This window comes from Perca flavescens, chromosome 1, assembly GCF_004354835.1.
Source record: "Perca flavescens isolate YP-PL-M2 chromosome 1, PFLA_1.0, whole genome shotgun sequence".
Lineage (NCBI taxonomy): Eukaryota > Metazoa > Chordata > Actinopteri > Perciformes > Percidae > Perca > Perca flavescens.
This window is the reverse complement of record NC_041331.1, coordinates 1,450,781-1,522,869: the sequence shown is the minus strand read 5'-3', so window position 1 is coordinate 1,522,869 and position 72,089 is coordinate 1,450,781. Positions and strand designations below refer to the sequence as shown.

Here is a 72,089-nt window from a genome sequence, read left to right as displayed (position 1 = left end):
ATTCATATATGAAAGCAGATACAAACAAGAAGCAGATCCTGTGTGTTTCCAGATTGCTTCTCTGCTTGTTATATTAAACAGCTCAAAATCATGTAACCATAACTCATTTCTGCTTTAAGCACTTCAGTTAAAATCTGTAAAAAATTACATATGCTTTAAGCACTACTTCAGTTACATTATGTAAACATTACATATATGCTTTAAGCACTTCAGTTACATTATGTAAACATTATATATATGCTTCAAGCACTGCAGTTAAATGATGTAACGGGGCAGCCTCTAGCTCACCCAGTAAGAGCATTCGCTGAGTCCTGCAGCGGCACGGTTCAAATCCGACCTGCTGCCATCGACTGAGTGTCATCCCCATTTTTCTCCCCCTTTCATGTCTATCCACTGTCACTACATAATGAGGGAAAAGCCCCCCAAAAAATCTTTAAGCACTTCAGTTAAATCCCGTAAACATTACATATATGCGTTTGAGCTGTTACATACGCACTAAACTAACCTGGCTCTTTAAAACCACAAAGATCACTGCTACTATTGGTTAGCCTAGCCGGTATCAAAACAAATCCCTCTACCTCATTTTCTCTACGTGTTGCATTCAATGTGAGTATGTGAGACTTACCAGACTGGGTAAAACGCTTTGCTACTTCTCGAGGGGTTTGCATGGTGTCACTGACTCACCTCAGACTCTGCATAGTTTAGCGTTTCGGGAGAAGACGACTGCCTCTGGGACCACTCCAGTGCCTAATTGGCTCCGTTCCTTTGGCGTTCCAGCCCTGCTCCTCCTTTGTTGTCTCAGTTCTGATTTTTAAAAGGTGTACAAAAGTTTGTTGTGGGGGAAACAAGCAGGTCTTTCAGTCCTTTTTCTTCAGTAGTGTTCTTCAGCTAGCGACCTCTGCTACCCAGCGGGAGGTAACCTCCAAAATCGCAATCCTCCCACACACCTGTGACTGTCCCGGGTAAATCAGCACACAACCACTCCCCCCTGACCCTTCAGTCTGACCCTGCCCACTACCTAAAGACAAATATAAATATCATAACATCTCTCCCCCCCATATAATAAAAAACATAGCTAATTAAATGACACCTACACCATTTTTGTATGTTTTTTCCTTTCTCTTTTCTATTTAAAAAAAGTTTTTTTCTACACCACAGCTACCCCCTTAACTTTGGTGTTCAAAAAACTGTGCTTTTAAAAACAAACCCGCCACTATGTGCACAAGCTTCTTAAAACATTGAAACAAACAATTCATATTAATTAATAATAAATAATAATTGTAGATGTAATCTTAGCCCCCTGCCCCTCAAATACTTAGCTACGTCCCTGCATAAAATGTGCAGAGCGGCATTTGCACACAGCGAGTCTGCTGCGGTGTGGTGGCCCTGCATCGCCGTTTCGGTGGAATTACGTTACAACACACTACACAGTGCTTGCTGAGACCGATCATTTGTATGTGATTAGTTAAAGAGTATAAAATCCACTTCCTCTCACATATCACGAAAATAAGGCTGCACAAATTAAACCAGCTGACATCCTTTACTGTCAAACTAGGAAAACAACAAATGCAATGGGATTAAGAAGGCTAGTCTAAACATAACTGTTGTGTGCATGTAATAAATCTCTTCTGATTTTATGTTTGTTAGGCTACTTATTAGCTACAGGGCCCTACAGTGTAATGTAATACAAGGATAAGCAGAGCTTTTCACATCTTGACTTTTGCAGGCCAGAGTAGCTGGAGATATTAGCTGAAGCCTAAAAGTGGGGATAGAGTAGTGGAGTAGTGCACAGGAGGAAGAGGAGGAGGGAAATGAAGAAGGAGAAGGCAGTAAACTGGAGAGAACAGGCAGGTCAGAGCAGGAGAAGACCACAGAAGGAGATGCAGAAATAAGTGAAAGAGAAAAGGGAAAGGAAGAATTGACTGTGAGGGATGAAGAGGAGGCTGCAGGTTCAGAGAGAGGGACAGAGGCAGGGAGTGATCAGGAGGAGGCAGATGAAGATGACAGGGAGGAAGAGGTCTGCAGTTAACCCTGGACCATGTGGTATGTTTATTTTCTCCTTTCATATAAATTGCATTACAGTAGCATAACATGTCATGTCACTCAGTGACCCCAAGTGAAGGAGTTCAAGTACCTTGGGGTCTTGTTCGCAAGTGAAGGGACAATAGTGCGGGAGATTAGTCGGAGAATTGGCGCAGTGGGTGTGGTATTACATTCAATCGATCGCACCGTTGTGACGAAAAAAGAGGTGAGCCAGAAGGCAAAGGGGACAAGGATAAGCGGACAAAGATGGATGGATGGATGTAATATGACGATTAAGAATAAAGTTTGTTTAGTTTAAAAATGATACGTTAATATAAGGCAATGTTGCACAACGTGACGCAAACATTACAAGCTGCACATTATTCGAGGCACGAGTGGTATTCACAGGGAATTTGTCATTATCTCCATAACTTCAAAACCTCACATGAAGCCTGTAGAATTTTACCAACTCCTACATTAGGCCAATGAGGTGGGTCCAGGGAAGAACTTGCTTGGACGAGAGTTCTGCGTAACAATAATCAATGTCCACAATCTGTGTGCATTTTGGTGCTGTGACCCATTTATTTTCCTGACGGCAAATTCACCGTAGCACAAGCAATACAGTCCATTTCATTTCATTTCTGGTTTAGTTCCATTCATTTTCTTTTGCACACAAATCAAACAATAACACGCAAACCTGACACGGTGAAAAGCTGTCTGCTGTTCCCCCTAGCCACACACCTGTGTATCCCTGGCTGTTAATTACCTGTGTGCCTTCCCAAAGGCAATGCTCCACCCGGTGCTCAAATATAAAACTGCAGATTAATTAACATAACCAATGGTATATAAACAAAACAAACTTGTGTAATGGCTCCAACAACGCAGGAAGGGCTTTCCCTCTCTTTCACATGCAGAGCTCCTTGTTGTGCAAATATAAACAAAGTCACGTAAGTGACTGGGGCAAGAGGGCACGCTGAGTTATAGGGCAAAATAAATTAACAAAAAATTGGATGATATGGTGATTTAATTTGATTTATCTTTTCTAATGATGGGCTTATTGTATTAATGCAGCCACAACAGCAAAAAAAAAGAAAGACAAGTTTTTTTAGGCTCTTTTTCCAGAGGGGCAACTCAGCCAATCAGGGCAAATGGGCTGTTACCTGTACCTATAGCCTTTACCTGTCCACGTCCCTTGCCGCAAGGGAAGATACAGAGCAGCCTATTGAGGTTTACAACTTGAAAAATAAAAACATCTAACTGATGGTGTACCATGATACAACTTGCACCTTATTTTTCAACAGAGCAATGCTGGGGAATACAAGTAAGAGGGGCCATCTACTTCCACAGACCAGTTTGGCACTTGTAAGATGTTCAGCATTGGCCTGTGACCTCATTTAGAAGGCCTGGCACTGTGAAAATGTTTGTGTCCCTATAGCTCCCAACAGCTGTACAAGGTGTACCTATAGAAAACGTTTAAAGGGGTGATAGAATGATTATATAGGGTATTTCACACTGTTCCTTATGGTCTCCTAATGGGGTATGTAACATTGGTTGGGCTGAAAATGGCCTGGTTGATATTTTATTGGCCCTTATGCATCCCTGTGTTTTGGCCCTATTTGTAACAAGAGCTTTTCTTCCAAATATGGTATGCTCATGAATATTTAGATGAGCTGCGCGCTGATTGGTTGAGCGAATCGTCATACACACAGATTACAGACGCGCGCTGATTGGTTGAGCGAATCCCCATACACACACATTAGAGACACGACAGAATTTCATATTCCAGACACTGCAATGTTTCGTTACCAAATTCACTTCTGAGACTTTTTTATGTGAGAAATCAACTATATAAAGCTCAAATATGGGCCGTTTTACGAAAATTGATGGCTAATTGCAAATTTGGTAAGACGTGTCGGACTGTAGGAGCTCCACACAGTCTGACGAGAAAGCGGCAGCCTGCTGGGCTCCACACCCAGGGCAAAGTCACCCTTTGTGAATTACTGCACTACTGGGGCTCCGCGGCCAGCTGCCGGAATAACTATAATATATTTACAGTTTGAATTTTGTCACGCCACTTATATAACATCTACCCCAATGTCTTATAAAGCTAACCGTTGTGTCCGATTTGATTTTAATGCATTTTTATGAACGTGAGGCGTCTTGTTAGGATGAGCAGCTGCTAGCTATATGTCCCATTCAATACAATGGGAAACAAGTGCAGCTAGCTAGTTACACTTTCGGCATAACTATAGTATATTTACAGTTTGAATTTCATCACGCCACTTATATAACATCTACCCCAATGTCTTATAAAGCTTAGCGAACACTTATCCGATTTCAATTTTAATGCATTTTTGTGAATTTCAGAGATTTTGTTAGGAGGAGGCTAGCTAGCTCTCATTGACACATTATGAATACACACATTATAAGATTAACTGGAACCTGTGGTAACAGACTGCTGGCGTAACAAGCTCGCTGACCGCGCTCTCACTCACACACACGGGGAATTTAGCAGGAAGAGGGGAGCTGCAGGCCCTGGAGCTCTGTCCAGGCAGCGGCGTTTGGTAGTCCATTAACCCAAAAAACGGTGAAGTGCCGTGGGCTGCCAGCCTGACGGAGCTCAATCTACCTCACAGCAGGCCGGGGTCTGTGAAGGAAGGCAGGCCAGGCGGCGAGGCAGCAACACAGGCAGCACCGGCCTCTGAACTCCAACACACAGTCGGACAAAAACTGCAATTAGACATACATTTCCATAAAACGGCCCATATTTGACCTCTACATAGTTGATTTCTCGCATAAAAAAGTCTCAGAAGGGAATTTAATGGTAAAATAGCAGATGAACAGGTCTCAGGTCAGTTGTGTAGCCTATGTAAATGTTGGTGCGTGACAAAGATAGAGAATAGAACCAAATGAGGAGGAGCCGCTGAGTTGACGTCAACTGGGCGGCTCCTTGAGATTTGCCCGTTTTCAGAGGCAGTTTCAAATGGTGAGATTTGCAGAGGAAAGAGGTGTCAATGGGATTTAGAGGTTCTATGTATGTCCTAGTTACCTACTAAACTGTCATTATTCAACTATGACAAGGTAAAATCGATTTTGCATTCTATCACCCCTTTAAAAAAGATGATCTAGAAATGACCACATAAGGCTGCAGATGAAAAAGACAGAATTCGAAATACAACTTCTAGGACATCAGTTAAAGGTGGGTGAGGTGGATGGAAAACCCAGAGTTTCCGTCAACTTACTCTGAGTTTTCACTAAACCTGCTTTCTGAAATAGGGCAAAGCCCCATCCAGCTTTGCCTGTTGTTTCTCAGTGGATCACCTGCCCGTGCACTCGCTTTCTGTCTAGGTGCTGACTCCCATCCCGACCGATTCACACTTGACTGTAAACCACCCCAGTGCATGCTGAAGGTCAGGGTGTAACGAACCCAACAGAACCAGATTGTCTGCAAAAAGCAGAAAAGTAATACTGAGGTCTCCAAGCCATACACTCTCCTCCCCAGCCCACAATGTCTTCACCTGCTCTCTTCTCCTCTGTTCCCTCATTTCTCCCTTCTCTTGTGTTTTCTCTCTCCTACCTCCTGAAACTGCCACCACTACTCACCCCTCTGGACAATCTCCTCCCCCTCACCTCCAGGCCTAGCTCTTGTTAGGGGCTGAGCTGTATTTGCCTGTATTATTCTTCTTCTTCCTAAGAAATCCATGTTCCCATTCACGAAAACTAACCAAACTTTGCACATAAGTCCAGTCCTATGCCAAACGCAATCAGTGCGATTTGTGTGCTAATTGTCCTGATGGTGGCGCTACAACAGCCATTCAAAATTCTAAACTTAAAAAAATCATAACAAATCAACCCTACACGCTACAACGTCGCAACTTACGCCAAACTGTAGCCCCAATAGAGCAGAATCTGTACTCTGCTTCTCTAGAGACAAATATGAAGTTCATCATGCTACTTTTTGCAAAAACTGCAAAACATCTCCCACATTTTTGTTTCAATTGACACCAAATTTGAGCAACTTCATCTTCAGACTGCTCTCGACTAAAATAGTATTCCGATTTTCAATTCATCAATAAATTACAGGCATCTCTGTGTTGTATTAACCAAGTACACAAATTCTCAGAATTTTCTAATAAGAAAATAATTATTTACAGTATCTTAAAATTCTGCATTTTCATGCAAAAATGCTCCTTGTCTACTAGGCCCAAAGAATAACTCCCTGAGATCAGAAACTGCCTACGGCCTCAACTCAGGGTGTGAACTACGGGGGGAGCTCGGCTCCCCTTTATAAGACACTGGGCTCCCCTGAAAACGTGATTTGTGAAATTTTGGGGGGGGGTCACTAAAAATATTAACAGTGTGTCATGTCGACGTGCAATTTCAGTTTTGTGTTATGTGATCATCGTGGATTATTATGTGTAAAATTGTAAAAATATCATTCATTCATGCATGACGGCGATTTAAAACTAATTCACTTCAATAAAGATAACTATACTATATATTATACTATATACTATACTATACATGCTATTCTTGTTATGAGCATCAAGGCGTGGCGGCGCTGAGGTGCAAATTCAACTCATGTTTAGTAGGCCTACACTGTTAATTATTTCCCTGTTAAATAACAGGAAATAACTGGCAGCAGGGTTACCATTATTTTCATGTTAAATCACCATTTATTTTGTTTCCATTAAATATTGCTTTTAAAATGTAGTGTTAATTATTTTAGCATACTAATGTGTACATTGTAATTGTACATTGTAATTAGGGCTGGGCGATATGGACCAAAAGTCATATCCCGATATATTTTGGCTGAATATCGATATACGATATATATCCCGATATTTTTTTCCGCAAAGTGAGAGCAAATGTTCAGTCAAAGCCAAAATCAAATATGACATGTCACAAGTAGTTTCATAGAAACAGTTGCAAAATCAAATAAATAATAAACCGGTTTCTTCACCTGGTTCATGATTAAATGCTCAGCTGTTCAAATAATAAAATGTAAACCTAAATACTGTATAACAGGAGTACCTTTTTTGAAATCAAAGCTCCATATTTGTGATTCGTTCCAAAGGTCAATTAAGCTTTTGATATTAATATAATCTACTTTGTTCAAAATGTAATGCCTCATGCCTGTAAGCCTAGGTTTATAGTCCCATTCTTCCACTTGATACTGCTTCCACTTAAGTAAACTAAAAGATGAACTATCGACTACAAAACAAAGAAACTAATTAATGTGTTAATACAAAGAATATTTATTATGATCGGTTCACAGATCTGAGTCCAAACGGAAACTTCACCCTTCTGAACTAAGAGTTTCTGCTTCAAGGTGAAGTTTAAAACAGACTGAAATGTCCAGGCTCATTCCTCCACTATTTATTTCTGTATGTATTTATGCGTTACATGTCATTTTAACGGGCACTGAGCTCCAGATCCTGCAGCTGCAGACGGTCTCTGCTGCCCCGCTGTAGCTTCTCTCCGTCCGCCTGCCGCCGCAAACTTAGTGGAACTTTCCGCCGATATCGACATACAGGTCGTCCTGGACTACGTGTAAGATCCTACCGATCACCACTCTGTCTTTGGCTGGTCCGATCTGGATCAGCGGGGACCGGCAGCAGCGAGGCAAAGCTGTGTTTTTACCGGGGAAGAGACGCTGCGGCCGCCACGGAGCTCTCCGCCTCCCGCTGCCGCCGGAGCTCAGATTGCTGGTCGAAGGCGGCATACATAATCATAAAACACATTGTCACCTGTTAAATGTTATTCATTGCTGTTTGTTCTTTTCATTTCCTCTATCGAACATAATTAAGCAGTACAAAAGTCCGGCATCTTTAGCGTTGATCTGAATGCTTCGGACCTCTGTTCCAAGATGGCGGCGGTTTTGACGTATGTTTAGAACCTCAAGGCGACATCTGTGTATATATCTATGGGAGCAAGGATCACATTTGAACTATATCGATATATGCGATATGGTCTAATTCCATATCTCATTTAAAAATATATCGATATATTTTTAATATCGATATATCGCCCAGCCCTAATTGTAATATACATATTCTAGCTTGAGTTAATACAAGAATAGGCATAATACATCACATAACACTTAAGTGAAAGAAAACAAATAGTTCCATATTGAAATTAACTTATTTATTGTAATACAAACATTGGAAGTTAAATACTTACAAATGTAGGCACACATAGATCAGATCAATCACAGAAAAATACAGTACTTCATGTTAATTGCTGGCATCTAAAACAATTGGGGCCCTATTTTAACGATGTAAGCGCACGGTGTGAAGCGCCTGGTGCAGGTGTGTTTAGGGCGTGTCCAAATCCACTTTTACTAGTCTGACGGCAGTAAAAAGGGTCCGTGTTTAGGGCGCCTGGTCCTAAAGGGTTGTCCTTAGTGTCTTCATTAATCAGAGGTGTGTTTTGGGCGTAATATGCAATCAACCAATCAGAGATCAGCTCCCATTCCCTATAAAAGCCAGGCGCGTTTGGACATTAGCGCATTCCTGTTATGATGGAGGATTTACACCCTAATATTTTTATTTGTAATCTTCTGCATGTGTGTGTGTGTGTGTGTGTGTGTGTGTGTGCTGCTGTGCGTCCCTGTGTGTGTAACTTTAGACTAGGTTTTTGTTGGTCAATGGCGCAATCACTTCCTGCTGCCTCAAGATCCCAGAATACACCTGAACACACCTCCCTGTAAGACCAGCACAGCCAGAATGCATGTTCTTACAGGGATGCACTCCATGCTGGTCTTACATGGAGGTGTGTTCAGGTGCATTCTGGGCGTGCTGGTCTTACATGGAGGTGTGTTCAGGTGCATTCTGGGCGTGCTGGTCTTACATGGAGGTGTGTTCAGGTGCATTCCGGGTGTGCCGGTCTTACAGGGAGGTGCATTCAGGTGCGTTCTGGGCGTGCCGGTCCTACAGGGAGGTGCGTTCAGGTGCGTCGTGGGCATGCCGGTCCTACAGGGAGGTGCGTTCAGGTGCGTCCTGGGCGTGCCGGTCTTACAGGGAGGATGCGTTCAGGTGCGTTCTGGGCGTGCCGGTCCTACAGGGAGGTGCGTTCAGGTGCATTCTGGGCGTGCGTCTTACAGGGAGGTGTGTTCTTGACAAATGAGATGTAAATGTAGAAACCACAGTAAATGTTTTATCACATTGCTTGAAGGGACAAACAATAGTTTGTCCTTCTTTGATGTGCACCTTAAGATGAGAATAAAACTCAGTCAATGAGTCACATTTGGCACGGCAGAAGAAAACATGACACGTAAGATCCACTAGCCTAATCGATCTTGGCTGAACTATACTCTCCTTATGATGTCTGTAAATATGTCCCTTCAGACCAGCACATTTGTTAAATGTCCTTTGGCAATTAGGGATACAACACTGCAGTACTAAATTAGGTATTAGCTGTGAATTTTTATGTGTCTCACATAGGCCACAGAGGTGGCTGACTGTTGTCCACAAATTTGGCAAGAAAACATTATGCAAGCCAATTAGACTTATTGATAGATCAACAGTAAATTGCTAGATTAAAGCAAGTAAGACACCATTCAAATTTCCACCTGGTTCTGAGAGATAAATGCAGTGAGATCTTCTTGATCAGCAGTGTGATCAGGGATAGTACCCTGCATCTGCATCTGTAATTAAAAACAAAAACAAATGTAAACATTTATCTACAACTCAATCATAATCTAAACAGTAAAAAAAAACACACAAAAGAGGGTGCACTATGCCAATCCAAATAAAAAAGAATAGCTGTTCACATAGATATGGCACTAGCCCAATCAGTAGTGGCTGTTTTTGCTGGATTTACCTCATTGCTAGGCTTTAGCTACCACATAAAATAGTCACACCCAGGGTGGGAAATTAGCACCTGCCACAAGCCAATGGCAGGTATTTTTTCAAAGTGGCGGGTGACTTTGCCTTGCATACAAGCCACAGTGGCGGGTGGAGTGGTTTTCAGCGCTCTAGTCTGTAACACATATAGTTGACCTGAAGTACAGACTAGAGGGCTGCATTGGGACCCAACGCAAATCTCGCAGGAGCGCCAGCGGGCGGTTTAAACTTTGCTGCTGGCAGCTAAAATGCATCTTCTCCCTATTAACCTATAAAATTACGTGTTTTCTCATGCGGGACGGGAGAAGACACAAAATCAATGCTATTGTGCAGGCATAAATTCTCAGAGTTTTGCTGGAGCGGGCGGGAGTGTTAACACACACGTTGCGGGTGCGGGCGGTAATGGTCAGAAATTAAGCGGGAGTGGGATGAAGAAAACAGTCCCGCGCAGGGCTCTAGTACAGACTAAAGGAAAATTATCGGTTAAAAAAATGTGGCGATATATCCCCGGTGGAGGCCCGTGGCGGAGTCAGCAGTAGCTACAAATGTACAAACTGTTGAGGGCGAAGTAAAGAAAAAGAGAAGGAACTTTTCCAACAAGTGGCGCATTGATGACAAAGGGAAAACTATGTCATGCAGGCAGGCAGTCTGGTAAAATTGGGCATACGCCAGGCACAAAAAAAAATTTCCCACCCTGGTCACACCAGCATGTCTGGTAGCCCAAACAGCTATAACCCATCAAAGACGAGCATCTAACATGAAATATCAAATACAGTCTTAAACCAACTATCTAGCAACATAAACAGCTATCAGTAAATTGATGTACCTATCTTAGCCGTTTGATTTTCAGGATGAACCTGCTTTAACCAGACGTGCACATGGCAAGAATGCCACACAAACTTGACCACAGGAATGCTACCTACTTAAACATTATAGGCATAATAACGTTAGCCGATTATTTATAGATTTAGATCGTATACATGAATGGACATTAAAATAAGCGCATTGTTTTCTAAGATTAATGGACAAACTATCGAAATTTTGCTAGCTTGAATCACCTCGGCTCATTAGCAGCTAGCTAAATTAAACTTCATGTGGTGCAAGTCCGTGGCGTTTAGTATACATCAACATCACTGATAAATGTTTAAACTATGCATGACTTTAAAGAAATTCTAGTTAATCTCACCGGATTGTTGTGATTTTCGTCGAAATAACCAGAGCGATCTTCCGACATGGCATGGATGGCCGTGTGTCCGTTGCGTTCGGTTGCGTTGCAGGTTCAAATGCCTTCTTCTTCGCTCCTTCCCAGAATGCAAAAAATACTGTATGAACCTGTTATTTCAGAGAGTGGTGTATGGAAAGCCAAAAGTATGGAAAACCAAAAGGGTCACAATTCGTCACAATTCGCACGGCGTTTTGAACAGCGTTTGTGGCGCCACCTGGTGGTTAATAAACGCCACCACGCGTGTGACGTCACCAGGCGTTTAATAAACGCCACCAGATGCTTATTAGACACCTGGTGGCGTTTTGATAATCAACTCCGCCCTGTGGCTTTCACAGCCAATAGATTTGAACTCTAATCACCCAATCAGTAAAGAAGGAGGTCAGGCAACACTAATCAAGCACGGATCTCCTTTGCAGCTTGTTTAAGTAGCCCAAAGAAAATGCACAACTTTGTAGTATGTAGTATGATACGTATGTTTAATTTAGTTGCTTTATATAGAGCGCTGGTGGGTGTTTTTTGCATAAAGATATGAAAGTAGAGGAAATAATTAGTATATCTAGCCATTTTCAGGTCAATTGCTCTTACTGGAATTAAAATAAATGGTGATAGTGCCCTATGCTGCCATTATAATTTTAATTTAGTTTTTATTGAGATATAACTAATTTTTATTTAACTGACTGTATGCAAGACAGCTGTGGCTGTCTTAAATTGTCCCAAACTAGCTTTTTTTCTAATAATTAAATAAGATTTATATTAATATTTAGGTTTGATTGTTGCATGCCCTTTACAGAAACTATTAATCCTTTTTGTCAAGATTTTCAGAGTTGTCAGATTTTCTGGTAAGCTACTCTTTGGTTCCTAGTAGTTGAATTAAGAGTACAGTATTTTTGAAATTCTGCTTACTCTTCATGTTAAATATCACCATATCTGAAACCCTTTTAACAATAGACCCAGATATAATGTACAATAAAAGGCAGACGTGATGCCATTAGGTTGTTAGTGTGACAGCGTTTAGTCAGTTTTTAGTGTGACAGCGCTTATTAAATTTAAGCAGGTAATAATGAAAATAGCTCCTCACCACTTTTTATTACATTTTTGGGAGGATGATTTGGATTGATTAATTAAATAAAGTATGAGCACCCAGTGCCTACTGATGTCTGGCAATACAAAAGTGACATACTACAAAGTTGTGCATTTTCTTTGGGCTACTTAAACAAGCTGCAAAGGAGATCCGTGCTTGATTAGTGTTGCCTGACCTCCTTCTTTACTGATTGGGTGATTAGAGTTCAAATCTATTGGCTGTGAAAGCCACAGGGCGGAGTTGATTATCAAAACGCCACCAGGTGTCTAATAAGCATCTGGTGGCGTTTATTAAACGCCTGGTGACGTCACACGCGTGGTGGCGTTTATTAACCGCCAGGTGGCGTTTATTAGACGTGTAGTGGCGTTTATTAACCGCCAGGTGGCGCCACAAACGCCGTTCAAAACGCCGTGCGAATTGTGACGAATTGTGACCCTTTTGGCTTTCCATATTCCCATCAAATTTACGCCTACTAAAGACGTCTAAACTAAGTACGTCGCCTTACAAACGTGTGAAACAGACGTCTTCACTATCTAAAGACGTCTGAACTATGTACGTCGTCAGGGGGACTTTTCCCCTAATATTGAACTAGAGTATTTGTTATAGATTCATAGAGTCATTGTTTAGATTCACATTTTGTTAGTGTTCTTTTGCTTACTTTCCGGTTCCTAATGTGTTACTCATAATGTGTGGCTAATAATATCATCATGCTTATAAAAAAAGTATTAATGAACACTCGAAATGTCTCCATGGCAATAAGAGACAGATGCCGTTTGAACAACAATCATAAATAAAATAGCATTTTGGCATATTTAACCAAAATCAACAACAATCATCAACTGTCTTATGCCTTAGGACCGTAACGAAGGTATAGTCACAAGATATATGATCAAAATCATAAAAATAACAGCTTATATAGCTGGGGAGCTTGCAGCCTTGGGGATAGTTGCGTCAACTTGTTACCCAAAATGAACGTCAGTTCACTCAAAAAATACAAACAAATTAACTATTAAGGGTATTCAACATAACACAAATATGAAGGTGCTTGATTGACATTTACCCATTACATAATAAATAAGTCAGTGATTTGGCTGGTCTTCGCTAGGCCAACTAGCTAGATAAAGAACAGAGAGCCAGCCCACACAGCGAGACCGTGGTGCTTTTGACTCAAATTGAATTTTTTTTAATTGGGGGTCTCTGCAAAGATACTAAATAAAGAGCGCAATCGCACCATATAACGTTAAGACACGTTAAGAAAAAAGATCAGTATTTTGCCGTAATCCAATGTCATGAAAACAAGTCATCCACAGCGATCAGTAGATTTACAAACAGAGTCATGGTGTATCCAGCAAGGCCTATACGCGCCACATTCACCAGTCAGCTCCAAACAGGTGAACGAGGTGAACTTCGCCATTTAAACAAAGTGGAATAAAACGTATCAAAGTCCAAATCTACACAAAACGCGCATTCAATTAGTAAGCTGACAGCAAATTTATATACATGGCATTTAGGCAACCTTTATTGTAACGTTGGCACGGTAAGATGTCCCGACTAGTGCAACAAATTATTGTTTTTTGCGTCCTGCATATGCGTCGACAATGGTCTCAGGTGAGAGGCAGAGCCCTGAAAAAATATTAATTTTACTAAAGCAGTATATGAAATCAGATGTATTACCTATCCCCATTTAATTGTTTTGTGTTTTTAAAGTATTTATAAAATATCTGTTATGTCAGAAGTAATTATTCCACTCATTTTTGAAACAATGCAATTACCCGTTTCAGCTACCAGGGGGGGCAGTGCTCCTGCCCCCCGCAAACTCCGCGCATGCTTTCAACACAGAAACAGACATAACTTATGGCCAAAAACAAAGATAAACAAGGTAACGTTAAACATGAACGTTTCACTACTATAGGCTACATATATAAGTTGTATATAATAAAGTGTATACATGCATACATATACACATACGTACATAAAGTTACATGTAAATAGATCTATGAAGCTTATAAACAGTAAGGCAATTAGTGCCAATGATCCAGTAGATGGCGCCGATGTTCAATCAATGTTAGAGTTACGCATTCTTCCAACAGCAGGTCACATAAGCTGATGAGATACTACAATTTAATTCATCGTATTATTTTTATACTGTCAGTAGGCTACTTTTAGAGCAACTTGTATAATGGCTAAAGGGCCTGGAACATATATTGAATGAATTGAAATACATTTAAACCTATAGGCTATAGGCTTATGTGACCTATGTGAGATGTCTCCTATATCACTCGGAGCCAGTCGAGTTGGTAACAGCCAGTTTATTACGCCTCTGCCTGCATTTACAATGGAAGACAACAGTGTGTGAATGCTCATCTCAAAGGACAACAGCTAGCATGCTCTGTCTTGTTGGAAATCCTCCGTTGCTGTGTGGAATTTCCCATCTCTACAACCTCATTTTCTCTGTACAAAACTTACACTTACTTTAGCAAGGCAATATACATGAATAATAATTGAAATTTAAATAAATAAACAAAATGTAAGGTGTTCTCTTGTATATTAACAAAGAGTCAATATATAAACAAAATCATAATATGGCTTCTTCATACTGGACTGTTACTTTTTTATATTCTTTTCAGTATTTTAACAGTTAATAATTATGTGCTGAACTTTTCCCACAGTATAAAACAACAGTAAATATCTCAGTACAAAACATTTCACCACTAATACAGCAACATACAACATACTGCAACATACCTGCATTTACAATGGAAGACAACAGTGTGTGAATGCTCATCTCAAAGGACAACAGCTAGCATGCTCTGTCTGGAAAGACGGCACATGTAAATGCTAGTTAGCGTGCAGAAAATATTTTTCGAGTGGTTAAACATGAATAAAACGGCTGGTAACTAAATACAACCACTGCCAAATTAACTTCAAACAATTATTATATCTAACCAAACAAACTGGGTCAACTTTTAAGTGCTTTTCAAGTAGTTAACGCTATATTGTCCACAAGCATTCACAGACATGTTACCTTGTTGGAAATCCTCCGTTGCTTTGAGGAATTTCCCATAATGCTGTGCTACAACTACTCGAAGCAGGTACAGCTTTTAACAGTAGGTGGCGTAGTTATGCCAATTTAGTAGAATTTAACCTGAACCCATTCAACTATGTTACATACACCCCCCTTAAATTCTGCTAAAGCGGGGTACAATAAACGAGGGAAAACAATACAAAATGAGATTTACAAACTCACAAAAAGGTACATAAGTTGTGTGACAAGTGTGATAAGAGCGTTACTTAGTTTAAGTCAGTCAAAGACTTTCCTTCTGGAATAAAGTCAGGAAGGGAGTGGCCAATCCCCTTACCAACCCAGACATAAAAGATGCCATTTACACCTCTCGTATGATAAACATTACTCCTAATACCATAATACTTCAGGTAAATACCAGTGTAAAAAAAAAACTTTCACAACATCCAGCAATCTCACGAAAAACATGTTCCTCACAAAGGAAAACAAAGAATCAACTGTTGACGCAGAGTCCTCTACAATCTGCTCATTCATTTCACAAATAAGGCGAGCTGGGGGTTTTATATGTCTACCCGCCCTAGTGAAAATCTGCGGTGGCTGTGTGCACACTACATCTGCTTGTGTAAATGTACCTGGTTGAGTGTCAGTTGAACATTCAGGGGAGGGGACTAGTGTGTCAGTAGCATGTTCCGGAGGGGACTGTCTTGTCATCTGCACGTCCAGGGGAGGTGACTGTCTTGTCAGCTGTACGTTCAGGGGAGAGGACTTGAACGATCGCTGAGGGCGGGGAGGGTGCGCCCTGGTGTGCCACACCCCCAGTGGAGAATGTGGGAGAAGGCAACTGTGCAGCATAAACTGATGAACCAGAGACATTTAAGTCCTCACACGCAGCATTTGGGACTACAGACATTTCACTCTCAGAGGGCAGAGCACTTACAGCCACAACTGGATGACCCTCAAACACATCGGCAGCAGCATCACCGTCACTTGCATCATCCATTTGCATCAGCCATTTAATTGTCTTTGTCTCACTGTCCTGTACATCCGTGGGGACCACAAGGTCAGACAGGTGACTACCAGCAACAGATGGGCAACTTGACTCCAAGGCATCGTCACCCCCAGCAGGGAGAAAACTCACGGGAAGCAGAAGGTTTCTGTGAACAACTTTTTCCCTAGATGTCATGGGATCTCTGATGTGATACACATTGATTTCAGGTTTGACAGACACCACTTCATAAACTGTGGATTCCCATCTATCTGCAGTTTTCCTCTTCCCTCTTTCACCACGATTTGCAAGCAGAACTCGGTCTCCAAAAGTGAGAGGCGACCCCTTTGCTTTGCGGTCATAGTACCTCGCCTGACGAGCCTGCTCCATTCGACTGTTTTGCCGGGCAATACATGCAGCTTCAGACAGGTCACGTTTCAAGCGAGAAACAAACCACGACAGCATCGTTGGGGAGAGCACGCTGAAATACAACATCAATAGGCAGGCGCGGGATCCTCCCAAACATCAGAAAGAAGGGTGCAAAACCTGTCGTCTCATGCTCAGTACAGTTGTAACAGAATGTCAGCATCTGCAGCATTTGTGGCCACCTGGCTTTTGACTGGGGAGGCAAGGCACGTATCATGTTGCCAAGAGTCCTATTGTACCGTTCAACAACTCCGTTCCCCATAGGATGGTACGGGGTTGTATGTGATTTCTGGATGCCAGCCATCTCCAGAAGCTCTTTAATGAGATTACTCTCAAAATTGGCTCCTTGGTCCGAATGTATGCGTTTTGGGAAACCATACACACAGAAAAAGTCATTCCATAGGCGACGGGCAACCTGCTTTGCTGACTGATTTTTACATGGGAATGCGTGGGACAGCTTAGAGAAGTGATCTGTCACAACTAAAACATCCACACACTTCTTGTCAGTCTGCTCAGCAGTCCAAAAATCAATGCAGACTAGTTCCATGGGTTTAGAGGTGCAAATGCTCTCCAGAGGGGCACGGCCATGTGGTTCTGGGGTCTTGCCGACTACACAGCGAAAGCAGTTTCTTACTTGATTGACGATATCACGCTCCATCCCGATCCAAAAGAACCTCTGTCTGGCCAGGGAAAGTGTGCAAGCATGCCCCTGATGACCAGCTGAGTCGTGGAGACCATGGAGGATTTGCGCCTTCAGGGAGTCTGGAACAACGAACTGGTAAGTAGTCTTATTCACTATTCTGTCCTTCTTTACTTTGTACAGCATGCCATCCTTGATGGAGAGCTTGGCCCAATGTCTCAGCAGCTTAATCACACCACGAGACTCATCAGCACGTTCACGCCTAGTGGGCCTCCTATGATTTTGGACATACCGGAAAACCTTGCCCAAGACGTCATCCTGTTCTTGTAGGTTGACCAGTTTACTTTTTGGCAGCGAAGCACTGGGATCGACACTGACAAGCTGTGGGATGTTTGGTCCTGTGCCTCTCACTTGACTGACACCCCCCGAGACGTGTGCTTCCAACACAGCTGAAACATCCTGCAAAGAGAGGGAGCAGGGAGGGGGAGGAGGGGCAACGGCAGTTTCTTTTGCAGACTGATCAACAACCAACTGGCAGTTATTAGTGTAGTGAAACGCGTCTTGCACTGTCCTGTCCATCATTCCACTCACTTGCTTCTGTAACAAGGCATAAGGTTCAGTTAAGAGACGGTGGCCCATGCATGACTGAACAAATGGCTCTCTGCTAAGTGCATTGGCAACCACATTCTTCGGGCCGGGGACATAGTTTAGGTCAAAACTGTATGCTGCGAGTTTTGAAACCCATCTCTGTTCGCATGCATCTAACCTTGGCTTAGTCAATATGTATGTTAATGGGTTATTGTCTGTCCAGACTGAAAAACATCTCCCTTTAAGCCAATGGCTGAATTTGTCACAGATCGCCCATTTAAGAGCAAGAAACTCCAGCCGATGTGGTGGATAGTTCAGCTGGGAATGTGAGAGTGTCTTACTGGCAAACGCCACTGGTCTGGCAATCTTCCCATCAGGTGGCAACTGTGAGAGGACGGCTCCTAGGTCATCAAAGGAGGCGTCAACTGCAAGGATGAAGGGTGCATTGAAGTCAGGGTGGGCTAATGTGACACTGTAAACCAGCTCATGTTTCAAGTTCTGGAATGCTGCTCTACATTCATCAGTCCAGTCAGTCGGGGACAGTCTCACAGGGCCTTTCTTAAATCTGGGTTTGCGGCTTCTCCCTCTATTCTTTGTCATGGCAGGCTCAGCCACAAGGTTGAACAGTGGCTTAGCTTTAGCAGAACAGCCCTCAATGAAATGATGGTGGTAAAGAACCATTCCTAAAAAGGACCGGATCTTTCTTGCACACGGTGTTTCCCCATCGAACTCCATCAGGTCAGCCTCCTGCACATCAATTATAGCCTGTACTTTACTTGGATCTGTCTTAACACCATCCTCACATATGATGTGTCCCAGGAACTTTACAGACCGGCGAAGAAAATGGCACTTTTTAGGCGAGAGCTTCAAATTGTTGGTAGCAAGACGTGAGAAAACCATCTGCAAACGCTCAAGTGCAACCTGTTCAGACGGAGCGTAGACCATCAGATCATCCAGGTAGCACAACAGGCTTGTGAAGTTTTGATCGCCAAAGATGGACATCATCATTCGTATGAAAGTGGCAGGACTATTTGTCAGGCCCTGAGGCATCCTGTTATTAGGCCTGTCACGATAACAAATTTTGCTGGACGATAAATTGTCCCAGAAATTATTGCGATAAACGATAATATTGTCATCGAGAGACCATTTGCATCTAATATAATGATAATGTCATAATAATAATAATAATAATAATAATAATAATACTACAGGTACACCTTTTCAAAGATCAATACACTTTTATTTCTAAAGAATATTTAACACTGGAACTGGAAGACATTTTAAATATCCACAATATGTCTTTGATCTCCTTTGGTATGTCGTCTTTCACGCTGATGTACAGTTGTGGAATTGCCATTTGTGACACGTAAGTTCTCAGACTAGAGACTCTGTACTACATTTTACAATTATTTAACACTAAATATTACATTTAAATAATATATAATTAATAAATAAAATCTATATGTATGGCTATCTGCCACGTGGCGAGTAAATGTACCAAAATAGTTCTGTTTTTCAGTCTTCATTTTGGCGAAGGTGCGGCTTCTGCTCCTCTGCAGGTCGGAGCTTCGTGGGTGCGGGCACACACACACACACACACACACACACACACACACACACACACACACACACACACACACACACACAGGCGCCAACTCTGACATACTTTCCACACTCCGTGTCCGCGGACAGCTGTAGGCTTGTACCGTTAATGTTCTGTGCATTGTCGGACACATGCAGCCACTTTCCTGAAACCGCTTGCGACACTGACGAGTCCACAGCGGCGTGTATGTCCGAGCCCATCTCCACAGTCTCCACCTGCAGGTTGTCAGCTGCGTGGTTTGGAATGAAAGGGAGAAAACGGGACGCCGAGTAACACGGTGGATGTCGCTCATATACTTTTTTTTACGGCGCCTTAACTGCAAAGTGCTGCAGGAAACCCTGTTCCAACTCTCTAGCTCTCTCCGCCTGGAGTAGCCTACCGCCCACACAAAGACCATGCGACTGACAAGAGGGTTCACTCCTCGTTACGCTAAGGAACCGAGAGTGGTCCTCCAGTCTCTTTGGTAGAGAAAGAGAGGGAGAGATGAGGAAAATAAACAAGCATGCAAATGGAAATTATCGCGGCCGGAAAAATTATCGAGCTCATTTTTTTTTATCATGCGATAACTCGATTTATTGACTATCGCGACAGGCCTACCTGTTATATTCATGCAGGCCAAATGGGGAGGAGAATGCAGTGAATCTTTTGTCATCCTCGTGCAATCCAACATTGTAAAAGCCTGAAGTGAGATCCATTGTGGAAAAGAACACATTGCCACCAAGTGCAGCAAGGACGTCCGTCTGATGAGGCAGCGGATGTGCATCTTTCACTGTTCTTGCGTTCAACCATCTGAAGTCGTTGCAGATGCGGAGATCACCATTTGGCTTGACAACAAGGACGAGGGGGGATGAATACTCGCTCTGAGACTTACGAATTATCCCCAACTCTTCCATCTCGTTTAGAGCAGTCCGGAGTTTGTCATAATGACATGGTGGGACTCGCCTATATGGCAGTCTGAAGGGCTTTTCATCCAGCAGGTGTATCCTATGGACAAAATCCACCGCCTCACCACAGTCCATTTTGTGTCTCGAGAAGACAGATTCATGCTGTTCAATGATCTGCAACAGTTCATCTTTCCATTCGAGGGAGACTTCACAGGATGAGAGGTCCAAATCTTGCAGGCCCAAATCCCTTAAGATGAGTGATATCTCCTCTTCTGACCTTGGTGGATGGGACGGGCTCTGTGTGCACTGTGCGTTTGACTGGATGCGGTCCGGCTCAGGTAAGTCCTGCACAGAAAGACAAGGGGATACATCTGCAACCTTTGCATTCCTCTTCAGGGTTAGTGGCTTTTCTGTGGGATTTACTACTTTTACTGGAACCCATCCATCCACTGACAAGGAAGTGACAACTCTCCCTACCAGAATTTGTGCAGGTCTGGCCTTGGACTGGGTGGGCTCAATGACGACTGTACTACCTACTGCGGAGATGTCAGTGGCAGGCAGTTTAGCCCACACTAAATGTTCAGTCATGGGATGCAGAGTGACCGCTCTTTTAAGTTTAGCTGTGCTGATACAGGTTGGCTTTGCTCTGCCTTCCCACTCATCTGAGGCAGACAACTTCGACATTAAATGGAGCAATTCATCATGGTGGTCACTGTTCTCTGGCGATGTGACATACTGGTCATTAACAGTCTTTTTCATTTGTGAAATGAGCCACCTTATGGCGTTGCTGCCGAGAATCATATCATCAGTCTGGCCTGGCACGACTAGGACTGGAACGATCACTCTATAGCCATAAACTGATACAGTGAGGTCGTACATGGCAGAAGGTGTGACAAGGTGACCGCCACAACCGACAATTACATATTTGTCAGCTGAATTCTTTACAATGTTAGGGGTAGACTGGTTAAGTTTCATGTAAACTGCCTCACTCAAAGTGCATGCCATAGATCCACTGTCCACTAATGCTCTGAGGACGTCTCTATTACCAGTTATCACGTCTGTGTAGAAAAGGGTGTCAGTCTTTGAGAGTCTATGCAGGCCTTGCACAATCAATGTTTTATCAGGCTCCACCACATTGCTGTAGGTGTTGTACAATGTTTCAAGATCATCTATTTCTGACAAATCCAAGGTGGGAGGCTCAGTCTTAGGATCTGCGCTGTCCTCCCCTACACGCAGATCATTCAGTTTCCTTGCTGACCAAAGGGAAGGCGCCCACCTTCCGGGCAGTTGCGTCGGGAATGTCCAGGTGAGTGACATAGGAAACGCAGCCTGTTCTCCCGGCAGTGTGTGAGGGCAGAGTGGGAGCTGTCTTTACATACAGAGCATGGCATTTCAGTTAATTCAATTCAATTCAATTCAATTCAATTCAATTTTATTTATAGTATCAAATCATAACAAAAGTTATCTCGAGACACTTTACAGACAGAGTAGGTCTAGACCACACTCTATAAATTCCAAAACCCCAACAATTACAGTAATTCCCTCAAGAGCAAGCATTAGCAGTGGCTATTGCGACAGTGGCAAGAAAAAACTCCCTTTTAGGAAGAAACCTCGGCAGACCCAGACTCTTGGTAGGCGGTGTCTGACGGGCCGGTTGGGGGCGTGATGAACAGTGGTGATAACAGTCACATTAGAAGTCACAGTGACTTCGAAGGTTATCGTGGAAGTTCATGTCATAGCAGGGCACATCGTGTCATACTGAGTAGTGCAGTCTCCTATACCGGATCCTGACTACTCTGTGCATAGGAACATCACAGCAGGGCGTTGCGGGATGTAACGTGGCGCTGCAGAGCACGGGTGGGTGCGGCGGGTGCAGCAGGACGCAGCAGGACGCAGCAGGACGCAGCAGGAAGCGGCCGGGAAATGCCGAGAATCGCAGAGCATAGCTCTGCGAAGAAGAAACATAAGGACTCCGGGGAGTAAACTCCCCAGAGCTAGATTAGTAACAAGCAAGCATTTCTTGGACAGGATGCATACAAAAGTAACAAGTAGAGATGAGAGAGCAGCTCAGTGTGTCTTAGGGAGGAACAGCCTCCCCGGCAGTCTAGAATTGTAATAGCATAACTTAAGAGAGGCAGGTTAAAGAGAGGAGCCTGGTCGGTGGGTCCTTGACTCTGCCCTGGGTGACTAGTTGGACTTGGGAGAGATCCAGGGTTTGACTGGGGGAGGGGCCTCTTTTATTGTGTGTTTCATAATGACTGGTATGTGCAGTAGTTGATGGGCTAGATGTGTTGAGGTGTGTCATAACACTATGAGCTATTTGCTGTCCAATCTGCTACACAATAGTGCTCATCTGGTCAGCCAGTCTCACTTCATCAAGGGGAGGGGAAGGGTGTGGGACAGATGTGCTTGTACTTTATTATGCTTGTACTGCTGAGACTCATATTTTCTAGCAAAATTCACAGTCAAATAAAATGAGAATAAAAGGAGTTCCTGAATGCATCCAAAAAAAATGACTGTTTACCAATTAGATTACCCCAACAATCCAATACACGGATGAAAGATATACAGCTCCAACTGATGACGAGAAGACATCCACCCGGTCCAGCGTAGTCATGGACGAGTCACGGCACCAATGTGACCTATGTGAGATGTCTCCTATATCACTCGGAGCCAGTCGAGTTGGTAACAGCCAGTTTATTACGCCTCTGCCTGCATTTACAATGGAAGACAACAGTGTGTGAATGCTCATCTCAAAGGACAACAGCTAGCATGCTCTGTCTTGTTGGAAATCCTCCGTTGCTGTGTGGAATTTCCCATCTCTACAACCTCATTTTCTCTGTACAAAACTTACACTTACTTTAGCAAGGCAATATACATGAATAATAATTGAAATTGAAATAAATAAACAAAATGTAAGGTGTTCTCTTGTATATTAACAAAGAGTCAATATATAAACAAAATCATAATATGGCTTCTTCATACTGGACTGTTACTTTTTTATATTCTTTTCAGTATTTTAACAGTTAATAATTATGTGCTGAACTTTTCCCACAGTATAAAACAACAGTAAATATCTCAGTACAAAACATTTCACCACTAATACAGCAACATACAATATACTGCAACATACCTGCATTTACAATGGAAGACAACAGTGTGTGAATGCTCATCTCAAAGGACAACAGCTAGCATGCTCTGTCTGGAAAGACGGCACATGTAAATGCTAGTTAGCGTGCAGAAAATATTTTTCGAGTGGTTAAACATGAATAAAACGGCTGGTAACTAAATACAATCACTGCCAAATTAACGTCAAACAATTATTATATCTAACCAAACAAACTGGGTCAACTTTTAAGTGCTTTTCAAGTAGTTAACGCTATATTGTCCACAAGCATTCACAGACATGTTACCTTGTTGGAAATCCTACGTTGCTGTGAGGAATTTCCCATAATGCTGTGCTACAACTACTCGAAGCAGGTACGGCTTTTAACAGTAGGTGGCGTAGTTATGCCAATTTAGTAGAATTTAACCTGAACCCATTCAACTATGTTACACTTACTGTATATTGAACTTGAATTCACTCAATCAATTTTTTTTTTTTGGGGGGGGGCATGTCTGGCGACGACGCTAGGTGTGGCTGCGTTCTTATCAACTACGATGTACACTGGCGACGGTGTAGTCAATCCACACGTTAGAGTCACACGACAGTCTCCTTCGGTAGGTTATCCGTGGCACTATCCACTCGCCATAGTCTCTATTTCTCCAGAGAGAGAGACACTAAGCGACGCACAGGTCTGCTTCAGAGCTCCGTGTGTTTGAGTCTGACCTGAGACGGGAAACGTCGCGTAATGAAAGGTTGACCAGTAAACGTGTGGCTGAGGGGGCGCCTTAGGATGATCATGTTTAATAAACACGTTTGATTTCGCTTGTCGTTCTAATTCTATTATTAATGGGAAGTAGACCTAAGGGCGACACAGCGCCCCCAACACATTTGACGCCCTAGGCAGTCGCCTAGGTCGCCAATAGCAATCACCGGCCCTGGTCGTGCAACAGAAAACTCAGATGGACAGAGTCTAGCTAGCTGTCTGGATTTACCCTGCAGAGATCTGAGTTAACCGTAGTCCTAGAGGTAGAGGTTAGAATTACAACACAAAGAAAGTGGAAGGTGACGGACTTCCGGCCGAAACGAGGGACATCAGTCGGAATTTTTTAAAATTAAAAGTGAGTATACCGCTCTGGTCCGGTGTTTTGCTTGATATCAAACCAGTTTGAAAATGTTTACAGTGGCCCAAGCCTACACCAAACAAGAGCCAATCTTGCAGTTTGACCACATTGTTCTCCAAGGAGAGAGGAGGGCATTTACTGTACCTCTGAACAGGCCAACCTTTGATCTCTATAAAAATGACTTGTGTAACACAGAGTAAAATGCTGTTGCTTTAGATCAGTAGTAGCTGCAGTGAGTCTTCCTCGTCCTCCACACAGAGGTATTGTTTCATTTCATTACTTTACATTTACACTGAACTCAGTTTAAATGAGTTTTGATCAGTTTTGTTGTTTATTGTAGTCTTTGTATTTATCAGTTATTTAAATTTAGGTTTTTCTTTTGTCACTTCATTTAAGATCTAGTACCTGAAGTTGTTCAGTTTATTTGAGTTTAGTTTATTTTAGTTAGATTTTTTAATTTACATACATTACCACACACGTTTTTACATCACTTGCCACAAATGATTGATTGTGTACTGTCAAATGGCTGTCAGAGGACTACTATGTATTTTTAAAGGTCTTTCATGCTTTTAACACAAAATGCTGTGCAATGGTTCAACCAGACTGACAATTAAAAGGGTAAAGAGACACTTCTGAGCAACAGTTAAATAAGAATAGAAGAAATCAGCAGTCATTGGTAAAAGAAACTGGAAGCTTGGCATCAAAATGTGTGCAGATTTAAATAGGAACAGGTTCCTGTTCCAGTGTTAATGCCTATAACAAGCTGGAATTAGCAGGTGTGTTGCTTTAGCAAAGCTATCCTTCAAACTATAGAAATAGAAGGTTAGTTTGGGGTTGGCACTATTGGAATAACAGCTGAACATACTGATAAATCACAGTTCAAACCTATTCAATTTAACCGCTGAGTGTACTGCAGAGTGCCCACAGTGAAAGAGCTTTTCCAAAATATTTAGAGCCCAACTGCGCCGTTGTGGTTCAATAATGACCGATGGCCACTTACCCTTTTCTGGTGTGGAAAGGAAATTCAAAATCAAACTTCTAACAGTTTTCTGCACTGTCATGTAACACTGTGCGGACCAATGCTGGGAAAGTTACTCAGGAAGTGTAATACGTTACTTTTTACTTATTACTCCTTAGTAAACTCTAAAGTACTTCATGGTTTCCCCCAGTGTATTGCAAGCCTGCAAATTGCCCTCCACCAGTCCTAAGCCACCGGGGAAAACTATTTGATTGTATTTTTAAGACCCCCCCAAAAAGAAATGCACAACCTATTTAGCCAGCTCCTTTAGAACTCATTTCACCTTATTCAAACAATAAATAACTTTACTGGAGGAGTCAACAATTAGCTGCAAAACATTCTCCCTTTAGCTTTTGTTATGTTACGAAGACTATCGCACACCACATTCACATATTTTGTCGAGTTTCACATAGGCTTACATTATGAGAAGGACACAGATTCCCATCACCATAGTAACTTGCTGTGCCTGCGTGCACACGGCGAGAGAGGAGAGGGACTCTGCTCTGCTCATCATGTTAGATGTCATTGATGTTCCAACCTATATCAAAGCCTTTGTATAATGACAATACTTCCAGCTGTTTAAAGTAGTCTATTACTCTCCCCATCAACCTCCATCCTTTGTTTATCTTTTTGGCTAGTAGCCGACGTGACCTGCCCTGGTATACACGTCATGTCCTCAGAAAGGCTACCTAAAACAAATCACATTTTGGTAATGCAGCGTTACTTGGATTAATAATATAATCACTGTTTTGGAAATTGTAATCCGTTACACTACATGGGATGTCTGAATTAAACTGTTTGTAGCTATGTTAAAATAGTAATTATTGAAGGAAAGAACAACATCATCAATATGACAGCAGTTATGAACAGCTGATCCCAAACATTAGAACAGTAGTGTATGCTACAGGTGCTATATGACATTCAGAATCTGGGCCTGGATTGCCTGCACACGGCTCTCACCTTTATTTCTTGTTTAACTGCTGTCAAGCAGCTGTTACACATTGGGGAATAACAAAAAGTATTTTCAAGAGGTTTTTTGTTATGAAAGTAGCAAACTCCTTTAAGGAAACACTTGTGCAACTAGTGTGTAGGTTGTGTGTGTAACGTTACAGAGAGAGAGAGAGAGAGAGAGAGAGAGAGAGAATCCTCATAATACATTATAACACTTACTGGTGTTACATCAGAAATACTCCATACAGTACATTTTGCATGTAAGGTTGTAAAGAATTGCTTTTTCAGCGCTTTTTGTATTTTACTGTGCAGTAAGGGTTATATGGACTCATCTTTATGAATGTGCATTTCATTTGACTGTAGGAACTTTGACACAGAATGATTGGAGGTGAGAAGCGATAGGAAGGGGATGCCTGTAATTCATTGACACATTGGATTTTCAAATGTTATTTATGAAGCACGAAAGACTGGAATTTTTTGGAATTAAATAAAAGTTATGTTTTGTCATATGTTAATAATAATAATAATAACAGAAGTTAAAGAGAAGCAGTTGTCAATGATGATTATCTCAGGCTCCCTACAAACATGCTTTACCCTCCTGTAAATTTGGATATACAGATATGTAAAAAGGTGTTAAAATAGTAAGTAAATGTAAAAGTAAAAGTATATGAAGGTAAAGTGTCAAGTGATGAGCTCAAGAGTTCAACAGTCTCGGGCCTGCGTGGTGAAGCTGTCCCTGAGTCTGGTGGTGTAGTCCCATTCAGCCAGACAGCAGCAGGGGCCCTGCAGACCCAGTATAAACACAAAATAATGCTGTTTTTATTTCCTCTGTGACATATGCCACTGCTCTGTCAAAGTTTGATCAGTATTCTGCCTCTGGGGTTTTGATTGCACCATGTTATTAGTTACATTTGTGATATTTCACCAAGTCAATTATTTAGACCGCACTTGTAATGCCTTGAGACTTGTCACAACATGTGATACAGTTATAATACATAAACACATCCTAAAACATCCTGAATGCCTACTCCAGCTCTTGTGATTACTGATGACTCTATTGTGATGTGTTATGAAGTTTCAAACACATACATGTAATAATCATGATGTTGTTACACATGTTACATAGTGGAATGTTAAAAAAGTATGTTATAAATTATTCTTCAAGCAATGTTTTTACTTGACCTAGCCCTTGTTGGCGAGTAAAATAGTGAACGTGCATGCTTGCTGCCCTTGGTACAGGACAAAATGATGAAAGGCTACTCTTTGGAGAAGATGGATACTCGAGGAGTCTCTTTTGTAAGTATAGAACAAACAGCAGCTTCCACCAGAACAATCCACCTCTTCACACACTTCTCTTTGTGTTTATGACTCTTAAGAACGAAGATAGTTTCCGACGGAGAACTGGATCTGTGGCCTCCAGTCCAGAACATACTGATTTGGGCAATGGTGAAATAGCCTCCCCTACCCTATTCGGAAAATACCACCAGAGCCTTCAGACCCTCAAACCCTTCCGCTGGTCCTCATCCCAGTCAGTATCGTTGTTGAAATAATTTGTCGGTTTTGATGCAATTGTATATATTATGATAAATAATTTTAAGGTAACATGTCTACAAGCAAATACTCTACTTGGCTGTTTCTACATATTTTTACCAATTGCATTTTCCATGTCTAGGTCCCACCCTTTGGACAATGCAGGATTCCTGTCCTTCTCGACCTTTGCCTGGATGACCCCCATGATGTGGGCCTTGTTCAGGAATAAGCTGGACATGAGCTCTCTCAACCTGTCTACTCTGGATGTAGCCGAAGCCAGCGGAGAAAGGTCTGAAATTCTTCTTGCTGATTCATGGCGGCCCCCACATTTCTCTACTGCCATTTCATGCAATTACAGTACGGATTATGTATAGACATAACAACTGGAAAGCCTAGTTGCTGAAATTCACATCTAGGAAAGGAATCATGACAATGCTAGGAAATGATCAAGAACAGGGAACCTGTGTAGTGTGTTTCATGTTTGTTACTGTTTTACTTTAGTAATAAATTAACAAGGCTGATTGTGTGCGTTGTGCACAGGCTCCACAGACTCTGGGAGGAAGAAGTGGCAAAGGTGGGCCTGGACAAGGCCTCTGTGTTTCGAGTGGTCCTTTGCTTTCAAAGAACAAGGCTGATTCTGTCTGTCGTTGTTGCTGTCCTCGCCATGATGGCATTTTTTCTGGGCCCGGTAATTTTCTTTGAATTTGAATATTAATAGTACCAGTGCTTCCTCTGTTGGCCGGATATAGTGGCCTTTTCTGAAGTTTGGCCTAATATCACATTCATTGTACATGTGTCGAAAGAAGTGTTTAGATCTTTTTTCTTAAGTATCAGTAAAACACTTTAGAAGTACTCCACTACGTGGAAAAGTCCTGCATATGAAAAAAAGCTTTTTTGGTAAAAGTACACAAGTATAATCGGCTAAATGTAGTTAAATATAAAAAAGTATCTCAGTGCTGAGGGGAAGTGGTGCTGGGTTGAGAGTGCTGGGAATTTACAGTTACAGAGCAAGCCAAAAAAATTCAGCTTTAGTCTTTATGGCTGCCGTCACAAAGTTTTTTTGTGACTGATCAAATGAATGGTTGTTTAATGCTTAAAGCGTTAAAACCTCTCTGTCCTCTCAGGCGGTTCTGGTCCATGAGATCCTAAAATATGTTGACGGCCCGGAGAAGTCCACAGTATTCCATGGTGTTGGTGTGTGCTTCGCTTTGTTCACATCAGAGTTCTTCAAAGCCTTCTTCATATCCTTGATGTGGGCGTTGAACCTGCGCACTGCAGTCAGACTGAAGGGTGCCTACTCTACATTGGCCTTTCAGAAAGTCATCTCTCTGCGGATGCACAGCGGCATTTCAATGGGAGAGGTAAATACTGGGTTACAAACATAAGGGTCAATTGCTCTAGGAAAGCAATTGTATACATTGGAATCACTTTGTCCATCATTTGTTATATCATTCTCTATGTAATATATCTTGTGGACAGTAGAAAGTAGTGTAGAATTTTTGTGGACTTTAACAAGTAAACGGAGGTATTTCCAAACAAAGAATGGTAGCAGTTTCACTCAGCAGAAAAGTGTTGAAGGAATATACAGAGTTTTTTTTTATTTGTGCATAAATCATAAAATCATACTACCCAAGCATCATACGTGCACATAATACGTGCACATAATTTGTGTTTCTTTTTTTGCTTATAAACCCTTCTTGAATAATTCATATTGTTATCAAACATTTAATTTGATATTACTGCATTTTTCTTCTTGATTTCTGTCTAGTTGTTAAGGCTGTTTTGTAAAGTCAAACTTCTTTTTTATAAATATCTTGTGGAATTCACCTACTCTGACAGATGGTGCAAGCAACTTTCCTTGGCAATGCAATCTTGGCAAATGTGGTTTACAATCTTTCTCTCTCTTCCTCTCTCTCTCTCCCTCTCTCCTGTCCAGATTATTAGTGTTTTGACCAGCGATGGCCACAAATTATTTGAGGCAGTATTGTTTTCAAGTTTCCTAATTGCCACCCCAGTGCTCTTTATTATGTGTACCATCTATGCCTGCTACATTCTGGGCTACACCGCACTGACTGGAGTCTGCATCTACCTCATCTTCCTCCCTGTACAGGTCTGTACATTACAAACTGCACATATACAGTACAGGCCAAAGTAGCCACCCTTTGCTTTTTTTGATAACTCTGCAAACCCTTGGTGTTCTTCTACTTTGAAGAATCTAAAATATAAGACATGTTTTCAGTTATTTCACACTTTTTTGTTAAGTACATAATTCCATATGTGTTCATTCATAGTTTTGATGCCTTCAGTGAGAATCTACAATGTAAATAGTCATAAAAATAAAAAGGAAACACATTGAATGAGAAGGTGTGTCCAAACTTTTGGCCTGTACTGTGGTTCACAAAGAGACATATTTTCATAAGCAGTGTAAACTAAATCACAATCAGAGCTAAAAGGCAAATATGATGAGCAAGAAATACACTGATTTATATAGACCATGACTTATTTGTAGCGTGTGGACTGGTAGAAAACATCATTACATCATTTTATTATAATGTATTTTTTACCAGGTTATACAATTAAGGTCCCACATAATTTCCAACTAGTCTTTATTCACTGTTGTCCTGACCAATAACAAATTAAAGGTATGTGGTATTTAAAGGCAATGACTATGTCTAATTTTAGACATAAAGGCAACATGGACAATATCATGTGTGGTTCTCAATCCTCTATGTCTCATCTTTTTTTTCTGCTAGTTGGCAAATATTTAAAGCTTTCCATGTTACATGTTATATACACAAATTACCTCAACTAATTTAGCCCCAAGGACAACTCTAAAATAACCATATTTGCTCTTTTGTGGCTTGTTTTCCATTGTCACTAATATTAATACATTTATTTTTGCTTTCAGTTTGGCTTGGCCAAGCTCATTAACATATTCAGATGGAAAAGCATATTGATAACAGACAGCCGTGTTCGTACAGTGAATGAGATTCTCAGCAGCATCAAACTCATCAAGATGTACGCCTGGGAAGATTCCTTTGAGAAGAAGATCGAAGGTATGAAGTTGAGCAGCTGCATGTTAACTTTGCCTTACAGTCAAACACGTTTTTAATCTCTGTCGTATACCACATATCAGGGGGCATCAATTATACTGTCCCATTTGTGAAAACACAAAACCAATCTTGAAAGATGTGTATGCTGCTTTCTATGATTCATTGTCCAAAAGTTGGGATTTCTAAAAGTAAAGTTGAAGGGAAATTGTGTGGACCTTTACAGGGTTCTGGAGATGGTGGAAAATGCCAACACAGGTGGCAAAGTAGTTTAATTAAAACAGTACGTTTTAATTAGTTTTTTATTAGTTTTTGACGGAAAAGCACATGCTGCCAGGCTGTAGGCACCAGGCTGGAGATGAGGCTGCAGCTGCCACATACTTGCCACCATCTTCCTACAGTAGCTACCTCACCCATATAGCATGGTGCGCTATATAGATTCAAAACGCGTGCTCTGTGGGTGTGCAGCAATGTGCTTCTTGAAATGTAATTTTATCTTAGCGGAATCATCTTACCACTTTGTTTAAATTTCAGGAACTCACTGCATTAGAAGTTGCTGCAGCCATCAGCCTCTTATACCTTTGTTTGTTTGTGAGAAAAAAAGCCAAAAATGTATACATTTTTATCACAAGCACCTATATTGATTTTCATAATCATAAGGTATTTTGTTTTGACCATGTATGGTAAATTATAGGCTTGTAGTTGATGGGATATGGGGCTTGTCCATGTGTGCACATTGTGCAGTTGATATAAAAATTTTTCGGGCAGATCATGTGACCAGCACCCGCAATGGTCGTAAGAGACTAGAGCTCTTGCACCCACCTCCGCATTTCATTAAATAACCAGGTCTATTACTTTTTCTTCGACGCCAAATCGTCCTGTCTGTTATCAGGGTGACTCAGTGAAACACTTGCAGGTGCGAAAAAGCAGGTCTCTTTGTCACCTAAACTATCTACTCATACAGAGAGATCTGCTAGCATGGCGGCGACTAATGGAGTGGTGGCTAACATAGCAACTGATGTTACCGCAATCCCTAACATGGAGGACTTAATCGCCCAGGTCTTGGAAAAGCAACAAAGTATGCTTGAATCAGTGATCTACAATGCAGTGAAGAGAGTGTTAGCGGAAATTAATGCCTCACATTGCATCGGGGTAGAACCTGAGATACAGGAAATTACGGTATGTGATCCGAAGCAACCTGACTGCTTCACATTTGCGATCCAGCGGCTTCGGGAGCTTGAAGGGACACAACACAAGCTACATTCTGAAGGCAACTCAGACTCGCTTGTCTGCCCCCCCGCCGAGGGAGCGTGTTCACCTTCACTACAGCCACAGATGCAGGCCTTTTCTGTCCGGAGTCAGATATGAAGGATGACGCGACATCCACACGAGCCATTCTGGCCTGTTGCCAACAACAGAACCAGAAGACAGCAGTGGTTAGTGGACCCAGCTGCTGTGGACTAACGCCAGCTTCCCACTGGCACTTGAAATCAGCTCCGATACGGTTACGAAACGACCGGAAGTCATTCATATCTTATGGAAATTCGCAGATCGCATGGGAATGGGTCTGTGTGGTGCGAAACAAATCGTGTCCGTTGGTCATCCGGATGCGTTCAAAAAATGTAACTCTTGTGACAGGCAACGGACGGTTCCTATCCGACAATTCGAGCAGAAATTAGCGTTGCTGTGGTACAGATAAACTAATTCTTAACTTTTAATAAAATAAATAATGATTTCATTCAATGATTCAACGATATGTTGTCATGTAATTTTTTAATTTTCATGATTTCCTAATGTTAGTAGGGCAGTTAATACAATTGCTCGCATTAGCTAATCAACGCTAACTAGTTAGCGTTAACCAACGTCAGCTAGCCTGAGCTCGATAGCTGACGTTAGCTAACGCTAACTGAATTGACGTTATTTATTCAGACAGCATTCAGAGCAATACTTTTTCTCCATGCAGAAGCCTTTTTGTTTAAATCTCTATCCGACGCTTTCAACGGTGTAGTACGACATCCACTGGGGACGCATTGCGTATTACGGAGCTGACTTGAGTTTGACTTGAGGATGCTGTATGTAAGTTTTGGACCCAAGATTTGAAGGAACATCTAACCAGACTGTAAGAAATGATGAATGCTGGCTACCCAATTTATAGTCTATGTTTTGTGGACTTTTAAGGGACTGTTCGTTATTTATTTAAGTGGCCACCAGAGGAGTTTTGGGACCTTTGGTCAAAATAGACATGACCCTCCCCTCGCCAATAATAATTTTTCTATGACCCTCCAAAATGATTTGGAACTTATCTAGATCTAGAAATAGAAAGCATTTCTAGATCTATACTGGCAAGTTAGCCCATAGCTAGCATGATGCTAGCTATGGGCTAACATGCCAGTCTCACCTGTGAAATCCCCCGATCTTGTAAACGATTTGATTATATATTGGCTAACGCTAACTAGTTAGCGTCAATTAGCTAACGCAAGCAATTGTATTAACTGCCCTACTAACGTTAGGAAATCATGAAAATTAAAAAATTATATGACAACATATATATAATATAAAATATTTTTCTAAATCTACACATACTATTCTAGTCACAAGTAGGGTTGGGTACCGTTTGGATTTTAACGATTCCGATGATAAACCGGTACTTTTAAAACGATTCCAATTCCTAAACGATTCTTAAACCGATTCTTGAAAAGCTGAAAAATGACATAAAAGAAAGGCTTTTTATGGAATTTTTTTTTAAATTGAAAATTATTTAAATTTAACAATATATTAACGTTTAAATATAATAAGTAAACCTAAGTTATCTAACACATAACTACAATAATTTAACAAATAACACTTACCCTATTAAAAAGTAACAACAAAATAAATGTTGTTGAGTTGGTATGCCAACCAGCGTCAAACTTTAGCAGTTCTTTAGCAGAAAAATGACCATATTTGCCTTCTCTGGCGAGATACTACACCTCTCCTGATATGGCATGTCCTGCACAGGAGAAAACTCTCTCAGACGGTGTCCAAGAGGTCTGTACACACCCAGGTATGAGTTTGAAAGGGCAGACAATTTGGGGAGGCTGTCCTGCCTCCCCCACCACGAGGCTACAGTCTCTTGTCCTGAACGATAGACTAGCAGAGCAAGTGTAATAGGTTTACTAGCGATCACGGGCAGTCAGCAAATGGTTAATATGCTTTTACGTCCGTTTTGGTGAGCCCAGAGGGGAAAATATGCCATTTTAATAGTAGCCTACGTTTACGGTAGCTAGCTAACGGTAGACTACAGAGAAAGTGTGATATTTTTACTTCCGTTTCAGAGCGTGTACAAAAAGCCGTCTATCAGCAGGGATTGTAGAGTGCGTGTCCAAGAATAGCGTGGACACGTGCTTCACACCGCGAGCGGGCACGTGCGCCACACGGCAGAAAAGGGAGAAAGAAAAAAGAGTCTGCCGCTGTCCGGAGCAACAGAGGGAAAATATTTCAGTTGGAACCGAAATGAGGAACCGAAATGAGGAACCGAAATGAGGAACCGAAATTCGCGTTCTAATCCGGTCCGAATACTACCGTTTGCGTAGGAACCGGTACCATAGTGGAACCGGGTTTCGGTACCCAACCCTAGTCACAAGTTGAATAGAGCTCAATGATCTGCTAAGAATGAGAGCTAAGTTCATAATACAGAGTGAGGCAAAATTATTATTTTAATGGCTCTAAAACAAGCAAATTGCTTGCTCTGAAATTAAAACAGAATCCAGAGCTATCAACAGCATCCGCACAGACTGAGGTATCTCAACAAATCCTAAGCATATCAGCACCACTTTTCAATCCTTCTACTCAAAGTTATATGAGTCCTCCTGCAACCCAGATCTGACACAGTGCCAGAAGTTCCTAAAATAACTAAACCTGCCTCTTCTTGACCCAGAGGAGGCAGAAGAACTGGGTCAACCTATAGGGGAACTTAAATCAACATTAAAAACAGTTAAAAAAGGGAAAATGCCAGGGTTGGATGGAATTCCATCAGAACTTCTACAGTATTTTGACATATTAAGACCTACCATTTTACAAGCTTTAACTTCAGCCATAGAGAAGGGTACTTTCCACTTTCCACCAACAAACCAACACTGCGCTATTTTCCGTTATGCCAAAGAAGGGCAAAGATATTACAGATTGCTCAAATTTCAGGCCCATCAGCCTCATCGGGACCGATATTAAGCTTTATTCCAAAGTCTTGGCTCTCCGCCTAGAGCGCTTTATTGAGAAGCTAGTCCACCCCGACCAATCAGGTTTTATACCCAAGCGTCATGCTGCAGACAATGTACGCAGACTATTTATTTGTAATAGAAGAAGCCAATAACCTTCCAACAATGGCAGCAGTTTTATCAGTGGACACAGAAAAGGCTTTTGACCGCCTAGAGTGGAACTGCTTCTGGCAAGTAATGAAGAGGCTTGGTTTGGGGGCCAAATTCATTGACATGTAAGTACTTTATATGCGAATCCCACGGCCATAGTCTCAACCAATGGATTGCACGCTCAGCCATTTCCCATCGAGCGGGGCTCGCAACAGGGATGCCCGCTCTCTTGAACCGTTAGCCCAAGGCATAAGGCAAAATAAAATCTGTAATGTCCAGATTAAATCCAACAGCAGCTCAATATCATTATTTGCAGACGATATTTTGTTGTACATTTCTGACCTTGAGGATTCTATTCCAAAAATTCTTAAGATCTTCAACAAATTTGGCTCAATCTCCGGCTATAAAATTAACTGAAATAAATCTAATCTTCTTTTATTGAACAACAGACATGTGGGTTAGGGTTAGGGGGTCTGTGTCTGTCTCCACCGGCTGTTACATGTCACTCAAGAGGATCTAGGTCAAGGGGCGTGGCCACTCTCACCTGCTCTGCTCCAGCCAGCTACAGATCATTCCAGTACTCAACCAACAGTTATCAACGCGGGCACCTCTTCAGCGCCAGTTTGTTGCAACCATTCTCGTGATTCTGCCTCTGGACCCGCTGCTCATCAGCTTTCATCTGCCTCCTCGCTGCCTACTCACCTCGCCGCTCCGCTCTCAACCAGCCATTCCACCCAGTCGTCATCTTCGCTGCCTGGCCACACACCCGCCTTCTGATCTCCGGCTTTGACCCTACCTGGAGCAGCTATCCTGGCCACCTCCCTCCTCCACTATCAAACATCGTTTCGTGTGCCTGTTTCTCAGTTCCAGGTCTGACTGGAGCCTAACAGGAAGAAACTTGATATTTTAATTTGGCAGTATATTTCGAATAATAAACAACCTAGGCTAAAATACTCTACCTTGCAACGTACCACGAACAGTGTGGATGGACCCCTCATCTACAGTCCCATGGAGAGAAAAAGAGCAAAACCTCACTGGAAGTCTAAGACTGCAAGACCTCGCCTTTGCAGGTGTGTGTCCAAAAAAGTGTATGCTAGCCTATGGCCCTATTATCACCAACACATTGACCAACTTTAAACAGGTCGAGGAGCAATTTCGCTACAACAATAAGTGGCATTTGAACACCACAATTTGGCACAACATTCACTTAATGTCTGGTAACAAACCTTTTGTTTGTAACCATTGGAGTGACAGAGGTATTTATACTCTAGACCAGTTATACAATGGGGAAGGTATGTTGAGTTTTGAAGAACTGAGAACTAGCTTTGAGATCCCTAGGAAATCTTTTTTCCTTTATCTTTGATTAAGGTCAGCCCTAAAATGTTATGGAGTACCATGGAGAAACAGTCTCGAGAATCACCCAATCATTAAATGGCTTGTTGATTCTCGGGTGAGAGGATTGGTGTCCAGGATTTATGCTAAACTGATGCAAGTATCCATATGAGAACTCCCAACAGTAAAGAAATATGAGCGAGAGCTGAGCCCGGAGGGGAACGTAATTAATTGGGAGACAGTTTGGGACATGAGACAGAAGAAAATTTGGCTAGCCGGCTCAACCGCGACTACGAAAATGATAGACCTAATGACCTCAGCATCACAAGAAATAGAGGAGAGTGACTAGGCAAGGTGGGATTTCTGTTTGTTTATTTGTTTTGGTTTCCTCGAGACCGCAGAGGATGGGGGGTGGGAGAGGGCTCTTGTTCTTCAATTTGTGTTTATCTGTTCTGTATATTCAGTGATAAAAAAAACAATAACAAATTGATCTTAAAAATAATAATTCCTATTCTAAATACAATCTAATACTTGAGCAAATAACTTAGCCCCAGTTGCTACAATGAAGGTGTGCTCAGTGGATAACTGTGGGCTGAAATGTGATTGCACTGGAAGATCAGCTAATTTGCAACAAAACATTTTTACCAAATATATGTATGCGATGTTGTCTCTCTTACAGGCTTAAGGAAAAATGAGAAGAAGGAACTGCAGAGGACTAATTACGTCCAGAATGCCAATAACAGCATCACCAGCATTGTCCCCGCCCTTGCCTGTATTACCACCTTCATTGTACACACTATGTTGGGCTTAAAGCTCGACACGTCTGATGTGAGTGCCACAGTAGTACAGCACATACTGTAAAACAAACGTTGCCGGTCTGAGGCATAAAAGCAATGTGTTAAGATGATAATCTTTCAGTTTTGTCACCACTGATTCATGATGACTAAACCGGAACAGGCTACAAACAAGTGCTGGCCACTAGAGCAAGTTGATCCATTTAAAACAAATGTACAACCAGTACATCGGTGTTGTATAGTGTTTGAGCATTATTTTTTATTATTGACAGGCCTTTACCACCATCGCTGTCTTCAACGCTATGAGGTTCTCCCTAGCTCTACTGCCCCTAATTGTGAAGTCCTTGGCTGATGCTGCTGTATCACTAGCAAGACTCAAGGTAAACTTTTCTCTTTGTGTCCCGCTCAGCAGTTACGGTAACGGTTGTTAGTACTATGTCAATTTATTTATATAGCATGTTTGACGTTTACTAGTAGTAGTATTCACTACTACTCTGCTCTTATATAATGTTATTTCAATTAGGAGAGACTCATTAGAGGGAACCATTACTTATTAACACGTGCACAGATAAAAATTATGAAAAATAGATCCCTAGAGAGAAGCCATGAGTAGAATTAGATACCCCTCATGGAAGATGGATGAGAAGAGGGCTCGGTCCTAAGTGCAGGAAATGATGAACGGGAGGGGAAAGGGTTGGAGGGGGGTTGTGACATATGCAGTGAATGACAGCTGACTGCAACAGAGAGAAGAACATGTTTAAATATCAACAGCATTAATATGATTGGCTGAAAGAGATAGTGGCTAAATCTGATTGGTTTAACTAAAAATGTAAACACCCCTAATTAGCTGGTAGAGGAACCACGAGATGAGGGAGAGAGTTTGTGAATGAGTGACTTACATAAGATAGTCTTCCTGGTTGAATGTATGCTAAGCTTCATTTTGCTGTGAGGTCATCCAGCAATACAAACTATGAGGTTGTAATAGAATGATATGTAAATATGGCTTCCCTTGTCCAAAGCTCATCATCTGCCAAACCACAAGATGGAGTTGTATAGAGTTTTTATCTATAATTAACAGATTGTATTGAGTTTTAACATGTAATGCCAACCTGCGGTGCAAACTTGGCTTCAATGCTTCTGTGGTCATTATCTTAGTTTTACACTTGCCTTCAAAAGTGACTACTAACTGTTTCTTTTCTAAAACCAGATGAAAATTATTTTTATGTCATTGTATTTCCATTTCTGTGTGTGTGTGTGTGTGTGTGTGTGTGTGTGTGTGTAAAAATTATAATGCCAGCATTCATTGTATTTATCACTGTTGCGGATCTCATCTGCAATTAACATTGTCATTTTAAATACCTTAAATCTTTTGAATGAAATGTGTGGCTGTTTCAGAAAATATTGGTGATCCAGAATCCAGAGAGCTACCTGATCCAGAGAAAAGACAGTGACTCAGCCATAGTGATGAAAAATGCTACATTTTCCTGGAGCCAGCCAGAGTCCCCACCTAGCACAGCCAATGGGGTGAAGGGACACAAAGTGGAGGAGTTGTCCCAAAATGGGAAGACTGAAACCTTGTCAACCCTGAGAAACATCTCCTTCACACTGCCTAAGGTGGGCTTTACCACTGATTCATATAAATAAGGTGAAAGAGATTAGGTTAAAGATAAACCCATATGCTTTGCATTGGTGTAATTTACATGTCCCCACTACTTTATTAAATACAAATTTGTTAAAAATGTTCTAAAAAATAGAACACTGAAGCATGGCTATGTGCAAAAAGTTTTGAACATGAGCAGAAATCTTGCTGAAACACATCTGAGCTATTCAAGTCCAGGGGTTTATAAATGAATTAAAAAGCATTAATTTATCATTGATGTGAACGGGTGCATTTAAAGACGTTACACAAGAGGAGGGACGAGTAAATCATGTGTGTTGACTCTGCTGAGATAACATTCATATCTGAAAGCAATGCAGAATGCCTGAGAGCCTAACTGCATTATATTTCATAATAGTTTTATATTTTCAACTCTGAGTTGATTCTGTGTGTTATCTCCTGTAGGGCAACCTGCTTGGTGTCTGTGGGAACGTGGGGAGTGGAAAGACATCACTGATTTCCAGCATTTTGGAACAGGTTGGCTCCTCCTTTTGTCTTTTTGTCTTTAATTCACTTTTACAACACTACAAGACATTTTTATTGGCTGTTCATTTTCAACATTTTATTGTCTGCCACTCTGTTACTCATCTGTTACGTAAAAGGATGCTTCTTATTTACATTGTGTTACCTCGAAACCTGATGTAACTGATGCTATGTAACACACAGCATTTCTCATGGTTGTCTGCTTGTTTTCATATCTTAGATGCATCTCCTGCGGGGCTCCCTCACAGCTGATGGGACGTTTGCCTACGTTTCCCAGCAGGCTTGGATATTCCATGGAACTGTTCGAGAAAACATCCTGATGGGGGAACCCTTTGACCAGTCCAAGTATATAATCACTTAATCCACATACATTGTTAATTATAAGTACTGCAGACCTTTGAATGTGGAAACAATAGGAGGTATTATGAACTAAGGGGATGCTATTTGTGATGGTAATACGTTACCACTGTTTCTCATTACTGCAGTGACACAGACCACTAAAACCAGGTCAAATAGACCGTTTTTGAGGTTATCTCACAAATGTTTAACTGGGATAAAGTTCCTCTTATCTCTGTTAGTTTGCATCCGGTAGTCAAACAAGAACAGAGGTCATCTCTGTAATCTGACAGGATGATCGTTTGGAAATCACCGCTGCCAGACTTGGCAAGAAGCGAGACTGCTGACCTGTGCCCGGAGTCACGTCGTTCAGTTGACATTTATGACTGTGGTTATGTCTATATTTATCATTTTAATGTATGAGGTAAATACTGTAGGAACTATCAACATACACTAGACCCTGAAACTACATACATAGAAATGCTGAATTTCTGAGCCCTGTATTTTCTTATCTACTCTGTTGCATGAGCATTGTCTCTGGTCCTGCAGAAATAGCCGAATGTATCTCTCACATCACTTTTCATAAACTGCCAGGGACGGTATGTCTGACAAATTTCAAATATTGTTAATGTGCCTATTGTAATTAGGCAGTAAAGTAATTTAACTAGTGCTTAAAATAAAGAGTTGGTTTCAAAAGAATAAAAGTATGTTAAAGCAATAGTGAATGCTGCCTATACATTTATGTACATGTTAATATTTAATATAGATTCATAAGTAAAGACACTGCATACAAAAGTTTCTGAAGACAGAATCATGTTTTTCAAATCTTTATGATGTATTTTAGACAAAATCTTTTTTCAAATTGCTACATCCCGTGTTTTACTATTAAGTAAACAAAACTAAATAAACAAACAAAGAAGAAGAAACAAGGCACATGAATAAATGACTTTTGTATGACTAGTTTTACTTTGAAAACAAATCATCTTGTTGACCCAAATCAGCTTCATCAGTTTTCGTTGTCCCATAGATTTTGAAATAGCTTTCATTTAATGTTTAAATATGTCTTCAAAATGGCTCTGTTGAACACACTATAAGTGTCTTTCCTCTGACTTTGTCTTCCTCCACAGATACAGCAGAGTTGTGGATGTCTGTAGCCTCAGAGCTGACCTGGACATCCTCCCATATGGTGATCAAACTGAGGTAGGAGCTCTCTGCTGAACTCTCACTTCTCCAAACTAATTGTTTTTTCATACTTTGCAGTGGTTTCTTACGAGCGTAGTGGCACTGTTAACACTTACACCCTCCGATGTGTGATTAAAAAAAAAAAGATAAAGACCACCAAACTCTGTTAGTACAGAATGTGTCTGTAGTTGTGAAGTTAGTATTTTTCAGCAGCCATTTGATCATGTCCTAAACATGAATAGGACATCGTCAGAGATATTTGCACCTTGCTCGCCAAGCCAGTTAGCGCTAGTGACCATACACAACATTTCACAAAACAACATTTAAGAAAATACATGAACATAAAAAAAACACAACATTTCACAAAAAGACAAAACACAACAGCATTTGGTGAGAGAGCACAGTGGAGCACAGGACTTGCTCAGGGACGGACTGGGGCTAAAAAACAGCCCTGGTCTTTCTCCCAAATAGGCCCATCATCTGGCCATCCACCCCTAGCCATGCGCGACCAGAGGTGTCAAAAGTATTCACATTCATTACTCAAGTAGAAGTACAGATACTAGGGTTTGAAAAGACTTTTGTAGAAGTTGAAGTATCAACTCAAGCTTTTTACTTAAGTAAAAGTGTAAAAGTACTGGTTTCAAAACTACTTAAAGTATAAAAGTAAAAGTAATGTAAGGCAGAGATCTTCAACCAGGGGTCCTCAGAGTCATTGCAGGGGGGCCTCCAAATTATTGTACATTTTTGAGTCTTTAAAAAAATAAAAATAAAATGCCTTAACATAATTCCAACATATTATTAGCAAATATAAATTCCCACTGATTATATGCTTACTGGCCTATAGGTAAGGTAGTCACTAAGATATCAGCCCACAGATACAGTTAATCCTAGATTTACTATGCCACATACAGTATGTCACATACAGTATGTAACATTAAAATATGATTTGTAAAATCATGCCAACAATTAATATTTTAATAGCTTATGAAAAAAGGTATGTAAGAAGGCTTTAGGTTACCCTAACAGTTATTGTAGGCCCAGTTTAATATGCAACATAATTTCATACAATATGTTGGGGGTCCCTGCTACATCTCACTTTAAGTTAAGGGGTCCTTGGCTTAAAAAACGTTCATGACCCCTGATGTAAGGGGGGGAAATGCCATTAAGGACAACAGCTTAACTCTAAAACGCGGGGACAAAATCATATGACTATAATAATGTTACAGTATATTAAAATCATACTTGCAAACTCAGAAGGGCTGAAAAAGGTGACACGTAGGCTACATCTTTTCTGTGTTTTTCAGACAACGGCAGCTACAGTCTGGTGTCAGACTCCTCTCCAGTGAAATATAGACACACTTTTACACCGTTTAGCGCTCAGCATTTTATCATGTTTACTCCATCTTCTAGCTAACGCTAGGCTAACCTGCTTCCAACTGTAGTGTTGACTAGCGTCCCGTGCAGCGATGTTCAGTTCCCTCTAATGTCCGTTTTCGGAGCATCGCGCAGGCACCTAAGGCACCGAAATCCGCGTTGCTATTCGGTCCGGTAGATAACGGTCGTTAAGGCACTGGTGGCGTATTAGCACCGGGTCTGTGCAGGTGTTATGGATCGCGTACAAACCAATAGGGTGTCGGAATAGCTATGTTTATACTTCTCATCCAACCACAATCAAATTCACTCTCTCCGGATGGAGCGATTTGGATAGTTTTTTTTGTGTGTGTTTTTTTGAACGATGACTGACGAGCTGGAATGAAAACAAGCCGAACTTAAATATGAGTAACGAGGCTATTTTTAAAATGTAAGGAGTAGAAAGTACAGATAATTGCTTGAAAATGTAAGGAGTAGAAGTAAAAAGTATGCTGTAAAATAATTACTCCAGTAAAGTATAGATACCCAAAATTTCTACTTAAGTAAGGTAACGAAGTATTTGTACTTCGTTACTTGACACCTCTGTGCGCGACAGACACTAGCCAGGATGTCCTGATACTATGCCACAATACTGTAGCCTATCAGACAAGGTATTCACAGCAAGTAACATCTCAAAACCAAAGATGATTGGGGGGTTGTGTTTATTAATGAAAGCCTCGTCCTTCAAATAAAAACAAAAAATGTACAATGCCGTTACATCTGCATTGAAAATAAAATACAAATAATGAAATGTCACTGGCTACAGAAACCCCAAATTACACAAACTTGTAATTATAAAACAGTAGGGCCTACAGAGCAGGGTTTCCTGCAGAAGATTTGTTAGTTAAGGTGGTAGGGTTGGCATCTGACCGGGGGGGGTCACTATGTATTACATTTCAATAATAATTTATAATTAATAAATAACCAGCTTTTCAAAAATGTGCAATTTTAAGCATCATTCAGTGCTGTAACAGAGCATGGCTCCCATTATCCTCCGTGACACGCTCTCTTCCACTTCGCCTGACAACTCTTCTCCAAAACAAACAGCTCAGTCCATTTATTCCCTCATTCTAAGCAGATAGTATGCGTGAAATAAAAACAGGACACGTCATTTCACTGTGTGTAGTGTTACCTACGCTAACTAACCCTTTGTAGTGATTTAAAAAAAAAACGACAAGAGCTGTACGTGTCTCAAAGACCGGGCAACAGCTGGGACGGTGAGAATCCACGCGGCGCGAGAGGTGATGATAGTTGCAGTCACTTCGTCATGTCTTCACTTGGTTGAAACGAGAGAAGAAAGCCTCACTGATGTGAAGAACAGGACAGAGATACATATGCTCTCTGCCTGCCATATGCCAACGCTCCGGTAAGTCCATCACCCTGGCTCTGCCCGGTCACGCCCCAGCTGCCCCCGCACATTTGTTGACTAACTCCGACGCGCACGCGGCGGTGAAATGGTGATTTATCCTTTTAAATGTGAATAAACGACAGTTACACTCACCCGCAGCAAATGCTCTTTCCGTTGTGATTGGTGGTATCTTGACAACTCGCCGTTTCCTTGTTTTCCTGTGACTGTGTTGATGCGACTTGTACATTACAGCCACTCAAACAGGACCGAGGAACACGGCGGATATTTGAATTTTTCTTTTGAAGACTTAGTTAAGGCGGCAGGCGCGTGTTGTTAAGGCAGGCCGCCTAAACTGGAAAGTGCTGCGGGAAACCCTGGTACAGAGTATTTCTGACTACACTTTCAGAGATAAAGTAGGCTACTTGCTGTACCTGAACATGGCGATTAGATATATTGTAGGCCTATACCAAAACTACACTGAAAGTGTTAGTTACTACTATAACTATTCAAATATAAATGTATATAACATGTGTTGCTTTGTGTTAAAGAATTTGCATTGAATAACCTATGTAATATTTGGTCAATGTCATATTACACTTTTGATTCATATTAAGGCTGTGAAATGATGAAAATGACTAGGCCCTATCAATGTTGTCTGTGAATCTTTCACAAACAACCACAACCACCAGGTCTTTGCCAGTTCCACAATAGTAAACGTAAATTTAGGAAAAATTGCACTCTGATGTTTAACTTTGTTAAACTTTTGGTTACATTTGGTGAATTATTTCGCCCCCTTCCCTGTTTGTTAGCATGTTTAGAATGGTACCAATGCATGCCTGATGTTTTCCCGTTTAATTTAATACCATAGTCTTCATCCTAGCAGCAAAAGTGAGCTCACTACAACCTCTCATATACAACGGAGTGAAATCGTGGTTAACCCGCGATTAATTTCTAACGCGTTTAATGTTTCAAATTAACCTAACAGAAATTATTAAACACGTTATGTTTGACAGCACTAAATGGCACGATCATTTTCATAATCATGATGCACACCCATGTTGATAGCTGACTTTGCAGTTCGCTAAGATTTTTGTTTCCTGCTCCTGGCATTTACCAGTATTGCTGATGTGAAATTAACTCACGTCTAATAATGTAGGCCTATTCTTCTTTAGTTTTATTTTTACAAGTAGCATATAAGTGATTGTTCTCCCTGCTGATGGCTGTTAATATCGCGTTATTAGACTTTTTTTGTTGTGCCGACGGCCGTCAGTTGGACGGCCGTTCTGGACTTTTCCAGAACGCACAGATTGTCAGTCCGGCCCTGGACTTGCTGCAAAACCAGTGGGGAAAAAAAGAATAACGTAGAGAAAACCACAAAAGCAACTTCTACTTCCATTTGTTATACACTCCAAACTGCAATATAAAATATAATTATAATACTTTTATATTACCACACTTTGTATCTTGCAACTGCTGCACAGCAATTTCCTATAAATTTAAGTTTTATTTATCTTATAATCCCGACCTGTGAGAAGAAGCAATGTGCAGCAAGGCATCCAGTCCACCAGAAATCTAAAAGAGGAAGAAGAAGAAGAAGAAGAAGAACCAGAAGAAGAAGAACCAGAAAAGGAAGTACCTCTGTTTTGTCGCAGACTGACATCCAATCAGTGACGAGGAATCATTTGTCTAATACGTACCTACTTTTTCCGGTTTGAGTCTCACCAAATGCTGTTGTGTTTTCTCTTTTGTGTTATGTGAAATCTTTTCCTCTGCCAATGATTTGACTTTACTCCTCCTGCCACTCTTCCATGAAAGTGAAAATACAACTAAATGTTCAGGGAGACTATCATGTACTGTGCAAAGTGCAGAATGTTTACAAAAAAAGTAGTATTGCATAACCAAAATCGTATTGATCACATCTGAGTCATAACTTTATTACAAGTTGAATACCAGGCCTATTTATTTAGGCAGTTTGAATTTGGCTTGATCCAATTTGCAACTCAATTTGGGATTAAGTCCAAGTCTGACTGGTGTTTCTGAGTTTATTTGAAGCTGGGAGTACTTCACCGTTGTCTTCACTGTCAGTTTCTTTATGCACTTATGCCATCTTTTTTTGCAAAGTGTGTTTCTATCTTGATTTATTCTACACTGTTGTAAATGAGTAAACAGTGATTTTGTGATGTACCAGAGCCTGTTGCCAGTGTTCTTAGTAGCTTTCTGCTGTGCTGTTGTGTTGGTAGATTGGAGAGCGAGGGCTGAACCTGTCAGGGGGGCAGAAGCAGAGGATCAGCCTGGCCAGAGCAGTCTACTCCAATAAGGACATCTTCCTTTTTGATGATCCACTATCTGCTGTCGATGCCCATGTGGGGAAACACATTTTTGAAGAATGCATTAAGAAGGAGCTCCAGGGAAAATCTGTCATACTGATTACACACCAGCTCCAGGTGGGAAAATGGACATATTCATCATTTCATTCTTTAGCAGATAATAAATCCTAAATAGCCTATTATTAAGCATGACATTTCTCATTCAAATGTGCACACTTGTTTATACTTAGAGTACATTCTGTCTAAGTTTTAACATTAACAGATTTAAAAATAATTTCACATTAGAAGATCTATAGCATGCTATTGTGGTAAACCTCAAAGTAAAAGTAAATCACACACCAGGAAGTGGTGTCTGTTTGCTACCAGTAGTATTTCCTTCATCATGAATTGTGAGCAGTATTGTAAAGCAAATGCCGTGAATGTACAGTATATTTCCACGTGCTGTTTAGACTGTGTTGGTGAGCCCTCCGGCCACGGTGCTGGGATGGTTTTGTTGACATGGTTGTCCTCGCTTGTGTTTGCCAGTATCTGGAGTACTGTGATGACATTTTAGTTCTGGAGGATGGCGAGGTGCTGGAGGCTGGGAACCACCGGGCCCTGATGAAAACCAACAGACGCTACGCTCAGCTCATCAGCAACTACCAGATGGAACAGTCCCAAGTAAAAAAGCTGCAGTACAAAACTCAGATGTACTGTTAGCTCGGCTATTATGTGTCTTTCCTTATTGTTTTACCTGTTTCCCCAGTTATTTATTGTTTTACTAGCTCAAACTGCTATATGTAAGCTGTAAGTCAGATATTGAGATGTCAGAGGTTTATAGAAGATAAGAACTTCTTAATGGGCTCAAGATAACGGTTCCTCTACTTTAAGGTCAAAGTGAGTTATTTTGAACTTGTCCAGACGTAAAAGCAGTCACGTGCACACAGACATCAAAGGTGGCTTGAGCACATATTTTCTGTGGTGCATTTTCTTTCTTCTTTTAAACAAATTAATATATATTTCCTGTTTTCGCACAGCTTTCCTGTCAAAGAAATATATTAATTGAATAAAACAATCTCCACATTGATATGCAAATTAGTCATTAACTATTTAAAATTTGCTAATTACACACATACATATGACAAGGCACTGCAGGTGAATAGGATAAACAAAATATCAGCGCAGAACTTCCCCAGTTAATGACTTGCATCAAGAGTCTTTTCCCCTGAAATGTTATGTTGAAATATGCAGAATAGCTTGTTGGGTTAATTTAAAAGAAATCTATATATGCAAACAGGCAGAGGGGAGTTGGCCTAAAACAAACATCTAAATGTGTTTTTTTGAAGTTTTCTTTCCATTAGAGTAAAAGAAGACATGGAAGCAAAATAGACCAAAACAGTGTGTTTTCATTATTTTTGCAGTGTTTTTTGCTGTAAAATTAACAAAATAGCAGCAACAGCCCTTTTTAGTTTAGTGTGAATATTTGTTTTGATTTTGAGATGTTATTTATTCCAATAACGCCAAAAGAATTAAAATGATTTATTGCTATGTGCAAAATAAATACATTATTAGTGAAGCTATGTCTCTCTCCTTGGTGTAGTCAGTTGTTCTAAATATATACTTGAAACCAGTAGCATAGAAGAGAGTTTCCTTTGCTGTAGCCTGCTCTTGTGATACACCTAGTGACTCTGTGTGAAATGATAATTTTGTAGAAATCTGCGTGAGTATACATATTTAACTTGTTTAATTTATTAATTATTTGCCCTTTTTCACATGAGCCCCTGCCCCGCAAATGTCTGTGCATGTCCCTGCTTACTATGACTGTGTTGTGGCTTGGTGTTTACAGACTCAGAATGAGGAGGAGGAGGAGGAGGAGGAGGAAGTGTCACCCAAACACGCTGCCCAGCTGAAGGATGTCGGGCTAAGAGAAAGCACAGACGGCGGGTTAGTGAACCCAGGTATGGAAACCAGGAAAAGATGTTTGTTAGTGAAATGATCTAAAATAGATTATATGGGCTAATTTCTAATGCCTCAATTCATCAGAAGAAATCTTAAAGCTATAGTGCAGAGTTTCTGTTGCCCAATGAGGAATTTGAAATGACAAAACTGTCGACAATAGCACATCATTTAGGTTGAGTAAATGAAATAGCAATAATTCCTACTCCTAATAATTAACCAAACCCATTACTAATCTGTTCAACAGCAGGAAGGCGACATCTGTGTCTGACCTCAGTCCCTTTTCTTTTTTTAGCACTCCAACTAGGAAAAGCCCCACCAATGGTTATCCGTGTTTGTCTTCACCGTCGCTCACTTTCTTTTTTTGGATTTTAGTCCTTCTGCTGAACGTGTGTATAGCCTGGGAAAACCCTGACGAACTTCCGGTAAATTTGAGATTTGCTTTGCAAGTCCGTCTGGCCAAGAGCCCATTCAAGCCCATTTCCAAATCGAGGCACCAATCACAACTGTTACACGATGACGATAGCGCAGTGAAGTTAAAGCACGTCACTCTGATTGGTTTTAGGTCTATCCAATTGCGCCCAGAGGCAATTGAGTGACGTCCGTTGGTGACGCCCCTGTGGAAATGGGCTGTGAATGAACCTTCCCCAGACCCACTCTCAGTTACAACTGAGACGGGTCTGGTGTCAACCAGGCTAGAACATGTAGGTCTTTTCTAAGCAATCACTGACTGAAACATTTCGTGGGTGCTTCTTTGGGTTTTCAGCCTTGCCTTCACCTGTTGCAGCCGTCCTCTTCGTCTCCAAAGTTGAATGCGGCTGTTATCCTTTTTATTGCTTCTGTGCCCGAAAGTCACCGGACTACACCATTTTGTAAACATAGTCATACTGAGAAATACAGAGAGTTCTGTGGAGCTGATAGGCTTAATTAGCTTTGCATCAACTCATTTGTCAATAGCTTAAAGTTCATTAATATAAAATAGCCACAAGACTATAGCTTTAAAATGAATGAAAACAAGGCTGGATTTCAATATAGAGTTTATTATTAAGACACGTGTAGCACATTCAATCATAATGGATGCCTAAAAGCAGTGTACAGAGCAGAACCAGTCAGACACAGTGTTGGAATGTTGTAGGATAGATGCAACATGTTGCTTTACTTTTGACACAATTCTCTGTGGAGCAAAATGTCATTTGAAAAGTATAAGCTTGTAAAAGAGCCAATATATAACCAGGAGGAGGTAAAAGGTAGTGCCAGCAGTCCATCGAGGTAACAACGGGTCTATGGATGATGTAAGAAAGGACAATGAACTTTGTAAAAGCCTTGTGAAACAACAGCAGATAAGGGAACAGTCCTATACTCAATATACTGTTGTTATTGCATTATTATTACAGTCTACACAGTATGGAGATGACAGGACTTTGTTCTGTCATTTTATTTACATTTCCCCACACATCTGTGCTTCCTTTCAGCATTTGACATGTCAGACGAACAGGACGATGGGACAACAGCTGTCCAAAAATGTGAGTCTACAAAGTCCACTCATTAAATCATAATTCTGATGTTGGTGCAGGGTCAGTCTACCCTGGAAATCCAGAGTTCTCGCGAGAGCACAATTTGAATTTGCTCAGCGAGTCACTCTGGCATTCAGTAATGATGCTCATTAACTATGCCCTTGTAGCCAAGCTGCACCAATCACATTGGTGTATTTGATATAGACGGGCCAGAGGACAGATGACGACAGTTTAATCTACCAGTTAGCTTTGCTGGTAGCTAAGCGTATGGGGTCTGGATACGTCACCCTGTGTATTGTTGTGATTGGTCGTAGTGTTATCCAGTTGCGTGCAGTGAGATTTTCAAATGCATGCTTGGTGCCGCCCCTCGAGTTGGGCCATTTTCATTACTCAATGCCAGACCCTTAATCTTTCAGATTTGGGTCTGGATTTCCAGGTTAGGGTCAGCCAGTTCAGATGTAATATATCAATATAATCAACAAAGGTTTATCTGATCTGATCTTATCTTATCCAGTCTCTGCACTGGTGTGAGACTTATGGCTCTTACCCACTGCTAGTACCAGCTCTGCTCGGCTCGGCTCAGCTCCACTCGGCCGCGGTGCCCCTTCCTCCATTTTCCATTGCAGATTTAGTACCGCCTCATGCATGAGGCAAGCATGGCTGGTTGTCATAGCGACGCCGCAGGAAACTGTCGTGACCTAACGCGACACACACACAGAACATGGAAGGTGTGTTGATTTTGATTCTCGGCATGTGACTGTTTGCCAGAAGACACATTTTTTTTCAAAAGAAGCTGGAGGCAGCAAAAAAAAAACATCACTGGCTAAACTATTTAAAAATGGCGGGTTTGTTCACACCCCGTCTGTCGCTAGCAATGATGATGCAGTGATCACACAGCTTCGGAAAACCCCTCCCCCCACACCTTTTCTCTCTCAAGATCTCTATTTTCTATTAACTATTTTTGTCACCTTTAGTGCCACACTATGAATGCCTTCAAGGAGAGACTATGTGTGGCGCTATTCCCATATTTCCACAATTATCATGTCATGGCCCTTTCTACGATGGTTTTTGGGTGTGGCTGTTTGGAAGAGCTATAAACACTTTTGCCTTCCGACATGTCATACACACTATTTCTTTTTTAAGCATATGAATTTAGAGAATTATTGAGTGCAGCGGATTTAAAATCCATGGGTTGTTTTATCATCCTAGCGTGTGTATAAATATAACTAATTATGATCAGAGGTGTCAAAAGTATTCACATTCATTACTCAAGTAGAAGTATAGATACTAGGGTTTGAAAAGACTTTTGTAGAAGTTGAAGTATCAACTCAAGCTTTTTACTTAAGTAAAAGTGTAAAAGTACTGGTTTCAAAACTACTTAAAGTATAAAAGTAAAAGTAATGTAAGGCAGAGATCTTTAACAGGGGGTTCTCAGAGTCATTGCAGGTGGGCCTCCAAATTATTGTAAATTTTTGAGTCTTAAAAAGAAAAAAAAGAAAAAGGCCTTAACATAATTCCAACATATTATTAGCAAATATAAATTCCCACTGATGATAGGCTTACTGGCCTATAGGTAAGGTAGTCACTAAGATATCAGCCCACAAATACAGTTAATCCTAGATTTACTGTGCCACATATGTAACATTAAAATATGATTTATAAAATCACGCCAACAATTCATATTTTAATAGCTTATGAAAAAATGGTATGTAAGAAGGCTTTAGGTTGCCCTAACAGTTATTGTAGGCCCAGTTTAATATGCAACTGAATTTCATACAATATGTAGTTGGGGGTCCCTGACATCTCACTTTAAGTTAAGGGGTCCTTGGCAGGCATGGCGTTATGGGTGAAACATTTCCTCAAAAAACATTAATTAATTAATATACTATAATTTGGTGAAGAATTATTAAAAATCGGCAAATAATCTCATAATTTGTGCTAAAATTGTCTAAATGTTTAGTTTTCAAAAACAATTTAAAAAAACTGGTCATGTCTATTTTTATGTTTCTGCGCAAGTTCAGCAGACAGTGAGGTTCGGATCGGATGTAGCTTGTCGGTATGCTAGGCTAGCTCCCAGTGATCTGAGAGTGTGAAAATCATTTCCAGTAAAGGACAAGGTTGCAACAGCCGTTGTTTAGGTACCTTAAACGTGCACGAGCGGTCTCAGAGTCATCGCTGCAACCAGGAGATGAAGGAGAGCTGAGATCCACAACGCCGAGCACATCTTTGTCTCGGCCACCGCAGGATGCTAACGCGGCTAATGCCTCTGCCTCTGCCTCGCGAGTGGATGATATAGCCCGTATGGATATAGCCCTGTGGATCGGTCTTCCGTGGATGAGCCCGCAACTCAACCAGTGCTAAAGTATCCGGTCACTTCTTCTGCTGAGTTTAATTGTGTAGGACCGCCAGAGGATAACAGTAAGGTATGTGGCTACTCTGCCTGTATTGTATTATGTCGTTTTATGAGATATATGGATTAAAATAATCAATTCATAACCCGCTACAGAAGTTGCAGGCGCAGTTCTATTTCTATAACAGCTTGTTACTGTTGTCAAGTTATTTTTTCCCTCATGGTTTTCTCTTGTTATGGCCAATAATGCTTTAGGGCTATTAATGCGATTTATTTATTTTTGTTAAATATGTTTTTAACATGAATCATCACACTAAAGTAAGGAAATAACTTGAGTCTTGTTTTACATGACAGATGACGTTGTCAATGAACACGTTCTGTGGCCAAGTATTGATTGAAACTGTTGGGCAGTGTTGTTGATCTGTATATTGTTGAAAACTTAAAACAGTTGAAATATTCGGCCTCATGTTATACGAGCAGAACTAAACTATGCTTTGGGGAAATATTAGATTCCTGACCACTTTTACCGTCTATAGGCCTGAGGTTAGGAGAGATGCGCTATAGCGCAGCCAGGTATGGTGGTAATGGAGAGTCCAAAGCGCTCTTCTTTTGGTCAGAACCAAGGAGAGCGATCGCGGATAGGTCCGTCCTTTGCACCGAAACTTTTTACAATGCAACAACATATAAATAGCATCAAGCTATTACAATCTTTATTATGTAAAACATATAATATATATAATATAACAGTATATCAGCCAGTCATTTTTATTAGGTTAAACAGGGATTTGATAACGTTTTTAATTTAAGGCCCACCCACAATTGGTCTGGCCCATCCAAAACTGGAATCCTGGCGCTGTGCCTGGTCCTTGGTTTAAAAAACGTTGAAGACCCCTGATGTAAGGGGGAAAATGCCATTAAGGACAAAAACGTAACCCCAAAACGTGGGGACAAAACCATATGACTATAATAATGTTATATTAAAATCGTACCTGCAAACTCAGGGCTGAAAAAGGTGACACATCTCTTCTGTGTTTTTCAGACAACGGCAGCTACAGTCTGGTGTTAGAATCCTCTCCAGTGAAATACAGACACACTTTACACTGTTTAGCTGTCAGCATTTTAACCGTGTTTACTCCAGCTGCTAGCTAACGCTAGGCTAACGTTACCTGCTGTCAACTGTAGTGTTAACTAGCATCCCGTGCGGCGATGTTTCAGTTCCTTCTAACGTCCGTTTTCGGAGCATCAGAGAGAAGCGCAGTCATTTAAGTGGCTCCTAAATAAGGCACCGAAATCCGCGTTGCTATTCGGTCCGGTAGATAACGGTCGTTAAGGCACCGGTGGCGTATTAGCACCGGGTCTGTGCAGGTGCGATGGATCGCGTACAAACCAATAGGGTGTCAGAATAGCTATGTTTATACTTCTCATCCAACCACAATCAAATTCACTCTCTCCGGATGGAGCGATCTGGATAGGGTTTTTGTGTGTGTGTGTGTGTGTGTGTGTGTGTGTGTGTGTGTGTTTTTGAACGATGACGAGCCGGAATGAAAACAAGCCGAACTGAAATATGAGAAACGAGGCTATTTTTAAAATGTAAGGAGTAGAAAGTACAGATAATTGCGTGAAAATGTAAGGAGTAGAAGTAAAAAGTATGCTGTAAAATAATTACTCCAGTAAAGTATAGATACCCACAATTTCTACTTAAGTAAGGTAACAAAGTATTTGTACTTTGTTACTTGACACCTCTGATTATGATACCTATGTAGTGTGTGTGAATTCTAGACATATTGCATTTACACTATTGTGAATGTAGCAAATGTCTGAGTGCTTAGACCTTCAGTGAAGCTAGTGTACAGTTACACCTTTTTTTTTTAAATATTCCTTATATCCAATCAGTCAGGACACAGGCTGATGCAAAAGAAAGTCACTTTGATCGTGCTATGATTCTACAAAATCCTTTCCTTCCTCTTAAGCTGCTGTCAGTGATCAGCTGGTCAGTCAGGAGTCTACCACAGAAGGTTCCATCTCCTGGAGAGTCTACCATCAATACTGCAAAGCAGCTGGAGGTCTGATACAGCACACACACACACACACACACACACACACACACACACACACACACACACACATTGGCATGATTCTATGGAATACACAATTCACACATGGACAACCCAGTTGATGATGTTGGATGTGCTGCTGCAGGCTACATTGTCTGCTTCCTGGCCATCCTGAACATCTTCCTGATGATTGGCTCCACAGCCTTCAGCAACTGGTGGCTCAGCTTCTGGCTGGGGCAGGGTGATGGGGTGAGAACCTTTGCTCTCTCTCTCTCTCTCTCTCTCTCTCTCTCTCTCTCTCTCTCTCTCTCTGTGTCTCTCTCTCTCTCTCACAGTTGAAATGTGAATGTTTTCTCAGTGAGTGTGTGACTTCCCACAGCTTAAAACAATACAGATTCTTATATGCTCCAACAAGCAGTAGATTTAAATACTTCTCTTCACACATTCTATGTTACCCAATTTTTTCCACAATGGTTGGTCAAGTGTGCAAAGACGTTGGTTTCTTTTTCCTCACACAACTTTACTGTCTATGTTTACGGCTGAGCCACATCAGTTTGTAGCCTGGCCCTCCATTTTCAATCATTCAGTCTGGGTTTGTGTTATATTCCTGGGTTTTGTCCGGCCAAACCTTTGGCGGTCCAATCAGCAAACAGAGGGAATGCCCGAGAACAATGTGGGTCGTGGATCATGTGCTGGTTTGAGTTGTAGTTCCGAGTTTTGAGTTGTTGATTTTCCAGCTCGCTCCGTTAGTGGTGAAGGAGTTGGCTAAGGCAAACGCTAGTGATGCTAAGCGACCAAACGTTAGCAATTGGTTATGGCAGATCCAGAGTGGCTCTGGGTAGATCCAATAGTTTTAAACTTCAACAGAGTACCCGCCTTCAAGGAAGTTAACACTTGTCAATGGAGAGTGGCCAGACTCTCTGTACACATGAAATGTACCAGAGTCTGGTAGGACCAGGCTAACCAGTTTGTTTATCAGTGTTTTAAGCCCCCAAAGTCTCCTTCCAGGCAGCCCTCACATAAATGGACATTGCAACAAACAGAATGTTTCTTTAAACAGCCATTATACATTGACTTACGTATACTGTGATCCACAACAGTGTATTGACTAGTCACACATGAGCAGATGTATTTTATGATGAAGTATGTGTTATTTCCACATATCTGCACACTATTCACAATAGGATAAGAAATGATTTGTGTAGCTATAAAAAGTGTTGATAAATGATCTCTCTGGTCTTCATCTCGTTTAACATCATATATCCCTCACACGCTTAGAGTTCAAACTGGTCTCACAGCACGTATTCCCACACCACATCTCAATATTCTTGGACAATTATGTACAATAATTTCTGCAATAGTTATCAGCTACATGAACAAAAGTGTTATTTATTCACTGCTGCTACTTGTATTCATACTGTACACTGCACTACAATAGAATTTGTGCAATTTATTGAAACAATCTTTTTAACCTAATCTGTCTTTTAACCTAATCTCACTTACTTCTGCTTCTACTTTTCATTTATGTCTGTATATTTAACACTTTTATTTATGTCTTATTGTAGATATGTTACTTATTTACTGTATATACTTATTGACTTGCTCTTTTTCTCTTTTTCTTACTCTTATTTTCCCTTGAATGTGACTGTGAGCAACTGTAACTAAATCATTTCCCTGAGGGGATCAATGAAGTATTCTGCTTCTGATTCTGATATGGTCTCTGTGTTTTCCCAGTCATCCAATAGGACAACTTCAAACCAGGGCGACATCTCAGAAAACCCAGACCTGCACTTCTACCAACTTATTTATGGCGTGATGGTGGTTATCATGTTGACACTTGCCGTCATTAAATGCTTCTTCTTCACTTGGGTCACAATGAAAGCATCCTGTAAACTCCACGACACCATGTTCACGAAGGTACTGTTGAATGGCTGACCCCCAGCCATCTATATGCCATCAAACATAGACAACCATGTTTACTCATTGTGAGTAAATTAAATATGATCATATCTAAAATCTGTTTAAAAAAAGTCTAACTATATAACAAACAGATGACTTCTTTCAGACCTAGTAGAAGCTCTATAGTTTTCTTTTTTCAGATTCTCTCCAGTCCCATGAGTTTCTTTGACACGACGCCAACAGGCCGCATTCTCAACCGCTTCTCCAAAGATCAAGAGGAGGTGGACATTGCGCTTCCCCAAAACATGGACCCTTTCTTTCAGTTTAGCCTGCTGGTCACCTTCACCATTATCATCATCTCGGCTGTCTTCCCCGCCATGCTGGTAGCTGTGGTTGTTATGGGAGCTTTGTTTACCCTCATCCTCTTGTGAGTTAAGTCTTAATATGATGAAAATAGATTTCTACAGGGACTATTGGAAATAACAATCATATCAATTCATAATCTGGTATCTGCTAATTATACATTTAGTGAATTTAACATTCATGTCATTTGCAATTATTTAGATTTTTATTGAAATTGTTGCACGTCTTAAAGCACGCGTTGCCCACTCACCAGGTAGGGTGTGTACCACTAAGGCTCAGTCTTAACCGCAGTGGCCAGGTTTGAGTCCGGCCCTGGGCCCTCTGCTGCATGTCTTCCCTTCTCTCTGTTTATGTCTAAATAAAAGCATAAGATGCCTATAAAATATATTTAAAATTTAAAAAAAGAGATGTTTTGAGGTATACTGAATATCAGTTGTGATTTGTCTGCAGTATATTCCAGAGGAGTATCCGTCAAATGAAGAAGATGGAGAACATCAGTCGCTCTCCCTGCATCTCTCTCACCACCTCTACCCTGCAGGGCCTTAGCACCATCCATGCCTACAACATAGAAGATAGCCACATTAAACTGTAAGAAACCAGAGTTCCTTCCATAAAATACTCTATATTTTTTGCTGACATTTCAGGATCGCTGAGAATGTTCTGCTCTGCTTTCCATCCATCCAAAATCAGCAGGTTGTTTTAGCTCCAGTGGCTCAGATGCTGGTCTGCATTTTAAACACAGTTTTACAGATGGTTGTGTTTAGGCAGTGCAATGTTCACAAGCACTTGCATGTCCTTTATCATGTTGTAGGTTCAAGTCGCTGAATGACATCAACTCCAACTACTTTTTGCTGTTTAACTCCGGGACACGTTGGCTCTCCTTCTGGCTGGACTTCATGGCTGCGACCATGTCCTTGTTGGTGTCTCTGTTCGTAGTGCTCAGCAGTAATGACCTCATCAATCCGGCTTTGAAAGGCTTGGCCATATCCTACACCACACAGGTACATGTGGACAGCAAATAATGAACATTTGGTTTATTTTTTGTAAAGCTCCATTGCAAGCGACTGCAAAATATGTGTGTTACAGACTGTTTATGTGTTGTCCAGCTGACAGGCATGCTTCAGTATGTAGTGAGGCAGTCGACGGAGGTGGAGGCCAGATTCAACTCGGTGGAGCGGCTGCAGGAATACATCACGGTCAGTCTCTAGACTTCTCTGCCGTAAAAAAATAATGACTGTTTATACACAGCAGTGTTGTAGTCAAGACGTCCCAAACCAAGACCATGACCAAGACCAGAGTGTATCGAGACTTTGAAGGCTTGAGACCACGTCAAGACCAAGACCAAGGCAGGGTGAGACCGAGTCAAAAAGATCAAGACCAGAGACACCCACAGAAAACAAAAGACCTCCTTATAGTTTAGGTAGCCAAATGTTATTACTGATGATTTGGCTGACATCTCCCAGACAGCCAGAGCTTCTTCTCCTGTCTCCCTCATTCACTTTCTTGGGAGTATGTGTTAAGGGGGCTGGGAGAAGGGGTCAACAGTTACAAATTTCAAATGAGTGAAGTTTTTGGTTGCATTTGAAGCAGGACGTTTTACATCCAACCACAGTAATGATGTTAACACATAAAATTAGTGATATCCCTCCAGTTGTGGTCTTGACCGGTCTTAAATTAAAATACAGAGTCCTCTTTATCCGAGACCGAGACAAGACCGAGTAAAAATGCGGTCGATTTCAAGACTTCAAAAAGTGGTCTTGAGACCGGTCTCAAGACCACTTTTGATCTCTGGTACTACAACACTGATACACAGGTTGCTTGGCTCCATCCATCTGTCCTGGTCTTCTTGAAACTGTCCTTTAAACTCAAGAAGGGCAAATGCTAAAGCAATGTGTGCTTCCGCTATGCAGTAAATTATCATATGACACATCTGTTGTTACTGATTATGTACAGGATTGTAAGCCTGAGGCTCCCAGACACATAAAGGAGGCTCAGGTCCCAAAGGACTGGCCAAAGAGTGGAACTATCACCTTCCAGGACTATAAGATGAGGTACAGAGAGAATACACCCATTGTCCTGAATGGGCTCAATTTTCTCATCAAAGCTGGAGAGAAGCTGGGCATTGTGGGAAGGACAGGCTCTGGTAGGACACTGACTCCAGCTCTTTTTAATCATAACTTTGTATTTCATACAGCTTAAGTTTGATTTTAATTGGCAATTAAGAAAATGTCAAGATAAATATAGATGATTGATTGATTGAAAAAACTATTATTAATTATCATAGAGTGGAATCTTGAACAGTAAATCACAAAACCTATAGTCTATATTACTCAATGTATCTAATACACATGTTGATAGCCCTGTGTTGCAGCAGCATCTTTGGATTTAAATGCGTAAATGAAAGAATTTAGTGGGATTAGGGTGTTGTTTTGTTAAGCCATGACTATAGGGTGCTGAGGGAAAATGTACCTCTGTAAAGCATTAAGGTTACTATTCTCAGGTCCTCTATGCTTTGTGACTTGCAGGAAAGTCCTCTTTAGGCGTGGCTCTGTTCAGGCTGGTGGAGCCAGCAGCAGGAACCATCCTGATAGATGGCGTGGACATTATGGACATTGGTCTGCAGGATCTGCGCAGCAAATTGTCTATCATCCCCCAGGATCCTGTTCTATTTATTGGAACAGTCCGGTAACTCTAGCTAACCCCTAACTCCACAGAGCTCTATGTTTACACTATAAACTGTAAAAACAATGGGCGTAGCATGTAGCATCACCCATTGGTTTGTGGACTGCCGTTTTAAAGCCTCCAGTTAGTCGATATGATCGCCGCCATCTTGGTTTTTTGCAACCGGATGTGACGATTTTTGACAAGAGGGTTGAGCTGGGGAGGATGACGTGACCAAGCCAGTGTTGGTATTGGTTCCAATGGCGTTGCGCTAAGAAAAATGCTAAGGGGGAAAGTTGCAGATTATCAATTGTGTATAATAAGTGTTCCAATTAACTTTAATGAAGTGAAAACATACAGTGGGAATTACGTTTAAGACGAAAACATGGACAACACCCAAAACAAGTTGATAGCTATTTTAATGTACTTATTGCAATGGATACACATTGCTAAGCCTCTATATTGATTGACAGGTTGTTGTGTAGCCACGCCGCTAAAGCTTCTCCCACTTTATCAGAGGATAAAATAAATGGGACCATATTTTACTAAATGAACATCATGCTGTATTGAAGGGGACTTGAAAGTAGCGATTGAGGCAATAAACTCATTATGATAATGTTTAGTGAAGTAGTCAGTCAAGTTAGAAGTAGGATCATTTTCCCATAGACTTCTATAGAAACAGACTTCTTTTTGCAACCAGTGGCCCCTGCTGGAAATTACATAGAATGCAGGTTTAGGGAACTTGCCCGGAAGCTTCGTCCAATACTTTTTACAGTCTATGGTTTTGGAACTCACTGTTCTCACTGTGGTGGGTTAGTCACTGACTTACCAACTGTGATAATGTATGTGTGTGCCTACAGATACAACTTAGACCCCTTCAATAGCTACAATGATGAGGAGATCTGGAAGGCACTGGAGAAGACCTACATGAAGGACTCGGTATGTTCTCCATACTCTATGAATCACAGTACATTTACAGTTTAATTACAGTGTGTGGTCATTTATCCAGAGTACAAGTACCTCAAATGTAAGGGCAGTACCTAAGTAAACATATTTAGTTGCATTCTACCACTGAACTCATGTAGTAAAGGATATTTTCATCTAACTCTCAGCTCATGAGTGTATTTCCCAAAATGTCAATCTATACCTTTAATGCGCTGTTTATCTAGGTTACTTTTAGAAGTGATAATAGCCGTAGTATTATGGTTATTATTTTGTTTCCTCAGATCTCCAGACTGGAGGGGAAACTACAAGCACCGGTGCTGGAGAATGGGGAGAACTTCTCCGTGGGAGAAAAGCAACTAATGTGTATGGCTAGAGCACTACTCCGCAACTCCAAGGTTTGTACATGCATCCGCCTCTTCTGATTTCTTTTTCTTTACACACCTTCCAATTTTACTGCTACTGAACAGCCACTGGATTAGTACTGCCACATATCTATGTGTTGCAACTCCAATCAAACTGGTAACTACTTGCCATTTCCCTATTCACATTTACATCAATGAACCCACCATGATCAGAATCTTTGGCCAGTCTTTTACTCATACAGTATATCATTCTCAATTGTGTTCTTTTGTTCTGTATGTCAATTTGTGCAGTTGTACCTATTCCCCCCCACAAAACCCTCTCCACCCTATGCCTTTGTAACGCCCCCGCTTTCCAGCAATTCTATTTGTCTACACTAACTATCCCCCCTGTTGTCCAACAGATCATTATATTGGATGAGGCAACGGCATCCATCGATTCAGAGACAGACGCCTTGATCCAGAACACCATCAAAGAAGCTTTCCAGGACTGCACCATGCTCACCATCGCCCATCGTATCAACACTGTGCTGCACGCAGATCGTATTCTGGTCATGGACAACGGAGAGGTAACAAACAAACCCTAATACACAAAAATAAAGTTTGTGTGATCCAAAACCTAGACTTACAGTAGGTGTTCTGTCTGACAGGTGGCAGAGTTAGACCATCCAGATGTGCTGAAGCAAAGACCAGACTCTCTGTTCTCCTCACTGCTCACTGCTGCTAACACTGTGAACACCTGAACTAAAGAGGCCCCGTGGCAACACAGCACAACTACACACTAATAACTGTAACATAAGAATGCTTTCTTTTATAATCTGGACTGGTGTGCTTATATCAGGTGTAACTGAGCAGCAGAGATGGGGTTTAACATTCATGCAGAAAAAGACAACATTTCTGTTTTTGGGCTGTCTGTCTGTCCCATTCTTGTGAATGCGATATCTCAGGAACGCCTGAACAGAATTTCATTACATTTGGCCCAAACGGCCATTTTGACTCAATGATGAACTGATTAAAATTTGGTGGTCAAAGGTCACTGTGACTTAAAGGTCCCATGGCATGAAAATTTCACTTTATTAGGGTTTTTAACATTAATATGTGCCCCAGCCTGGTCCCCCAGTGGCTAAAAATGGTGATAGGCGTAAACCGAGCCCTTATTATCCTGCTCTGCCTTTGAGAAAATGAAAGCTCAGATGGGCCAATCTGGAATCTTCTCCTTATGAGGTCATAAGGAGCAAGGTTACCTCCCCTTTCTCTGCTTTGCCTGCCCAGAGAATTTGGCCCACCCATGAGAGAGAGACATCATGGCTTTCAAACGAGCAAAGTGGCAGTTGGTCAAGGCCACACCCCCACCCTCCTCAATAGCAGCAGACACAGAAATGGCACATCCTAAGGAAAGCTCATTGTGGGACTGGCTCTAGTGGCTGTAATTCTGCACCAAGGCTGAATTTCAGGATAGAGACTTCAGATACAGTATTAGGGGACCACTAAGGTCTATATAAAGCATCCAAAGAGCCCATGTCATGGGACCTTTTAACAAAAAACATTTCACACAAATGTCTACTAGGATAAAGTGATGACATTTTGTACCCAAAAGGGCAAAGGTCACCTTCACTGTGACATCATAATGTTCTGCAAAAACACTTTTTTGGCCATTATTTAACACCATAACTCAGGAACAGAAGACGAGACATTTGCTCGGATACTGAATTGGTGACACTTAATGTGTGTGCCCACATTGAAACTGTGGTCATGTCTTCTGCGCTGCTGGGTTAAAGATCTTTGTGAAGCATCTATGTTTAGGATTTGTATTGGCAGCAACATCCATATTTGAAGCAATGGTCATGGCTACAACTTTGGGTTCTATCAGACTCAGCTTTATTGGCCAACATGTAAACACATACAGGGAATTTGAATCTGTTTTGGTTTCTCTGAATGAACTGACACACTAATAGACATACAGCAGAACAAGAACAACAAAGTTTAACAAAACTGGTCTCAATCGCTAGTCTTCTTTCTACAGCATGATTTAAATTTTTGGTCCCATTTTGACAAGTCGATACCACAGCGGTGTCCTCAGGTTCTCAGTCAGATCCACGGCTTGCTCCTCCCTAGCTCCACCCTCTCTTCCAAATATGGTCACTTTTGGCTCCATAAAACCATGACGGTGAGGGTGAAAAAAAACAAAAGAAAGACTTGAGGCTTCAAAACGGTAGTCCACAAACCAATGGGTGCCGTCACAGTAACTATACGTCCACTTCTTTTGATACAGTCTATGATATATCTTTATAGCACAAATCCAAAATCTGGCTCAAGGGGCTTCACAATCTGTACAGCAAACATCCTCTATCCTTAGACCCTCGACTGAGAAATAACTCCCATGATTTGATCTTGTCCTTCTGTGAAGACTTTGTTTGTTTATTCACTGGAATCATACATGTCAATATAGTGATGACTTCCTTTCACCAAGAAATAAATGTATATATTTTATTAAATACCTTCAAAGTCTTTACCACATATGAGTCTGGACAGATATGGATGTAAATTACAACTTGACTGGTTGGCGGAGGCATTCACCCGCAAGACGGTAATCCTGAAACAAATACATGGACAATGTTATTTCATAGGATTTTTATAGGAGTGGATATGAATGTATATTTAAAACATTATTTATTGATTTTCTATGACTTTGTTTGCTGCGTCTTTGCAAACTTCTGCATGTGAAGTTTCAATCTGCTGGGTGAATATGCCCTATATATTCAATACATTTTGAAATGATGATGATACTCATGTAACATAAAGTGACTGCAGACAATGTTGCAGCTGGCAATAAATTATGGAAATGTGTAAGTTTCAGTTGCACTGTGTGCTGTTTGCGGTAATCAGTGTCACATTTTTCTTTTTCCTTGTCATTTTGCATAAAGTGTTTAAAAACATAATCTTTGTTTTAGGGCTGCCTATTTTGCATTAAAGGAGAACTCCGGGCAATTTTTACGTTAATCTTGATTGCTATATGTATATGAGTACTGAATGAACACTATTTTACTGTACAGGGCATAAACATAATTTGGTCCGTTTCCATGTAGGTACATAGTCACTAATATGGTCATAACCACTACAGTGCTCAATTATCTATTTGTGAGGGTGAATTAAAATACAATTTTTCGCTGCGAAGGCTTAAACGGTCTTCTGGAAGACCTCCACCAGACCAGCGGGCGCCTGTTGGATTGTTGTCGGCCTCGGCAGGCGAGGGAGGCGGGGAGGAAGTAGAAGGATGCCGGTCCGGGCTGCTAGCCTGGCTAAGGAAACTACCACACAATTCACCACTGCAGAGACTTATCTTATCTTATCTGACTCCATATCTTGTATCAAGAAGGTTATTTCTCTAACAAAATATATTTAGCTTGTTTTACACAGAGATTAGTGACTAGCATTCCATTTGAAACAAAAACAGATACACTTAATTAAATCAGAAGCTATTAAAAGTTGTTGACCAGGTAAAAACAATGGAAGGGAAAAAATCTTAGAAATCAAAACCAAATTCTACATTCCACACTGCACTTCAAATACTGCACAAGTAATAACATGTCTCAAATCTGTAATGCAATCAGGTGGGCTGAAATCTATTCAATGGCAAATCTGGGGAAATGGTGTAAGCTATGTGAAAGCACAGAGAGCAGCTGACATCAATGTCCATTGTTGCAAAAGCTGCAGTATGGGGAATCTGAAGTCCAGATTTTTGAAAGTTTCATGTTCAATTTTGTCCAATGTGGAAAGAAAGTCTCTGGGGACAAAATCTCAGATTGATGAAAATTCTCGCATCAGCAATGCCTTTCATAGCTGGATGGAAGGTGACAGATCAGAGGAGAGCCCAACGTCTCCAACTGGATTGAACGCTGGCCCAATTCTCCTTGCTCCCCTTGTTGGCGGTGTTCTCATAGCTGTGCCGACATTCAAGGGTTGGATCCCACAAAGAAGTAATGAAGCAGAATCACCAGCAGAAAAGACAGGAGTCACACGCCCTCTCAGCGACCCCCAGAGCAGCCACAGTTTCTCTCTCCCTTCTTTTCAGAAACAGGACAGCTCCTGTTTTCTGAAACATCAGGATGGACTGGTTGGGTGTGCTGCTCGCTCCAGCACCTGTAGGAAAAAGCCATCCTTAGCTTTTTTGGTGTGTCAGCAGGCCCAGGGTCAGGGGGTGGGATCCAGTCTCCTTGCTCTGTCAGAAAACCACCGCAGGAATTCAGCAGCAGTGATGCTCCATGCTCTCCGTCAGCGTCTGGTCAGACGAATTGGGTTCCTCTAGGCACTCTGCTGGGCTGTTGTTGGAATGTGAACCTGGATCCTTGTGATACTGCTCCACTGCAGCGCTGGTGTCCAGCCGCATCTTGTATGAATCTGTCCACCTGGACCTGGACCCCTTGAACAGATGAAGTCATCAGGCTGAACGACTTCAGCAGGAATCTGGAGGCTGCTTTCACCTATGAATAAAATTACTGACATGCCAACACACTGCCTTGCGAAAAGTCATATTATTGATAGTTTGTCCTTGATTTGTCCATTAATTTCTCATAGAGGAGAAATTTCCTTTGTCATCTGTGTTTTCCAAAGTCCTTAAGACAATGGGCAAAAAGCTTCAGTCCATAACACAATAAATGATCCCAAAAAGTCACGAGTCCATTGTAAACATACAGTACAGATCATCAATTATAAAAACTCCACAATTTTCTTTCTCAATGGGGGAATGTGGGCTGCGTGATTCATCTTTTACTATTACTTCAAACATTTTTGATAAACTTGATCAGCAAATTGCTATTTTTTGAGCAAATCAATTTCTATATAAGTCACGTGTCATTCTTTTGTGCCACATTTAATACTCTGAGCAGAAGAAGATATGTGTAGTATTCTGTGTGGCCAGCACAGAAAACTATTAAAAATCCTCAACTCTCTAAATCTTCCCATTTTTTTTTTTTTTTTTAAACAAACTAGGCAATACACACAAAAAAAACAAAAAAACAAGCATATTTAAAAATAAACATCATTAGAAACATGAAAAAGAATAAAAACCAACAAAACAAAAAATAGTGGAAGAAGATTAGCTACTGTAAGATCAGAATGCTTAAAAATACAATTAATTTATCTCCATGTGCCTGTTATTTATAATTTTTAGTGAAAAACAAACCAATTTTGAGTCAAGATACACAAAAATGCCAAATATATCTACCAAATTATCCATTGAAAAACCCCCTAAGAATCTTAAATTCATTTTGGTCCAATTTTAGCTAATGTTAAATTGCTTAAAGTACCTCAAATTATTTTCCCCTTTTCAGAGAACCCCCTGGAATGCTCTGACTTGCAATGGGCTTCATTGTCACTCAGACACAATTCTACTCAATGCAAAAACCAAAAAACAAAGAAAAGAAAAGAAAAAGATAACAGAAGGATCAGAGTAAAATGTATTAAAAATGTAGCAGAAGAAAAACAAACTCAAAATCCAGTAACCTACTTAGAATATAATGATTAATCCCTTATTTCAATTACAAAATATTCTGGCATGGGGGAACATATCAAATAGTTTAGAGAGAAGATTACAATGATTGAAGCATTCACTCAGGAAATCTGTCTGTATCTATTGCATTGAATGAGGTGTGAAACCCCCCCTGTGTCTCCTAGACAGTCCTTCATTAACACAGGAGACAATACTCTAAGAGTTTGTTTGTTGGAAGAATAACTGAAACTTAGTCAAGGAACAGAAAAATGGACTTAAAGTTGAACAAGACTAAAACTGTAAGGTATTATCTATTTCTGTCCCTATAGAACAACACTAAACATGAACAAAAAATGTAATCAAATGAAACCAATCATTTCCAATATTCAACGTTTTAGCAGGCATCTTTGCCCCCTCGAAACACATTTTCATACATTTTTAACTGCTTAGCACATTTTCATACATTCACTGAGAAACTCCATTCAAATTTTAAAATGTTCCACGTCTTTCATACCTTCAGGGTTGGCGCCCAACTCTTCAAAGACATTCATACAGATTAATCCATTTTCTCACTGCTCCACCCTTTTCCACAAAAATCCAAACAGCCATCCAGTTAGCCTTTCGATCATAAAGCATTCACACTGCAATCTCTTCAGAAATGTAATTTCTCTAGTTTACCATATTTTCCATAGTCTGACCCCTAGCTGGTTTTAGAGAGGGGGTTGTAGCCAATTCTGTGGTCTGTCCTGGGACCAGTGGTCTCTGGCAGGGACCAGTGGTCATAACCACTAGGGGCGCTAGAGACACTGGTCGCGACCAGCTCCTCAGTGGTCTTCCCTGTGGTCCCTGTGGTCTGTGAAGCTGCTTTATTGTCAAACCCTTCCTGTTGTTTTGGCAGCACTGTTAGCTGGATAAATGTCAGAGATCACAATCTTTTGTCTATAAAATACACTATATCATATATATTATGATTATTATTGTTATTATTATTGATAATGGAGATCCGTGTGGTCAGAACCAGTTGGTCTCTGGCACGGACCAGTGGTCACAACCACTAGGGGCGCTAGAGACACTGGTTGCGACCAGTGGCACAGTGGTCATTACCAGCATCTTACTGGCACAAAGGGCCCTAAAATGACTGGTCCTGACCCCCTCCTCTGTGATCTGGTCTGTTCTTTGGACCAGTTGAGTGATCTGTGGAGTGTTTATTTTTAATACAACTTTTGACGTTTCTCAAAGTGTGAACAGAGTCGCCTAATGTGAGAAGCCATAATCGTTTGTCTATCCAATGCTATTGATCACTATTATTAATAAAAAATCATAATAACAATGATTAAATTATTATTATTCGTCGTAGTTGTATGAGTAATACTATCGACTATGCAGGTCCATGTCTTCCTGACTGGTTTAAACTTTACCTATGTGTTGCATTTTAAAAGCTTGTCACATTACCCTTTGTATCAAATCTTGATCTAGAAACTAAAGTCAAATACATGTAATGGAGGAAAAAATTTAGAGTTGACTGACAAAGCAACATCAAATGAAATACAAAAATGTAAAAGTTCAATTAAAAATTCAACTTAAGTAGCCTACAGTACAGTAACAAAAGTAACAGTCAAATCATCTTGACTGATCCAGCACCTGATCACCTGATTGTTCAAAGGATTTTTTCTGGATAAAATCTGAAAAACCCTCAAATCTCGCCAGGATGTCAATTGTGGACTGCATAATAGAAAACATTTAAGTTCATGACAACATAGGAAAAAATAAACAAGGAAGAGCACAGATTATAAACATAAAATAATGGGTTGGAATTATATAGGACTTTTCTGGGCACTGAAAGTGCTTTAAAGAAACCATTCTCTCTTGCTCTCTCTTTATATATATATATATATATATATATATATATATATATATATATATATATATATAAAGAGATGCTATTTTCTGATTGGCCAATGGGTCCTGATAGGGCCTCTTGTGGCTTTATAAACTATTTATTACTATTACTATTACATTTATTTCTTCTTCTTCTTATTATTATTATTATTATACATTTGGGGCTTATATTCAATGACATTTCAGTTAGGCTATAGTCAAAGACACACATGATGGCTCAAATCTAAAAAGAGTGATCACGTAAGCATATCTCGATGAATAACAATAAAAACAATAAAAGTCAAAGATTACTTACACAGATCGTTGGAATGGGCCTGAGAATCCAAGGAATCCAAGCAAAGTATATCCTAGACCATATTTTTCCCCCCTTTGTGGTTTTAGAATGAGCATACAGCGTAATAATCATCTTTTTACGGCTGCTAAAATTGACGATACTTTCAAACAGTGGGACAGTATGGGCCTTTCAACATGTAAAGATTTTTTCCTAAATAACATCTTTCTCAGTTTCACTGACTTGGTCAGTAAATTCAACATCACTAAAAATAAAAAGTTTTTCAGATATCTTCAGGTTCGTCATTTCATTCAAACACACATCTCATAATTTTCTCAATTGCCTGAGCACTCTGACCTGGAGGATAAACTGCAGGCCCCTCTAACCTTTAGAGGCCAAATCTCTAACATATAATTCAATTATGTTCAGTTCAGTTAAGTTAAGTCACTTTATTATCCCAAATGGGAAACTTGATATGCAGTTAAAAGTGAAAGATAAAAAGAAACACATTCAAGCCACATACAAATAGAGGCAACAATACAAGACGAGTACAAAAAAGATTTCCTGTGTAATACACACAACAGAATTTATCACCACTGGAACAATCTCTAAAAACAAAAAGAGTACTACATTACATGTGCAAATTAAGCTGAGTTATTGCACATGGGACAAAGGAGTTTTGACCCCTACTGGTCTTAAACCGAGGTACTCTAAATCTGCGACCTGATGGGAGTATTACAAACTCAGAGTGAAGGGGGGGTGGTTTGTGCAGTCTAATATAGACCGGGCCTTGCGAAGAACTTGCTGGTCAAAGATAACCATCAAGGGGGACTGTGGGAAACACCTTACCAGCCAACTTTACAATATGGCTGAGCAGGCTAATGATGACCGTATCATCAGCAAACTTCAGAATGGGCCTGTTCTCATGCTGGCTTCTACAGTCATTGGTGTAAAGAATGTACAGCAACGGGGACAGGACACCGCCCTGAGGAGAGCCAGTGGAAGAGGAGCGCTGTTCTGACAGAAAGCCATTAACCCTAACCCTCTGAGATCTACATGTTAAAAAATCTGCAATCCAGCCGACAAAATTTACATCAAAATTAAAATAGGTATGCAGTTTCCAAGCTAAAATATGTGGTTGAATAGTATTAAAAGCTGATGAAAAATCCATAAATAAAAGTCTGGCATGAGTGCCAAGACCTTCCAGGTGCTTATACAGAAAGTTAGGCATCTTCTACCCCCATCCCTGCCCTATATGCAAACTGCATGGGGTCCAGAGCACCCTCCACCATAGTTATCAGTTCCCTTTTGACCAGCCTTTCAAATGACTTCATGACCAGTGAAGTCAGTGCCACTGGTCTGAGGTCATTTAGCACCTTAGGGGTTCCACTTTTAGCCACCGGAACAACATTGGACTCCTTCCATAACTTTGGGACCCTTCACTGCTCCAGAGATATCCTAAATATTTTACAGAACACATCACAAAGCTGTTCTGAACAGTGCTTTAGCAATCTTCCTGTAATAGAATCAGGCCCCATGCTCTTATTTGTCTTAACTCTCTAAAACTATACCTTAACATCATGGGCATCAAACATCTGGCTCGGCTTTGTGGAAGAGGAATACTCTTTGCATATTTCTCTAAGTTGCTCTGTGAAGTCATGAGTCTCAAATCTCACTTTACAGTATATCCATGGATCCTATCAAAGCAAAATGGGAAGAAGAGTTAGGGACAAATATATCAGATGCTATATGGGACAGAGCTCTAAGCTGGGTGAATGCGACCTCTTCTTGTGCACGTTTGAATTTGATTCAGTTTAAAGTTCTTCACCGTATGCACTACAGTAAGGTTAAACTGGCCAAAATATACTCTGACATGGATGACATCTGTGAAAGATGTAGAATGGACAGAGCAGATTTACTTCACGTGTTTTGGTCATGTTCCAGGTTGAGAGAGTTCTGGGCTTCAATATTTGAGGTCTTAAATGAAGCCTTTGATTTAGATCTACAACTTGATGGTGATATTGTAAGGTCCAATGGGAAGGAAAGTGTTGTTGCTTTTGTCACCTTAATAGCACGACGGAGAATACTACAAAAACATCTACACCACCAAAAGCCTCCACATGGGTTTCTGATATTATGATGTTTCTAAAAATAGAAAAAATCAAATACTTTCTTAGAGGATTAACCAGAACATTTTACAAAAACTGGGACCCTTTACTGGCTTACTTTGAAAGACTTACTACACAACCCTCTTAATAACTGCTAAGATTTGTGAAGCACACTGATTATACTATTTGCTATCATGAGTAATAAAAGAAAGGTGTTTTTATTATTTTTTATTTTTTGTTTCTTTAGCTTTCCTTTCCTCAAGGGTTTGTTGTGGGTGGGATGGGGTATATCTTCTCTAAAGCAATAAAAACACTTGTAAAAAAAAAAAAAAAAAAAATGAGCATACAGCATATGATCAATATGATCACACCTGGCATCAAAATTGGAAATGGCTTCTTATTGGCCAGGAACTGAATCACCAACCGTTTACTTCATTTCATTAGTTTAAAGGCAGTGGCCATGCAGCCATGGCATGATCGAAAAACCAATTGAAAATTAATCTTCAATTCTCAATGGAAGACACGGAACTGCATAGTCGATAGTACTACTCATACAACTACGACTAATAATAAGAATTTAATCATTGTTATTATGATTTCTATTAATAATAGTGATCAATAGCATTGGATAGACAAACGATTATGGCTTCTCACATTAGGCGACTCTGCTTTGAGAAACGTGAAAAGTTGTATTAAAAATAAACACTCCACAGATCACTCAACTGGTCCAAAGAACAGACCAGATCACAGAGGAGGGGGTCAGGACCAGTCATTTTAGGGCCCTTTGTGCCAGTAAGATGCTGGTAATGACCACTGTGCCACTGGTCGCAACCAGTGTCTCTAGCGCCCCTAGTGGTTGTGACCACTGGTCCGTGCCAGAGACCAGCTGGTCCTGACCACACAGATCTCCATTATCAATAATAATAATTACAATAATCATAATATATATGATATAGTGTATTTTATAGACAAAAGATTGTGATCTCAGACATTTATCCAGCTAACAGTGCTGCCAAAACAACAGGAAGGGTTTGACAATAAAGCAGCTTCACAGACCACAGGGACCACAGGGAAGACCACTGAGGAGCTGGTCGCGACCAGTGTCTCTAGCGCCCCTAGTGGTTATGACCACTGGTCCCTGCCAGAGACCACTGGTCCCAGGACAGACCACAGAATCGGCTACAACCCCTAGCTGGTTTTAGTAGACGCTCTGTTGTATGATTTACCAACCAGATGGAGTCGCTGTTCGTTATACCACTCAGGAAATGGAATTTCCAATGCAAAACTCAACACAAACAAACATCCACAACCAAACTGCGTCTGTAACCTCAACACGTCCACAAACCCCACCGCTGAGCTGCACGCTCTCAATTTAAACAAAACAATCTTATTTACAATTTTTCACAAAACACACACAGCGCGCGCGAGTCGCTGCCGCAGACTCAAATCCCAACACCACAATTCTATTTCAAAAATATTTACAGTAGGCCTCTGTACAATTTCCTAAGTGTTTTCACACAATTCGACTATACCTATTTAATTGATTTTTCCTATTTCCATACTATGGGTCACGAGGAAAACTGAAGTACCTTCCCATGGCGCTTTACGCCTGTCGTCACTCAACGTCAGCTTTACCAGGTCCTATACTCCACAGCTATTAAACTGGCTTTAAAAAGTCTTAATGTTTTCCTCCGTGCCTTCACAGAAACTAATTTTCTGTCGCCGTCCTCGCGGTCTTTTATTTAAAATTTTTCAGAGTCTAACTCGGGCCGGCTATTACGGACTTTTACTTATCCTTTTCATGGTCTAATACCCCCGCCGACTTCACGGACATTTTAATATTTTTTTTCAAGGGCTCCACCCCTGGCTGACTGTACGGACATCTATAAGCTATGCACACGGTACCAACACTTTCAAGGGCTTCACCTCGGC

At 40.9% G+C, this 72,089-nt stretch overlaps 1 protein-coding gene and 1 long non-coding RNA gene across 2 annotated transcripts; one reads left to right on the top strand and one right to left on the bottom strand.

Moving 5' to 3' along the window:
- Nucleotides 1-22,784: 22,784 nt before the first annotated feature.
- LOC114557853 (uncharacterized) lies at nt 22,785-23,877 on the bottom strand. The gene is made up of 3 exons (XR_003692851.1): nt 23,737-23,877; nt 23,457-23,525; nt 22,785-23,035 (listed from the first exon to the last, which is right to left on the bottom strand). It is a non-coding gene; the product is annotated as an uncharacterized LOC114557853 (long non-coding RNA).
- Nucleotides 23,878-23,983: 106 nt separating this feature from the next.
- Nucleotides 23,984-61,625, top strand: abcc12 (ATP-binding cassette, sub-family C (CFTR/MRP), member 12). The gene is made up of 30 exons (XM_028576573.1): nt 23,984-24,043; nt 27,896-28,047; nt 28,192-28,338; nt 28,590-28,737; nt 29,174-29,410; nt 29,986-30,159; nt 30,958-31,105; nt 37,454-37,602; nt 37,841-37,948; nt 38,964-39,182; nt 39,631-39,702; nt 39,929-40,053; nt 41,172-41,244; nt 46,225-46,428; nt 46,837-46,971; nt 48,137-48,248; nt 49,719-49,769; nt 54,081-54,173; nt 54,310-54,413; nt 55,899-56,081; nt 56,264-56,490; nt 56,877-57,014; nt 57,238-57,427; nt 57,533-57,622; nt 58,380-58,569; nt 58,952-59,111; nt 59,948-60,026; nt 60,314-60,427; nt 60,796-60,960; nt 61,042-61,625. Exons 1-30 carry the CDS (start codon nt 23,984-23,986, stop codon nt 61,132-61,134), a joined length of 4,140 nt encoding a protein of 1,379 aa, XP_028432374.1. The 3' UTR covers nt 61,135-61,625.
- Nucleotides 61,626-72,089: the final 10,464 nt, after the last annotated feature.

Coding starts and splice junctions, on each gene's coding strand:
- abcc12 (XM_028576573.1), top strand. CDS start 23,984: ATGTACACTGGCGACGGTGTAGTCAATCCACACGTTAGAGTCACACGA. Junction 24,044..27,895: donor TCACACGACAGTCTCCTTCG/GTAGGTTATCCG, acceptor ATGACTCTTAAG/AACGAAGATAGTTTCCGACG. Junction 39,183..39,630: donor TCTCCTTCACACTGCCTAAG/GTGGGCTTTACC, acceptor TATCTCCTGTAG/GGCAACCTGCTTGGTGTCTG.